Here is a 72,089-nt window from a genome sequence, read left to right on the forward strand (position 1 = left end):
TAAAACTTGAAAAGACCACCAGTGGTCCCTGAGGGGATTCCAGGTGGCCCACAGCTAAATGATGGGGTTGGTAACCAAATTAACCCTTATAGATCTTTAACTCTCAAGAGTTGAATAATTGTTAAACAAATGCATTACTTAAAGTCTACACAATTAGAAAACATGTTATTTTGATCAACATACAGCCTGTTATCTCTCCTAATGGTACCAACATCAATACAGTTCTTTAGTTTGGGTCTGGAAGGCTAAATGTCATCAAATGGTGGTCCGTGGCTCAAATGCAGAATAAATAATGGACCTTGATATGAAAAATCTTGAAAACCACTGATTTAAGGTATATTTAGAACGGATAAAAGATATACGATTAATTTGCGATTAATCTGTGATTAACTATGGGCAATCATGCGATTAATCGCGATTACATATTTTAATCGACTGACAGGCCTACTAATAATGTAATGCAATAATTATTTAATTAATGACGCTTTTATTCTGAAAGCAACCGGATGTCTTAAATTTGCTATCTCTCAAACAGGAAGTTCTAGATTTGCCAAAAAGACGGAGCCAACAGCAACAACAACACGCACTTACTTCCGTTTCTGGATCGACGTGTTTCGAGCGCATGCGCATCAATGGAACCTCCAGGCCGTTTGCTCAATGCAAAGGCTCTGCCTTTCGCCCCCTGGTGGAGGAGGTGTGTAACTGGACGGACGGATTGAATACTTGAAAGAAAGGACAGAGGTACAGTTATACAATCTAAAATAATAATCTAAAATCAATGATCTAAAACCATTATCTAAAATGATAACATAAAAGCCCTGAGGACTTGTTTCCAGGCAGACAGAGACAGACAGACAGACAGACAGACAGACAGACAGACAGACAGACAGACAGACAGACAGACAGACAGACAGACAGACAGACAGACAGACAGACAGACAGACAGACAGACTGAATAGAAATAAATAAATATACATAAATAAAAACACAGATTTAATAATAATAATGAATAAACAGAAAAAAAGGCTATATTAGTTTAGAATAATGGAGGAGAGCTCCAAAGGTAAAGTATATGGTCAGGAAAAACATAGATTTCAGCACATTTTGATAGTTTTAGTCATAGTATTTTGAATAAAATTCTATTTAGTTTTAGTCACATTTTAGTCATCTGAAATGTTTTAGTTTTAGTCTAGTTAAATATCATAAGATTTTAATCGACTGTGCCATTGTGCTGAAAATAGCCGATCTACAAGCTCACAGCGTGGCCCGATGTGATGCGTTGTGGGCTTGTAGATTATTTTTTCGGAGGGAGACGCCACACCCATGCATAAAATGACTTGTCTTATTACTTCTACTGGATCTCTTATACAATTGTAGGTACCCCATAACATTTTTGTCTATACTTTTTATTTGTTGTCAAAATAGTTAGTTTTTGTATTTATTTTTTGTCAGTGAAAAGGGTAGTTGACAAACATTTTTAGTCGACAAAAGTTGTAGTCGACAACATTAATTAATACAGCTGCACCTGGAGAAAATATGGAAATATGGTAGAGGGCCATGCCAAACGGTGAGGATGCGAAGACCACAACCATTGGCCAAAGGGTGGCGCTATAGCACTCAATTGAAAATGCAAACTTTGACCACGCATAGCTCATGAACCGTTTGACCGAACAAGTTTCGTGCTCTTACTTTTGACCTCTGACCTCTAGATCACCCGCCATTTTGAATTATATGAAAATCTTGCCTTAGGCCTATGTGTTTTTGTAGGAAGGAACCATACCAGCATTTTATTTTTATTTTATTTTGCAGCATTAAAACTCTTTGCTTTTATGACATTTTATGAGGCAATTCATGTCAATGGAAGATGCTTCTAAACTTGTATCCTATTCCTAGTTTGATCACATCAAATACTCTTTCAACTTAAAATAGCTAATGACCGTAAATAGTCGATCTACGAGCTTGACGTGTCGTGAGCTTGCAGATCTGCTAATTTCAGTGCACAGCATGTTTTCACAGAAGACGCTGCATGGTTTCTATGGAATCCAAATGACTGAAATCCGTCGTGGCGACTGAGAACTTTTTTTTCCACGTTTACGCGCCTGTCTCTGTCACATTCCAGGAGGAAGCGGCCAACGTGCATCTGTCCAAGTGCAGGAAGATCCAGCATGAGCTGGAGCAGGCCGAGGAGCGCGCCGACATGGCTGAAGCCCAGGTCAACAAGATGAAAGCTAAAAGCCACCATGCCGCTGGCAATAGTCTACTAATGTCACAACATGTTGATTAGCATTGCTTAGATTTAACTAAAGATGAATGTTGAATGTGGTCTAAAAGTATATTACTCTTTTCACAGGGAAAATAAGCCTCTGAATAGGTTCTTTAAACTTTAAACTTAAGTAGGTTATATTAAACTCACCATACAATGTCATAAAATATGATATATTGTTGTATTCAATAAAGGTAACAAAATAAAAAGGTACGTTGTTGTTTCTTATATTCATTACTTGGTATTGTTGTCAGACACTTTATTGTCAGGCTTGTCAGAGTATTCTAGGTCCAACTTGCATGTCCCTTAGCAATTAGTGATGCACAATATTATCAGTAGCATATTGATCCGATATTTACTTACCAAGCATTATTGGTATTGAACCGATTTTCACCAATATTTTCCGTCGGTATTGACTGATATTTCAGCAATGAGCTCAATATAAATATAATATCTAATAATGTAATATATCGGTATCGGCTGATTTGACCCTGCTGCATATTATTGGATATCGGATCTCTGTAATTAGAGATGAGTGTGTGTGGGGACAGAGGAACGAGGAGGCGGGGTTCCCAGGCTCGCAGTATAGCCAGCACAACGCAAACGCGCTATTCCTAAACTGCCTCCCGAAGCTCCCCCCGTTACCCCGCCTCCCCGTTCCTCTGCCCCCCACCCCTTCCACCCACACACGTCACGGCCAGGAGGACACTGGGGTCGACAGCAGTGCTCGGTGTGGCTTTGCTCCGTGGTGGTTTTGCGAGCTGAGCTCCAGACAGAAAAACAAACAAACTCCCGAAACAGAGCAGAGGGAGAATGACAGAATAAAGGAATGAAATAATAGAGACAGCGACATAAATATAATAGGAAAGGAACAGAAAATGAACATAATGGAATAGAGGCAGATATGCGGTAGAGAGAAAGCAGAGGGAAACAATGGACGAATTTGGAGGGTAGGAGATATGAGCATGGTGATGGACTATGAGCGGCGCCACCAAAACCACTGTTCTGGTGAAGAGGTGACTACCTCTTCACCTAAATATGGATATTGAATGAACCTACAGTGCCCAGAACCCCCAGAACCTACAGTGAGATCCGTAACATATACAGTATATTACTGCAGGGCCGTGCAGAGATCACTGAGGGGACAGGTGCTCAAAGCCCACAAAACACCACATCTGTCGGTTTTTGGGGTGGTCATTTTGTGGGGATCCCTCGTGCCATTTCACACCAGAAATGTAGTGCATTGGATGTCTTAATATTCTAATGGGGAAAGGTGTTCCACAATAACTTGGTCCATGTCATTGGCCTACGTTCTCATTACCATGTACAAATGAAAAGGGCCATGTATGTTGTGTTGGGCAGGCCAACAATAAGAAATATTATTTCATTTTTGGGGGGCAAAAGTGCAGGCAGACAAATCAAAACAAAAATATATAAATACGGTCCGCGGTTTCATACCTGAATTGTATTATGAACGGCCCACCAACATTAAGGGACTTGTTTTTTCTTTAAGATTTGTTTTTGGCTTTTTGCCTTTATTGATAGTTACAAGTGAAGATACCGTAAATCCTCTTTTAGGAACCCGGGCTATTATTTGTCCCACCCCTTTCCGATACCGGGCTTTTATTGGAAGGAGGAAGCTATAAGGAGGAGGCATTTATTTCTACTTTTCAAACTGATCATAATGAACAAATCACATTTTGGGTCAGTTAGAACCCAGTAAAATGTATTGGGCTCATGTAGCCTATTGAAACCAAGTCCTCATGAAATATTAAACAGTGCAGTTGCAGGTGCTCAATGGTAATTTTAACTGTTTTTCCATTATTGGCATATTGCCTATGGTAAATACCATAATAACATCAACACATCAATTTAACTTGAACAACCATTGTCATTGTCATTTGAAGCTATATGATTCCCTGCTTTCATATGACATGAAAAAAATTAAAATACAATGGCAGTCCCTCAGTCAAATCTGGTCACAAATATACCGGTATATAACTTCAACTGAGATAGACTACCACAGTAGGCTACTGTGGTAAAGGCCTACAGTTAGGCTACTGACAAAAAAACGAAATACTAAAAATGTATGATAGGCTATTTCATATAATATCAAATCAGAACAGTGCAACACTGCAGTGATCCAACCATAGACTGTAAACAGTGGGCACACCTTGAGATCACTCGAAATAGAGAACAAACACTCATAACAACACCTGCATCAATCAGTACAATGTTGTCTTTTTCTTTTTTTTCCACAAACATGCCTAAAACCCCATCTGTCCCATCAGTCCTCATACCTCGATGGAGGTTTTACAGTGCGGCCTCTTCGGGTGGTTTTAGCCTGCTTGTCTGCACAAGTGTCCTGTTCGTTCACCTGTGCTGCTGCCCTTTGTATTGGGCTTTTTGTCACCTCCCCCCCGAGGCGACGCTTCCGCAGTCTGCTCCTCCACTCTTCCCGTCCTCATGAGATGTCTACGGTTGCGCCGCAGATGACGTCCCCGGGCAGTCTCTATGACGTATGAGCGTGGTGTCCCAGCCACATCCTTGATCACAGCCGGGCTCCATTTCCCTGTGTCATAGTCCTTCACCCTCACAGAGTCACCTTTGTGCAGAGGAGGCAGATCTTTTGCTGTCCCGTCGTAGTGTAGTTTTTGCCTTCGTTTCTGTGCGTCAATCGTCTCCTGAATGTCCTGTGTCGTCTTGTGTATCATGGGTAGGAGCTTTTCGGTGGTGCATGGAATGAGTGCCTTCAGTCTTCTGCTCATCAGCATTTGAGCAGGAGAGCCACAGCTGCCTATGGGGGTATTGCGGTATTCAAGGAACCCTATGTGTGGGTCAGAACCCTCCATGTGAGCCTTCTCCAGTATGCGTTTAATGATCTGAACACTCTTCTCCACTAGGCCGTTGGCTTGAGGGTGCCTTGGTGACACCGTGGTGTGCTTGAAGCCCCACTCTCTGCTGAATCTCTTGTACTCCTGTGTGTACTGGGGCCCGTTGTCGCTTTTTACGAGATCGGGAACGCCATGTCTCGCCAGTATGGTCTTTGTCTTCCGAATCACTGTCGCTGCCTTGGTGTCCGGCAGCTGTTCAACTTCCCAGTATCTGGAGTAGTAATCCACCATTATCAGGAAATCATGACCATGCCATGCAAACAGGTCAGTCCCTAGAATTTGCCACGGGCGTTCTGGTGTCTCATGAGGCATCAGTGTCTCTTTTTGCTGTGCATTTCTGAGCGTAAGAAAGACGCTGCATTTTGAAACAACGCTTTCGATGTCTTTACTCATTCCTGGCCAGAACAGGAGCTCTCTTGCTCTGAGCTTACACTTTTCTATGCCAAAATGTCCAGCATGTATTGCCTTTAGCATATCCTTTTGCAGCTGTTGTGGTATTATGATCTTGTCTCCTTTCATCATTAGTCCCTCCACTTCACAGAGTTCATCTCTGTAGTTCCAGAATTGTCTGATTTATGTTCTCTGGCCATCCATGTTTCACTATTGTTTTCAAAGTTGCCAACGTGTCATCTCTCTGTGTTTAACTGCGTATTGTGTTCATTTTGTCATCGCTGACAGGCATGTGGCTGACAATGAGGTGGATTTGAGCGTCCATATCACGTTCCAGCTTGTCATCTGGGTCCGAGTCATCGTCCGTGACCTTGAGAAACGCTCTAGACAACGCGTCAGCCACATACATTTATTTCCCTGGTGTGTGGTTGTCATGCACTAGGGGATGCATGGCAAAACAGGGAGTCCACACATGAGTATAAACGTTTTAAATGATATTTATTATATTAAAGTAAATCAAGAATAGCAAGGTAATGAAGGGTGGGATGTGAGGATATCAGTTATCAGTAATGTTTGCAGTGTATGGATGTGTGGAGAGTGGTGTGTGCGTGTTGTATGAACTGGTGCAAAACATAACTGAAACAAAGGGGTGGTTAGGCCCTTGAGCCAGGTGGCAACCCATAGCAGTTCCTGCTTGCAGGGAGGACAGAGAGAGAGTGAGCTGCAGCCAGGAGAGCTCCCTATATACTGCCCTAAGCTCCACCCACCTCAGGTGAGCACAATTGGGCTGACGGCCTGCTCCACTCTGCCATCACAGAGGCTGCCGGCTAGCCTACAGTGAGGCAGAGGGGGCAGGGCCGTCAAACCCCCCTCCATAAAAATGAGGTTCCACCACATTATCTAAAAGGAAAACGAAACACAAATTAGCAACCAAGAACCCATATTATCCAAAACCAAACAAACCAGGCTTACCAAAACAACAAAATGTGCCCCTGTACGCTCAACTATTAATACGCGTTACCTCCTCCACTTTGCCACGCCATCCTGCCGCCAGCCTCAGCAACCTTGTATACCAGGAGCGAATTAAGAGAACCAGAGACAGGACAGCCTATAGTGACAAGGAAACAAAATCACAGAGTGAGCCACAGTACAACACAAAACATGTGATCTACAATCACATGTTCAAAACGTTTTGATATGGAAAATGTCCAAACTGTGGGTGTAACAAAGCCCATCCGTTTCTGATTTGACTTTGGAAGGGACGTCGGTGTGTTGTGATTTGTCAAGTATTGAGAAATGTTCAACCGACCTTGTACGGTGAACTCTGGAACTGCACCCGTCTCTGTAACTCTTGTAGGTGAGGACCTAATCACTCTGGCTGTACAAAGAGAAGGATTCACCGTTCCTGCTTTCACCACAGTCTGACTTGGGTAACATTGTTTTGTCACACGTCGCCTTGATTTGCCATGTTTGTTTTGTCGGTTTGATGAACATTTTCTCTGAACTGACCTAGGCCATTTTCGAGTGATCACATTTTGTACCTGATCCGCCCATACTCGCTCTCCACAGAGATCATTACCGAGAATTACGTCGACACCATCAACCGGCAACTCTGACCGCACCCCCATGTGAACCTCTCCACTCACCAAATCTGAAACGAGAGACATTTTATGCACTGGAACAGGAAAAACACCCATGCCCATTCCCTGAATTAAAATAGTCTCCCCTGTGTCTGTTTCAGATGAAAAAGGTAATATAGAGGCCCGCACAAATGAATCAAGTGTACCACAGTCTCGCAGTACCTTTACTGGCACTCTTTTGTTACTTCCTTTGACCGCCAAGAACCCCTCCGAAATGAATGGTAGATACCCATCCATCCGTGGCTGCAAGAGCGAACCCTGCTGAGGCAACGCAACTGGCCTAAGTGAATTGGCCAGTGCAGCTGGTCTAATCTGTGAACTGGAAGAAGTATCTTTAGATCTGAGAACTGGACATTGAAGTTTCCAGTGTCCATTACCTTTGCAGTAGTGACATACCTCAACTGAGCTGTCCTGCCTGCTCGGTTTCACCACATGGTCAGCCTTGTGACTGTGAAACTCAGAACTGACTGTTACATGAGAAAATGGATCCCTGTAACCTTTGTGTGTACTCTGGCCACTGAAATTGCCTTTATGAATCAACATGTATTCATCAGCCAAGACTGCTGCCTCACGTGGAGACTTTACTTTGTTCTCGGTGATGTATGTGGCAACATTAGATGGCACAGTGTTCTTGAACTGCTCCAAGACCACCAGGTTAAACAGTTGTTCGAAATCATCAACCTCAGATGATGAACACCAACGAGAAAACTGTGTAGTTAAATCTCGCACAAACTCCACATGAGACTGACCATCACGTTTCCTCCAGGTACGGAAATGCTGTCTGTATGCCTCTGGCACCAATTCGTAGATTTTAAGCACTGCTGCTTTAACCTTTTCATAACTCCTACAATCAATAGGACTCAAAGCAGCAAATGCCTCCTGTGCTTTGCCTGAGAGAACACACTGCAACAACAAAACACGGTCTTCGTCTGGCCAGTTTCGCGCCTCTGCTACTCTCTCGAATAACAGAAATAATGTGTCTGGATCATTCTCATTAAACCTGGGGAGTATCCTCAAATTCATACCAATGTCAGAAGATGAACCTTTTGCGCTCACACCATTTGCACTATTGCCAGTGTATAGTGAGTCTGCTGACAATTTACCTTGTTGGATCAAATCAAGCTTTCTGCTTTCCACATCTCATTTCTTTCCATATCCAGTTAGGAAAGAACGGCACAGAAGAGTCTGTGCCGTCTGATATTTAATGGGCAATATTTTTGAATCATTCTGGCTTGCTGTTTTGAAATGGCATTTGTCTGTGCAGCTGTATCTGTTTTGAATTTAACTTTGTTGTCTTTAATGCCCAGTTTGACATACCATGCATTTTCCTCTGCACTGCTTGTAACCTCTTCAATATTGATTGCTTCAATATTAAGATCACCATCTGATTCACTATCTGCCTGTATCTCATTCAAAACTCTGCTTCTGCAAACTTTTGCAAAGTGATTTGCTTTGTTGCATTTTGTGCACAATTTCCCATATGCAGGGCATCTCCTTCTGGCATGTGTCTGGCCGCAGTCTTTACAGTCCACCATGTACTCTCGTTCAGTGTAATCATTCCTCCTGTCACGTTGTGATCTTACTGTCGGAGTTTCTCTGCCTTTGGTGCTGTAGCGCCCTCTGCCTACATTCTGTGTCACTGCACCAACGTTCTCACAAGTGTCAGTATTGGAGCCAGCCGCACCAGCAGTCAAAGTCTGCATCTGTTGTTGTGTGCACTCTGCTGCACGGCACATGTCAATGCACTTTATCAAAGTTAACTGGTCTTCTCTCAGCAATCTTCTACGAGTGTCATTGTCCTTTATGCCTTCTATTATCCGATCTCTGATAAGTCTATCCAATAAATCTCCATACTCACAGTTTCTGGATAAGATTCGTAGGTCTGTGACATACTGATCGATCGTCTCATCTGGTTTTTGTATCCGGTTGTTGAATATATGACGCTCGTTCGCCGTGTTCTTCCTTGGTGTGCAGTAGTCCTCAAACTTTTTAATGAGAGGTGCAATCTTATCCTTCTCGTCATCTCTGAATTTGAACGTGTTGTACAGCTCCTGCGCTTGCTCCCCGGCACAGTTCAGAAGCATGGCACATTGTAGTTTCTCGGCTTTCTTGTCTTTTTCACTGGCGCACATGAACAACTTGAAACGTTGAATCCATCTTCTCCAGTTTTCTGCTGTGTTCCCGTCAAGACAGTGTCTGTGGTGGTTTTAATGACTCCATGTCTTTGTATAAAATCGTGGTTTTACTCTGACACCATGCAATATTATAACAATATTCAGAGAGACGCCGGTTCTGGTGTTATCAGTCAGCCATCTTTATTTCAGTATCCCCTGCCTCCCCGCAGGGGCGCAGTCTTATCACAACACGCAGTTAGACTGCTGCGCTCATTACCGGTAGTTTTATTGTCGGTGGCCATGAACAGTGCTTATAGGCCTATCTCACAGCATTTCCCCGCCCCCTTTTTACGCCCCCTTTTAGAGCTAGTGGTGTTATTCTTTTTTCGGTCCATAGGCTTCCATGTTAAAAGAGGTATTTTCACAAGCCACAAACTACCGTTTTGTAAAGGTAAGGTTTATTCTACTTATTTGAGTTGTTATACCATTGTGTTTTCTTCATATTATTATCGGTCTTTGACATTTTAACATTAGGAAATGTACTTAGATTCTCCAGAGAAAAAAAGTGTAAATGCCTAATGTTAAAGACACCACTATCTACCGGAAATGGGCGTGGAAAGGGGGCTGTGAGATAGGCCTATTGGCGTTCTCTCCCGAAGTTAACTTTGCGGTGCTCGCCCACCGGCATCTGGACAGTGGACGCTGACGTGACAGGCACAGCCAGCCAGAGCAGCGAAGGTAACAGATACGGCACTTGAAAAAAAAAAAACCCCGGCTCATAAAAGGAGGCCGGAATGTATTACTTAATTCAACGCCATCCCCGGTGATTAATAGGGGCCCGGTAATTAATAGAAAGGGGACTTTATTGGAGGATTTACGGTAGACAGGAAAGAGGGAGAGAGAGAAGGGGAGAGACATGCAGCAAAGGTAGTCATGAGCGGGACTCGAACGCGCAACGCGCTGTCAGGCCAGAGCCTATATGTGGCATGGGCCTGGACCACTAGGCCAGAGCCTATATGTGGCATGGGCCTGGACCATTAGGCCAGAGCCTATATGTGGCATGGGCCTGGACCACTAGGCCAGAGGGCGCCCAAAGTGTTTTTCATTAACCTGGGCATTTCCCAGAGTATAATTTGTCAGGATTCATTGTTCCTTGTTGTGTCATTCTGAAGGGATCAATACAAAAGGCTATTTATTTACTTTACCTCACATCTGGTTTGGTATGTGGAATAAGGCTGAAAAAGGCTAAGTTATACTTTTTGTTAACAGCACACACCTGACAAAAGAGCATTGAAATTAAATAACTTTGATAGTAAAATACAAATAGAATTGTTTAACTGCAATGCATACATGTACAGTATGTGGCTGTTATTGTCTGAAGGTACATTATGTAAGATGTAGCAACACCCTGATCTACACAAACCCAGCAGCTTGTGAGCACTTTACTGCACCATCATTTACTGCATAGCAATGAACATAATTATTGCATGAATGTGAATGCATAAGACTTGTTAAATACTGACAAATGTGGACACACACTGATGCTCATATTGTACTACCAGTAACCTATGAGCTGGAGGGAATAATGCAAGCTAAAATAAAAATAAAATCACATCATGTTGAATAGAAAATAAGATCCATACAGAAGATACAAATTAAACTCCATCACAAGGAACTATTAATGTGTATTTTATTCAGTCGTGTTGATATTGTCAGATCATACATGTAATTCCTCTGCTTTTGCATCATTGTCATCCTGGATTAGACTGACTGATCATTATGACTTAAACTAAAGGCTTTTTGCCTGTATGAGTCTTCATGTGTCTTTTTAGATGACCCGCCTGAGTAAAGCCTGTACCACATACTGTACAGGAGAGAGGCTTTTCGCCTGTATGAGTCATCATGTGTGTTTTTAGAGTACCCGCCTGAGTAAAGCCCTTACCACAAACTGTACAAGAGAAAGGCTTTTCGCCTGTATGAGTCATCATGTGTCTTTTTAGATCACCCTTGTGAGCACAGCTTTTACCACATAATGTACACGAAAATGGCTTTTCACCTGTATGAATCTTCATGTGTGATTTTAGAATACTTGTGGTAACACAGCCTTTACCACATACTGTACAAGAAAATGGCCTTTCGCCTGTATGAGTCATCATGTGTGTTTTTAGATGACTTGCCTGAGAAAAACCTGTACCACAAACTGTACAAGAAAATGGCCATTTGCCTGTATGAGTTATCATGTGTGTTTTTAGATGATGATGATGAGTAAAGGCTGTACCACAAACTGTACAAGAGAAGGGCTTTTCGCCTGTATGAATCTTCATGTGTCTTTTTAAATTCCCCTTTAGATTAAACATTTTGCCACACTCTGTACAATTCAAACTTTTCTTCCCTGTGTGACTCCTCTTGGAGTCAGTTTGTTTCGATGAGTTCAGATCCTGGGACAGCTTGTGCTGTCCTCCCACATTGTGTGTGTTTTGTGATATCAGTGTGTTTAAAGCTGACTGATCTCCCCTAGTCTCCTCCCAATCATCACTGTCTTCAGTATCAGATTCAGAACAGTGTGAAGAGAGGAGCTGGTTGTCACTAGTTGTTTGTGATGTTCCACAGTCCTCTACATCAGCTTGTGCTTTCATGTGTACAGTTGAGGTGCCGGCTACAGGCTCTGTGTCTCTGTTTTCATCATCATCTTCACTTTTCACTGTTAGTAATGTCAACGCTGATCCACCAGCCTCTTCTGGTCTTTGAAGTAGCTCCACTTGTTCATCTTTTATCTCTGGAGCTTGTGGTTCCTCCTGGACCAGACTGGAGCTCTTCTCCTCTTCAGGTGGAACTTCCTCTTTACACACAGGGACGTGCAGAAAGTCTTAAAAAAAATACAATGTGTTACGACCCTTTTGGTCTAGGAGCAAAGTATTCAAATAGGATAACCAGATTAGCTTGTAGAGCGGCTATTTTCGGTGCAAAGGATACATTTGGCTTTACACTTTACATTTATATTTTGCCTTATGGCGGCGTTGCTCACTGAAAGTATCTGACCTACAAGCAAGCTCACAGTGCGTTGTGATGAGACACGCTGTGGACTTTATCTTTCGGCAGAGCGAGACGGCATATTATCGATTGTAACATATTTTTCATTTACACTTAAACGCCTCGTTTTGAATGAATGTTGATATGGCGCTGCACTAGTATAGCCTTTGCGTTATTGACATATTTGTGGTCTGGCGGCTGGAATTGTGTGTTACCTTGCATGACTTTGATGTTTCAAAAACCACTGCTTGCTAATTATGACTCATGATTTCACACCTGATTGTGTTCCTTTAAGTAGCCTACCACAGCCGGAGTGATCATGTTTTTTGGGGGGCTTGCGTTCTTGAAGTACATTCACTAAAAACGCCGGGACAGCGCTCCACACGTCCCAAACTCTTCTCCCTTCTGGCTCCAAAACTATGGTATGGGCCTGGGCCGGCTTAGCGGTCCAGGCACCTTGGCTGGTAATCCAGCATGACAGTATGTTGCAGGTTCGAGTCCCGATCCCGACAAACTTTACTGTGTGTCTTATCTGCCCATCTCTCTCCCTGTTTTCTGTCTACCTACTGTAAATCTATCAATAGAGGCAGAAAAGCCCCAAAAAATATCTAAAAATAAAAAACAAACAAACTAAAACTATGGAATGCACTTCCCATTGCAATCATAACTCCAGACTCACTCCCAATCTTCCGCCATAGCCACCCCTTCAGACTCCATCTTCAGACTAGGAAAAAATACAAAGAGACTCTATAAAAGGTTTGAATCTTATCCCTCAATGCGGAGTAGTGGCTGGAAAAATAATCAACAGATTACTCTTTGGCCACATTTTCCAAAATTGAACATTGATGGTGCGCTGACTGCGCTCTGTGCTGTATGGCTGTTTGTTTACATTATAGCGTTCTCATAGAAGATGTGAGACGAGTTGAATGTTAACTATGGAATCGCACATTTCCCGTCAGTTGGTGTGTCGGCACCATATATGGTGGGTGGGAGAGCGTGTGACATCACGTGACATCATCAGGGATGGAACACGTGACATCACATGACATCATCAGGGATGGAGATCCCTGATTTCATCAATATTAAGCCCATACTGTAAATGGAGATCCCTGATGTCATCAATATTGGCCAGCAACTCTACATCTGACCTCAAACCCTAAGATCTCCATATATGGAGCTGACCTGTTCTGACATGCCATATGTTGATCCTACATCCATCCTTCCTCTTCAATGTCTCCCTTTTGACCGACACCTGTCCATTTAAACTCTAGACGGGCCTGCCCCAAAGTTATTAGTGCAGCCGCGCCCGGCAGCCAGCGAAAACTAGAGTTCTTAACAGGCCCAAAAATTAAGATTTTACCCCCCATGCCAAGCAGTCTGCCGTCACCCAGGTGGATGCGTGCACGCGACCTGAGGTCGCTTCTCGCCCTCAGGCATCTTACTGGTACTGAAGTAGAATGAACTGCAAAGCCTTATGTGAACCCATTAATACTTTTACTGACGAACCGGCGTCCCATTCAGAATACATTTTGATCAAAGCAGGGGTTAATGCATCAACGCATTCACATTGTTAATGCTAAAATCGATAACCGATTCATATCTGTTCATCTTTACACTCTCAGTACCGACCCACTTTAACCAATAAAACAAATAAAGACGGAGTGATTTAAACTTACTGAGATCCAGGTGGTCTTCAGGTTCCTGTTTAAGGTGGTCTTCAGGTTCCTGTTTAATAGAAACAGTCGTGGCTGGAGAACTGTTCTTCACCTGCAGACTGGACTCCACAGACTGGTCTGGAATGAAGGTGACATTAGTAACAACTTTAATAATAAGGTTGTTCATGTGTTATAAACAGCATAACACTCCTGTAGAAAACTGAACCAGACTAAATTGATTTATACTGTATTATGAACCAGAATGATTTACATATAAAATAAAATAAAATGAAAATCAGACCCGTCTGTACCAAGTGGCGCTGTACTGTACTCGTGCTGTAGTACTGTACAAGCCGCCCTCCCTGGTGTGTGTGTGTGTGTGTGTTAGGCTGCGCAACAGTGACACTTGGTAGTCAACAAACGCTATAAACGCTATTTCCGTGCTTGGACGGACAGACAGACCCAGCCAGGAAGTCAGGGACACGCATTGCTGTGCATTGGAGTGGCTGCAGCCCCCCCCCCCCCTGTAGGAACCGATAGTTAGATCCGAAATTGAATTAGGCCTACTGTAATGGGTGCCACGGAAAGTACAGACAACTCACCGGGGTGAGCTGTCCGTCCTTTCTCGCCCAACTCGCCCCAGCGGAAAGTGAAGACAACTCACCGGGGTGAGTTGTCCAGTATTCGTTAGTCCCCTAATAGTTCCTGATAGATGCCTTTTTAAGCCTTTTAAAATAACATGAGCAATATCCCCAGCTACAGGGGGTAGCACTTATCCTACCCCCTTAGATAGCACTTTTTAGACTTAGATAGCATTTGAAACAGACTTATAGCATGTCATGTAGATTGATTGATTGATTGAAAAATGTATTAACAGTTTGCAGAATTACAGTACATTTCAAGCACAAACTCAATACAAAGGCTGTTAACTGTGAGTGGACGACCCAATTAAGCATTACACTTGTTTCCAATAGGGTCCACAATGTTCAATTCATCAAAGACAGCACAATAATTGCATTGTATGTAGTCATAGCACATCATAGTACATATGTATAGCATAGTATAGTATATATGTATAGTTAATATGTATAGTGTCATTATATAGATATGTTCTAGTTACGTTCTTAGCTTACGCATGTTTCTTGATAAATGCATTTTATATATGTGATGTATTCCCATACTTTTGTTCTTGCCTAATGTAAATCGCTCTGGATAAGAAGCGTCTGCTAAATGCCTAAATTGTAATTGTAAATTGTACAGTACCAAGTCGGCCATACCACTGATGAGCACATCAAAACACAAACACACACACACACACACACACGCGTGCACGCACACACGCAATTGGTGACGACAATACGTTTTACTCTTATGTACCTGAACACAAAATTTACCAATAAAGAAAAACGTGAAGCTACTGGGAAATGTAGTTCAGTTCAGCTAGCTTAATGCTACCTGTAGCTAAGCTGAGTTTACTAACCTACAGTGTGTAGTTTGGTGGTGTTGGTGTGTGTCTGTGTGTGTGTGTGTGTGTGTGTGTGTAACCTGCAGTGTGTAGATCGATGTCCATATCAACATCAATGTCCAGCACTTTGTTTTGTTTCTCCAGCAGAGTTTCTAGTGTCTCCATCTCTCTCTGGAAGAGGTTGACCATAACCTGAGCAGCCAAACTGAGACGCTCCAACACAAACACTCTGACATCAAGCTTCACACAACAAACATCAGCACCACCACTCTGCTGCTGTTTGTCCAAAACACACAATATATCCTCTCCCACCGACGTCATGTGTCCATGTATCTTCAGCCGTACAGACTCCATTTGAGTCGTTTTGACCTCCATTATGAGACGTCGTTTTAGCAGCACTCCGTTTATTTCACACCACGATAAAAAACAACCAGAGCTAAATGCTAACAAAGTCCATATTGCAGTGCTAACCGCAACGGCACTGTTTTTCTGGCAAATCTAAGGGAGCAAATATAAGACTTCCGGTGGACGATCTCTTCAAAATAAGAGTACCCTCTAGAGTATTGAAAAAATATTAATTTGCACATTAAAACTACAAATGAAGCATTTAAATGATGCTATATGATGCTATAAGACACACATTATGTTTCTGTGTAAAAATAAGTAATTAAATAACGTAAAAAAGTTATCTAAATGGATAAATGCTATTCACTGGAGTGCATGGACTTCATAAAGTGGACACTGGACAAAAGACGGCTCCGCAAGGCAACTGTTATGACATATGCACGCGTTCAGGGAGATGTCCTCTACCACACCCCACTCTCCACTAAGCGGGAGAGGTGTAACATTCCAAACAGCAGACCTTCTACTGCTATCAAATGTCAAAATTGTGCCGTGTCCAGACCCAGAGTGGACACTGGACAAAAGACGGCTCCGCGAGGCAACTGTTGTGACATATGCACGCGTTCAGGGAGATGTCCTCTACCACACCCCACTCTCCGCTAAGCGGGAGAGGTGTAAAATTCCGAGCAGCAGACCTTCTACTGCTGTCAACGGTAAAAAAAAGTGCCGTTTCCAGACCCAGAGTGGACACTGGACAAAATACGGCTCCGCGAGGCAACTGTTGTGACATACGCACGCGTTCAGGGAGATGTCCTCTACCACACCCCACTCTCCGCTAAGCGGGAGAGGTGTAAAATTCCGAGCAGCAGACCTTCTACTGCTGTCAACGGTAAAAAAAAGTGCCGTTTCCAGACCCAGAGTGGACACTGGACAAAAGACGGCTCCGCGAGGCAACTGTTGTGACATACGCACGCGTTCAGGGAGATGTCCTCTACCACACCCCACTCTCCGCTAAGCGGGAGAGGTGTAAAATTCCGAGCAGCAGACCTTCTACTGCTGTCAAATGTAAAAAAAAAAGTGCCGTTTCCAGACCCAGAGTGGACACTGGACAAAAGACGGCTCCGCGAGGCAACTGTTGTGACATACGCACGCGTTCAGGGAGATGTCCTCTACCACACCCCACTCTCCGCTAAGCGGGAGAGGTGTAAAATTCCGAGCAGCAGACCTTCTACTGCTGTCAAATGTAAAAAAAAAGGGCCGTTTCCAGACCCAGAGTGGACACTGGACAAAAGACAGCTCCGCGAGGCAACTGTTGTGACATATGCACGCGTTCAGGGAGATGTCCTCTACCACACCCCACTCTCCGCTAAGCGGGAGAGGTGTAAAATTCCGAGCAGCAGACCTTCTACTGCTGTCAACGGTAAAAAAAGTGCCGTTTCCAGACCCAGAGTGGACACTGGACAAAAGACGTCTCCGCGAGGCAACTGTTGTGACATACGCACGCGTTCAGGGAGATGTCCTCTACCACACCCCACTCTCCGCTAAGCGGGAGAGGTGTAAAAAGAAAATTGGCACGCCATACAGTGAGGTGTAAGGTCAAAAATATGGAGTGAATGTGGAAATATAGTGGCCCTCTCCATAGCATTAAAGTTATAAAAGAATACAGACAAGGCTTTGAAAGTTACAAAAAAATACCTTTTAATTAATCATTAAATCAATCAATTTCAATGGAAAGAAAAAGGCATACAGTTTGCTTACGGTGTTTCTCATTCACTGTTACACAGAAGAAGAAAAATTCACTCTGCAAAATAATGATCATCACAATCAGAAATAAAACGCTCACTTAAAAGTTTCCAAATCCCTACAATATTTGTTTTTAAACATCATAATTTGTCTTAAGGTGGACTGAGAAGCTACTTTAATAGTTTAGTAGTCACAGATTTGATCAATTTACTGTATGTGTGTGCATCTGTGTTAATACAGCAAACATTATTCAAACACATGCAAAACATGCAAAAACTACAAACGTCAATCAGTGCAAACATCACTCAAAAGTACAAAATGATACTATAAGTGCAACGTACCTATAAGTGCATACATTACTCAAATGTATAAAAAGGTAAGACGTTCAATGTACCAAGTGCAAACGTTACTCAAAAGTATAGGTACAACATGCAATGTACCTCAATGCAAACGTCACTCAAATGTATAATATGGTACAACATGCAATGTACCTATAAGTGCACACATCACTCAAATGTATAAAAAGGTACAACATGCAGTAAGTACCTATAGTGCAAAACATCACTGCAAACATAAAGTGCAAACATTGTACACACACACACACACACACACACGCATAAATTGATCAAAAGTTAGATGTACGTATATAAAGCAAACCCAGCTCAGTCCAAACATTTCAAACGTTTGTTTTTTAGATGATCACAGTAAGCACAAAGACTAAAAAGGTAAAATACAGCACAATAAAATACTATTGGATTAAATCACAACCCAAGGTCTTGGGGACGTGTCATTTGGGGTCCCTCGCATCCTCCATTGGTGGCGGCGAAGTTCTCCTACAACATAGACAAAACAGAGCCTTTTAGTGCAGTGCAGTACTTAAACTATGTACTCAGAGCAATATTTTTTTTCCTGTCAGCTCATACAATACACAATCTCGCTTTTCAGGCTCTGTTTGGTAAGTGTTGAGACTCACATCAAACAGAACAGCTTTGGAAAACAAACAAGTGTAGAGACCACAGCTACTGTTATCAGTTTGTGTTATGAAATGAGGGCAACTGTCATAACACTCATATCTAAATGTGATAGCCATACCTCTACCATGCATTGCAAAGTACTGTAAGGCTAAGTATTTTTGCAGTGGACAAAATACATTAACCATGTCTTGTTCATACTTATGGAGTGAATCCATTAGAACAACATCTAAGATTATGCTATCACCCTCCACTGTCTTTGTGGAGAAATCTACGACAATTGCTACCCAATGAGACTTTATGTTGACTGGCAATATTACCAACTCATAGCTCCACCAATTCTGTGATGTTCTTGGTACATCTGGTAGTACGCTGATGTCACCACAATAAATACTCCTTAACTGTTGGCTTACAAAAGTGCTGGGACAAATATATGCCCTTTTGTCAACAACTACAGATAGCAAGAGCTGATGGTACTGATCGATTGTCTTATCACACAGCCACCCGTCAGCTTTCTCCACGCAAGCTAAGTCAGGTGAAGGAGTTACCTCTAGCTTTGGAATAGGTGTCACTTGTGTGTGTTGATTGCATCTGTCTGTGCATTTATGCGCTTGTTTGTCCTGCCGAAACTTGATTCTTTCTTGATTGTTTATTTTCTCGTATGACAGGACATAGAAACTACCTGTGACTACTGTGTTTGTGTGATGTCGAGCTGATGTTAGTTGCTCAAAGGTATAGCCTGCTGTGTCATTTGATTCATTTGTCGCGATATGCCATTTATAATATTTAAGGATGTACAATGACACATATGGTGACCTGTCGAAAAATACACACATACTGGCCAAAGCATACTCATTGTGGTGGTACAGACAGGAGAAATTGAACGTTTTTGGAATTTTTGTGCCAGCTTTTAACAGGAGAAGTAAGGTCTGTGGGCTGTGAATTACTTCATATGTTGATAAGCTCTTTTCCTGCTGACATGTTTCACATTGTTCAGATTGAGCAGGTAATATTTGTGCAATTGTGTCTAAGATGCCTTTTTGTGACACTTCAAGTGGCTGCACTATGTATTGTGACATGTTCTTTGTAGATGGTAAGGCCTTGTCACCACATTGAGTACAACTATACAGACTAAGACTTTTAAGGCAAAGCAGGTCATTTCCAAGGAAAGGAGGCAGAAGTGTGTATTCTACAAAGCTGTTTATTATGGTGCATACGTCTGTCCTAGAAAATTGCTGAGACACTAATGACACTGATGTGTTGGCTAGATTGAATTTCTCAAGTGCCTGTCTAAATTGTGAGTCCTGCGCCGCTGCTTCTTCAAGCCGTGTGTGACATTTTTTGAAAGCAGATGTCTGTTGTAGAAATGTTAGAATTGGTAATGGTATGGCTTCACACATATTGTGATTTAGACTTTCATTGCATAAAACCACATCATCATCATCATCTTCCAAATTGTCCTCTGTTATTGTTCTGTTATTATCCTTGTCTATTGTGATGCCAGCATCACTACATTTCACATAGAAATATAAGCACCCATTTACTTTTGACTCTCGCACAGCATTTGCACACACACACACACACACACACACACACACCAGGTGGAAACATAGCAGGGATTTTTCCAGCGTCCACTTTAGTCTTATATTTGCTAGCTTAGATTTGCCAAAAAAACAGTGACCTTTCACCTCGCTGTATGGCGTGCCAATTTTTGTTTTACACCTCTGCTGCTTAGCGGAGGGTGTGGTGTTGTAGAGGAGGTCTCCCTGAACGCGTGCGTATGTAACAGTTGCCTCGCGGAGCCGTCTTTTGTCCAGTGTCCACTCTGGGTCTGGAAACGGCACTTTTTTTTTTACATTTGACAGCAGTAGAAGGTCTGCTGCTCGGAATGTTACACCTCTCCCGCTTAGCGGAGAGTGGGGTGTGGTAGAGGACATCTCCCTGAACGCGTGCGTATGTCACAACAGTTGCCTCGCGGAGCCGTCTTTTCTCCAGTGTCCACTCTGGGTCTGGACACGGCACCATTTTTACATTTGACAGCAGTAGAAGGTCTGCTGCTTGGAATTTTACACCTCTCCCGCTTAGCGGAGAGTGGGGTATGGTAGAGGACATCTCCCTGAACGCGTGCATATGTCACAACAGTTGCCTCGCGGAGCCGTCTTTTGTCCAGTGTCCACTTTATAAAGTCCATGCACTCCAGTGAATAGCATTTTTATTTAGATTTAGATTTTAGCATTTAGATACCTTTTTTACGTTATTTAATTACTTATTTTTTACACAGAAACATAATGTGTGTCTTTACAATACCTGTAATGTAATAATAATACTAATAATGTAATGTAATAATTATTTAATTAACGGCACTTTTATTCTGAAAGCAACCGGATGTCTTAAATTTGCTAGCTCTCAAACAGGAAGTTCTAGATTTGCCAAAAGAACGGAGCCCGCAACGTGATGCAAACAAGTACTTCCGACCGGGTCAAAGTTTTCACGCATGCGCAATAAAGAATCCAGGCACTGTTGCCTTAATGCCTTTCGCCCCCTGGTGGTGGAGGTGTGTAACTGTCAGATAGATAGATAGATAGATAGATAGATAAATAGATAGATAGATAGATAGATAGATAGAGCCCGAGTCGCCGGACCTGGAGGTCTCCATCGGGGTTACCAGCGCCATCGCTACGGTGACTGAACTGGACGCCACTGTCCCCGCTGATATGGACGCTCTACACATACGGCGAGAACGAGCCACTCACACCGACCCCCCCGCCGAGCTGGACTCCACCGTCCTGCACCCGGTTACCACCGATAAATGGATAAATCTGGGTGCTCGACCCAAACCCCGTCCCTCTGCCAGCTCCACTCCTGTCCCTTGGAAAGTGGTCAGTCGGAAGTCCACTGGAAAGTCTCGCACCCAAAAGTTTCGTCCACACCAACCCACCCCTCCATTATCCACTAGCAATTCATTCTCCATTCTGGACATGAACAACTTTCCCCCTCTGCTCCAAAATGACAGGCTCCAGGCACCCTCGGAGCCTGACCGCTTGTCTCCCTCTCTACCCCCCGGTCCTAGGCCCAGTCTGTCCACTCTGGCCCCGTCTGGTTCACACACTGGCACTAGTCCCTCAGCCGACTCGGCTGGTGCTGCTGTCCACTTGCCAGCGGAGTCGAGAGCCTCTCCCCCCACTGTCCGCCGTGGCCTCGGGCTGTTACGCACAGCGGTGGCTAGACATTCCGGGGGTCCTCCTCGCCAATGTCGCCAGCAGGCAGCTGTGAATCCGTGGGACCAAGTACAGCCTGGTGCAGAGGCACCAGTAACATCTGGATCCACGCTCCCGTCACCTCCCCCCTGCCCCATTATAAAGGCTCCGGCCTTGGTGTCCTCTGAATCCACTCAGCCCCCTCGTCCACTTTTTAATCCAACCACGCTCCTCATCGGAGATTCTGTCATAAAACGGGTTCGTTTTTTTAATGTTTCTACAGTCTGCATCCCCGGTGCCACGATAAAAACAATCACCAAAGCGCTCCAAGAACTGCTGCCGTCTCTCCCATCCACCATTAAACGTGTAATAGTCCATGTTGGAACCAATAACACATCCCTTCGCCAATCGGAGTTGACAAGAGATCAATTTATTCATATGATTGATCTACTACGCAGCTGTGAAATGCCATTCTTCCTCTCCGGTCCCATCCCAACTTTTGGCCGTAGTGATGAGCAGTTCACTAGACTCTCCAATATGAGTGCCTGGTTGCAGCGTCTCTGTCGCACGTATGATATTGGTTACATTGACAACTTTAATCTTTTTCTGGACCGTCCTTCTAGTCAAGCACTGGCCACAAACATAGCTGTTAGCCTCCGGCATCATTCACCTTACTCGACAACAACAACACAGTCCAGTCCTGACACGCCCGTCACGGATTGACGTCCCCCCGGTTTGGACCAACATCCACACCTACAGTTCCCGTTTGTAACACAACTAGATTAACAAATTATACTAACCAACCAATTATCACACTCAATATTAAAACAATAATAAGACATAGACAGCAAAATATGTCAAAGCGTACAAAGATTCCCTCAAATTTAATAACTGTCACGTTAGTACCCTTTTTTCAGAAATTACCCTTATGTCATAATACTAAGGATTTAAAAATGGCACTGTTAAATACCAGGTCTTTAAATCAGGACAAAACCTTTCTAGTCAATGATATAATTTCAGAGCATAACTTAGACTGCATATTTGTCACTGAAACATGGCTATACTCAAACGCTCCTGCTGCTCTTATTGAAGCATCCCCTGCAAATTATGAATTTTCATATTCCATTAGGCAGGGAAAGACAGGTGGGGGAACAGCCTCCATATGCAGTACTGCTCTAAATAGTAAGAGTATTTCCTTTGATAAATGTATTTCTTTTGAATATCATGCCTCTATCTTAAACTGCCAGTCCCCTGTCCTAACCTTAACTTTATATAGACCACCAAAGAAAAACTGCCCTCTTTTTCTAACAGAATTTGCTGAGCTCCTATCTATCATTAACACAAACTACGATATGACAATCATCAGTGGAGATTTTAACTACCATATCGACAATGAATCTGATATACAGGCCAAAAATCTAATCACTCTATTGTCTGACATGGGCTTCGCTCAACATGTGAGTGGCCCAACTCATGACCGTGGCCACACCCTTGATCTGGTCATTACACGGGGCCTTACTGTAAATATACTATCAATCACGAAAGTTGCTTTCTCAGACCACTCCCTTATTGAATTTTCGGTGTGCTTACCAGTGCCACAGTGCAATATAAACCGCCTGGTGAAAAAGCGACACCTCGACTCTGATGCAGCTGACAAATTCATAGACCGCTTTAACAACATACAATCCCCTTATACACGTCCCTCATCAGTAGATGAACTGGTTTCTTTTTTTAACAACAAGCTAAGGTCTACCCTTGATTTTATTGCGCCTGTCAGACTTAAGAAGGCTCTCCCCAAAGAAAAATCACCATGGAGGAAAAATGAAAGTGTAATTGAACACAAACAAAACTGCCGAAAAGCGGAACGTAGATGGAGAAAGACGAAATTACAGGTTCATTTTGAAATTTTACGAGAACAACAGATCTCATATAACAAGACCATTAGAAAAGCCAGGGGATCTTATTTCTCTGACCTCATCCAAAAAAATCTGCACAACCCAAAGACACTTTTCTCCACTATTGATGGCCTAATAAACCCCCCTCCACAAACTACAAATGACCTTGCAACACAGGAAAAATCTAACGAGTTCTCAGCCTATTTCAGGGAAAAGGTCACTTCCATACGCATGGATATTGCCAAAACAAGGACAGCAAACACTGCCAAAAGGTCCCCTGCACTCTTCAAATGCACTTTATCCCAGTTCACTCCAGTAGACACCGAAATTGTTAGCAAAGTGGTAAGGGCTCTTAAGTCCTCTACTTGTTCCCTTGACCCTATCCCCACTAGCTTTTTTAAAACAGTTTTTAACTGCCTATCTAGTGAGTTATTAGAATTAATTAATAAATCCCTGCTTACCGGTATTTTTCCTGGGTCACTCAAAAGTGCCTTAGTTAAACCCATCCTTAAAAAGAATACACTGGACTATCTGGTTCCCAGCAACTATCGGCCCATATCCAACCTCCCGTTTTTAAGTAAGATCGTAGAAAAACTAGTTTTTAATCAGTTAATCTCATTTTTAAACAACAACGAAATGTTAGAGATTTTCCAATCTGGTTTCAGAGCAAACCATAGTACAGAGACAGCACTAGTCAAAGTACTAAATGACCTCAGAAAAAATACGGATGCGAAAAACCTCTCTGTTCTTGTTCTTCTGGACTTAAGTGCAGCATTTGATACAGTGGATTACGACATCCTTCTGGACAGACTTGAAAACTGTGTTGGCCTCTCAGGAACAGCTCTCGAGTGGTTCAGGTCCTACCTGACTGCTCGTGATTTCCGAGTAACACTTGGTGAATACTCCTCCGATAGCGTTGAGCTGACGTGCGGTGTCCCCCAGGGCTCAATTTTAGGCCCCATTCTTTTTAATCTATACATGCTACCACTTGGCTCAGTTATCAGAAAACATAATATACACTTTCACAGCTATGCCGATGACACCCAATTATATATCTCCATATCCCCAGATGACCTTACCCAAATTGACACCCTCATAAAGTGTATTACTGATATCAAAACATGGATGTCCGAAAATTTCCTTCAACTAAATGAGGGTAAAACTGAAATCCTCCTTGTCGGGGCAAAGGCCGAGAGGGAAAAACTATCCGCATACCTTGCATCAAAAGCACTTCACACTAGGGCTGACCTCGATTAGTTGAATAGTCGACTAATCGATCGGAACGGGTCTCAGTCGACTGACAACCTCTCAGTCGATGTTCACCAAAAAAAAAAAAACCCTCCAATATAATGGTATGCTCCCAGTCCCCGCACCGCAGCATCGGGGAACACTCTGGCAGCCAGAGTAAAGGCTGGGAGGGACCGAGCCGAGGGAGGCTACTGTACTGTAGCCTACATGTTGTTTATGCTCCGGAGTCCAGACCCATGCAGTTTAATAATATACAGTCACAACAGAATGCACACTGCTGTCTCGTGTCTCATCACAATCCCAATGCGCCACCCGTGAAGTCGGGGGGAAAATAAAAAACAGGCTGCTAGTGTTAGTGTAGGGTCGGGGATCGTTAGCTTAGCGCGTAGCTACTGATTCAACCCACTGATTGAACTTCATCTCCGCCTGTAATCTAGGTTATTTTTTTTATTGACAACGTGAACGAACCCCGACACCAGCGCTGCAAAAATAGACAGATCTACAAGCTCTCAACGCGTAGCGAACGGCGCTGCAAAAACAGGCAGGACGCGATGCCTTGAGAGCTTGTGGATCAGCCTCCCCGACGGTGCGGGGAGGCAAGAGTTTTCCGGGGAGGAGGAGAAGTTACCAGGGCAGGCTACATGTTGCTGCGGCTAACAACACTGTCACCAGCCAGTGGTTGTGATGTTAGCTTGTGCAGCTGCTTGTCCGTTCCAACTTCACTTCATCTCCACCTGTAACTTATTTTTTATTTTGTTACCCTGGCTGCGCAGCTGCGCTGCAAAAATAGACGGATCTACAAGCTCTCAACGCGTAGCGAACGGCGCTGCAAAAACAGGCAGGACGCGGTGCCTTGAGAGCTTATCGCCCAACCTTAATGCAAATGTGTTGGTTTTTTTTTTTGGGGGGGGGGGGTGCAGGGGGGTGTTCAGTCGACTATCAGTCGACTAACAGCAAATTTATTCATATTAATTTCGACTATACAAATCCTTAGTCGGGGACAGCCCTACTTCACACCAAGGACCAAGTAAAAAACCTTGGTGTTATATTTGACAGTGACCTGAACATGGAGGCACATATAAGAAACACCACAAAAATATCATTCTACCATCTGAGAAACATTTCAAAAGTCCGTCCATTTCTGTCCCAACATGATACAGAGAAACTAATTCACTGTTTTATTACCAGCAGGCTTGACTACTGTAATGCTCTCCTGTCTGGCTTACCTAAAAAAACCATTGGTCGGTTACAACTGGTCCAAAACGCAGCTGCCCGCGTCCTAACAAATACCAAACGTAGAGCACACATTACACCGATTTTAAAGTCCCTGCACTGGTTGCCTATACATTTTAGAATAGATTTTAAAATTATTTTACTTGTTTTTAAAACATTGAATGGAAATGCACCGGTCTATTTTTCTGAAATGCTACCTAAATATGTGCCCGGCAGACCCCTTAGATCCTCTGGTGCTGGTCTCCTAGAGATCCCAGAGACCCCAAACACAAAAAAATATGGAGAAGCCGCCTTTAGCTACTATGCCCCTGTGCTGTGGAACAGCCTGCCAAGGGATCTACGGTTCTCTGAATCTGTGGACATTTTTAAACGAAATCTTAAAACACACCTTTTTATCATTGCTTTTAACTAGATCATTGCATGTCCCTTTCCCCGTTTTAGTCGCTCATTTTTGTTTTTGTTATTACTATGTACTTGATGCTCTCTTGTGTTTTGCCTTTTCTTGTTTTATTTTTGCTCTGTAAAGCACTTTGAACTGCACCCGTTGTATGAAATGTGCTATATAAATAAAGATTGATTGATTGATTGATATGCTCTGCAAAGACAATGCAGCATAACAAAAGGATGACAATAATAAACATGGTAAGGTCAGATGTAATGAATGTAATGAAGCAGAAATACAGAATCTAGATAGAAAGATGTAGTGGGAAATCAGCACAATGGCAGCACATTTGGTCTAACCGTGAATGAGAAATAGTACAAAAACAGTATGTTAAGTTTACTTGCAATTAATCAACACATCAACTTGTGGGTTATTATATTACCCTTCTTAAAAAACAATTGCTTAACAAATGCCATAATGCTACACTTGGTTTGTGGATTTGCTGATGTTTCTCACCCGTTCTAATGAAGCTATATAAAACACTAAACATATTTATATTTCAAATATATGTGCGTTCATGATGTGAATTAATACATCTCTTTCCACACTGACAAGAAGGGAACAAATTCAGTGTGTACAACCTGGAAATTCAAACATTATTTGAATTACAAAATGATTTTCCACATACATCAGTATCATTAGGGTTTCTCCCCAGTGTGAATTCTCTGGTGGATTTTAAGACTCTTCATGTGAGAGAAGCATTGTCCACACTGGTCACATCCATAGGGTTTCTCTCCAGTGTGAATTCGCTGGTGGCTTTTAAGGCTGTCTATTCGAGAGAAGTGTTGCCCACACTGATCACATCCATAGGGTTTCTCTCCAGTGTGAATTCTCTGGTGTTTTTTAAGGTGTGCCATTTGAGAGAAGTGTTGTCCGCACTGATCACATCCATATGGTTTCTCTCCAGTGTGAATTATCTGGTGGCTTTTAAGGATGTCCATTCGAGAGAAGTGTTGTCCACACACATCACATCCATAGGGTTTCTCCCCAGTGTGAATTCGCTGGTGTATTTTAAGGTTTTGCCATTTGAGAGAAGTGTTGTCCACACTGATCTCATCCATAGGGTTTCTCTCCAGTGTGAATTATCTGGTGGCTTTTAAGGCTTGCCATTTGAGAGAAGTGGTGTCCACACTGATCACATCCATAGGGTTTCTCTCCAGTGTGAACTTTCTGGTGTGTTTTAAGGTTTGCCATTTGAGAGAAGTGTTGTCCACACTGATCACATCCATAGGGTTTCTCTCCAGTGTGAATTCTCTGGTGGCTTTTAAGGCTTGCCATTTGAGAGAAGTGGTGTCCACACTGATCACATCCATAGGGTTTCTCTCCAATGTGAATTCTCTGGTGGGTTTTAAGGTTTGCCATTTGAGAGAAGTGTTGTCCACACTGATCACATCCATAGGGTTTCTCTCCAGTGTGAATTTGCTGGTGGCTTTTAAGTTTGGACATTGTAGGGAAGCGTTTACCACACTGATCACAGCAGTTGCATTTTTGTTTAGTCAAGCTTTGTTGTTCATTCACCTCTGGTAGAACAGGGAAGCCAAACTGATGATGCAACACTGAATTGGAAACAAAGACAAGGGACATATTGTTTAGAGTTACTTCATTGACTTGCAACTAATTTGACGTTAATGTACATAAATGACAATTCTACCAACCATTTATCATTTGATTTTACAGTTCCACTCGCCATCTCTCCTGGCACTCCCTCATGTCACAAATTATATGTAGCCTATACAACAGACTGTTATTGTCTCCCGTTTGTTAGGTGTTCTAGAGTTAGCATTCTATCGTTAAGAAGGCTAAACCGTTATGAACACATTACATGTATATGAGCATGTTGATTCTAGATTTACTGGATGGTGATTATTTTTGATTAATTGCAAATGTTTGTGCATTTTAGAAAGAGACATAGAACATTTTGTCTTAGTCTATGCTAATATTACGACATGCTGTATATCCATAAAGATAAGTAACTTACATTGATCTTGGTGATCATCCTGTTGAGCAGAATTGTTCCTGGGGTTGAGAGAGTTCATCTTCACCTGAAGTCTGGAGTCCACAGTCAGGTCAGATCTGATCTGAAATGAATGATACCCTGGAGGAGTTGTGGAGAACTGACAACTACACACTCTTCTTATACTAGAGAGCCTGAGGTGGATTGGCCAAAGTGGAGAACAATAGAATCCCCTCCACCAATCACAACATAACAGGGGGTGGGGGGCACTGGACCCCTGCACTGTTATATGTATACATTATACTAAAATGTTATCTATACCATACAATGTACTTTATATATTTGCCTAAATGCATTGTGAAATGATCACAGTCAGAGTTAGTATGTTATTATTTAAAATATAACACAAAATGCCAGGGTGAACAGTAGCCTATATTGGATCATGTATGTATCATCAGCTTGACTTAAAAAATATATAATTTATATATAAACACCTTCTGTACTCTTATTTGTATCTTCTTTGTGTGTTGGGATATCAAATTAACTATCTAAATTATCCAATTATTGTTTTGAAAACATTGTTTTCACCTGCATTTTTACTACAAACGATGTTCAAGGCCTAACAACAAAGTACTCTATTTCCAAATCCTCAAAGTCTCATAGCCACATTGTGCTCTATTGTTTTTATTTGATGTCTTAACTTTATTTACAGTGGAATCTGCATATGTGTAGAAACATGTGTCCATGTGTCATTATTCTTATAATAATCATATTATGATTACATGGTTAATTATTAACAACAGAGACACAATAACAGCAACAGCTTTTTTTCTCCAAATGCTAAATAATGAACCAACCCACATTCTTCCCCCTGGTTAAAATGCAAATAGGCAAATTATGATGGCTGGTGCTTCAAATGCAGCGATTCAAATGTTAATGGTCACTGGTTGTCTGGCATTGGACAGATCACCTGTTAATGATCACATTATGGATGAACTGAGACCATTTTACTTTATTTAATGAATCTAAACTATATCCAGTACAAGAAAACATTATGATTATCCTAATTATTTATATAAAGTTTGATGTGCTTTGCACAAATCAGGAAACACAAATATAACATCATAACGATGAACTAAAACAAGTAAAAAGTACAATTACACAAGAAAGAGGAAACCCTCATTCAAGGCTGGGGGAAACAAAACATATTTTATTGTGATAAAAAAACCTAAAGGGTGGCAGCATATCTGCTGTTTTCTGTAAGTTTGTTCTAGATATGTGGTGCATACAAACTAAATGCTGCTGCTTTATAATACACTTTTAAAACCTTAAAGGAGTATTTTGCTTAACATCTACCAGACACTCTCCATTGGGACTCGTACTGGATCATGTTATTACAAAAAAGTACATGTTTAAATTCCCACATTTTGAATATATTGGTACTTATCCATTTAGCTTCTCACATGTCTCCCCCCTACTCCGCTCCCTCCACTGGCTCCCGGTCGCTGCCCGCACAGAATACAAAACTCTGATGCTGGCATTCAAAGCAACCAAAGGTATGGCTCCCCCATATCTTGCAAGTATGATTGAACCCTACAAACCCTCCCGCACACTCAGATCAGCCAACCCAGGAAGCTGGAAGTACCCTCACTAAAAACGCTGGGACAACGCTCCACACGTCCCAAACTCTTCTCCTTTCTGGCTCCAAAACTGTGGAATGCACTTCCCGTTGCAGTCAAAACTGCAGCATCACTCCCAATCTTCCGCCGTAGTCTGAAAACCCACCTTTTCAGACTCCATCATGGCCCATAGCACTTACCCTACCCCCTTAGATAGCATTTCTGTAGACTTAGATATCATTTGATACAGACTTATAGCATGTTATGTAGACAGCACTATAATTGCATTGTATGTAGTCATAGCACATCATAGTGCATATGTATATCATAGTATAGTATATATGTATAGTTTCATTATATAGATATTCCACTGTTACGTTCTTAGCTTACGATACGCATGTTTCATGATAAATGCTTTTTTATGTGATATTTTTTGTTCTTGCTTAATGTAAATCGTTCTGGATTAAGAGCGTCTGCTAAATGCCTAAATTGTAAATTGTAATTGTAAATTGTAGCTTAAACGTCTTACTGTATAATGTGATGTTTACATGTTTGACCTTACATTAGTCAATCAAACAAAATGAGCATGGAGATGTATGACACTGACTTAATTAGAAAATACAAGATGTAGGGCCTATACAAGATGTATTCACCTTTTGTTTTGTTACAACTTTAAAGCCAGCTAAAGGCCAGTTTGACAGTGTTTCATGTATATATTCTAGGCATGATACAATTCTGATCTATGCTGTCTCGAGCAACTATTCTTCATGTCCTGTGGTGATTTACTTTTGCATTACATTTAAAACCAAACTCTATTAATGTCCTTGTTTGAATGAGTTCCTCTCATCTCCCTCTTGTTATTCAAGCAGAACCATTAGATATATTGGGCAATCAGGTCCCTATAGACACCTAATTTGCACATGATTGCTCCAAATCAATTCAGCTTTGGTGAAGGAACAGATGTTTGTGATATTGTGTTAATAAAATAGTATGTGGTTGTTCATAAGAACATCTTAGTTAGTCTTGCAAAACTGTTGTGCTCCTACATTACAATATTGCCTTCCAAATGGTTATTGAAATTAAAACAATGTACTCTTATAAACTCAAGCTAAAAACACCTCTCAACTTTGAATGTTTGTCTTTATTTGTGACTGCACAACCATTATTTACATTATTTACAACAGGGACATAAAGGAATAAACAAATGTGTCACTATAGTGTAATTGTTAATTATGTAGCCTACTAAGAAAAGTAACACACCATGGCAAAAATTGTGGACAAAATACATATAATCTAAATGTAACCTACAGCAAATCTACAGGTCACATTATGGAGAAACAATATCATTGAGAATACAATTAACATTGAAACTTGAGACACCTGAGATTTCTGCCTGCAGCTAAATGTAAGTGGTTATGCTCCGCAAAGACAATGCAGCATAAGAAAAGGATGACAATAATAAACATGGTAAGGTCAGATGTAATGAATGTAATGAAGCAGAATCTAGATAGAAAGATGTAGGAAATCAGCACAATGGCAGAACACAATACATTTGGTCTAAGAGGCTACAAGACAAAAGTATACTGTTCTTTCCTGTACTTTCTCTGAAAATAATTGACTCAGTGAATGATACATAGTACATAAACAGTGTGTTAAGTTTACTTACAATTAATCAACAAATCAACTTGTGGTTTATTATATTACCCTTCTTAATAGACAATTGCTTAAAAAATACCATAATGCTCATCATGCAACACTTGGCTAGTGTTTCTCAGCCGCTCTAATGAAGCATATGTAACACCAAACTGATTTATATTTCATATATATGTGCGTTCATGGCGTGAATTAACTGAACAGAAGAGAACAGATTAAATTCAGTGTGTACAACCTGGAAATTCAAACATTATTGAATTACAAAATGCTTTTCCACACACATCAGAATGATTAGGGTTTCTCTCCAGTGTGAATTCTCTGGTGGCGTTTAAGGCTTGCCATATGAGAGAAGTGTTGTCCACACTGATCACATGCATAGGGTTTCTCTCCTGTGTGAATTCTCTGGTGGCTTTTAAGGCTTGCCATTTGAGAGAAGTGTTGTCCACACTGATCACATCCATAGGCTTTCTCTCCAGTGTGAACCTTCTGATGGCTTTTAAGTTTGTCCTTTCGAGCAAATTGTTTTCCACACTGATCACATCCATATGGTTTCTCTCCAGTGTGAATTCTCTGGTGGCTTTTAAGGATGTCCATTCGAGAGAAGTGTTGTCCACACACATCACATCCATAGGGTTTCTCACCAGTGTGAATTCGCTGGTGTATTTTAAGTTTGGTCATTTTAGGGAATTGTTTACCACACTGATCACAGCAGTGGCATTTTTGTTTAGTCAAGCTTTGTTGTTCATTCACCTCTGGTAGAACAGGGAAGCCAAACTGATGATGCAACACTGAATTGGAAACAGACATTATTTAGAGTTACTTCATTGATTTGCAACTCATTTGACGTTAATGTACATAAATGACAATTTTACCAACCATTTATCATTTGATTTTACAGTTTCACTCGCTATCTCTCCTGGCACTCCCTCATGGCACAAATTATATGTAGCCTATACAACAGACTGTTATTGTCTCCCGTTTGTTAGGTGTTCTAGGGTTAGTGTTCTATAGTTAAGAAGGCTAAACCGTTATGAACACATTTTGTCTTAGTCTAATATTATGACATATTACGACATGCTGTATATCCATAAAGTAACTTACAGAGGTCTTGGTGATCATCCTGTTGAGCAGAATTGTTCCTGGGGTTGAGAGAGTTCATCTTCACCTGAAGTCTGGAGTCCACAGTCAGATCTGAAATGAATGATACCCTGGAGGAGTTGTGGAGAACTACACACTCTTCTTATACTAGAGAGCCTGAGGTGGATTGGTCAAAGTGGAGAACAATAGAATCCCCTCCACCAATCACAACCTAACAGGGGGTGGGGGGCATTGGACGCCTGCACTGTTATATGTATACATTATACTAAAATGTTATCTATACCATACAATGTACTTTATATATTTGCCTAAATGCATTGTGAAATGATCACAGTCAGAGTTAGTATGTTATTATTTAAAATACAACACAAAATGCCAGGGTGAACAGTAGCCTATTGGATCATGTATGTATCATCAGCTTGACTTAAAATATATATAATTTATAACACCTTCTGTACTCTTATTTGTATCTTCTTTGTGTGTTGGGATATCAAATTAACTATCTAAATTATCCAATTATTTTTTTGAAAACATTGTTTTCACCTGCAAGGCCTAACAACAAAGTACTCTATTTCCAAATCCTCAAAGTCTCATAGCCACATTGTTTTTATTTGATTTCTTAACTGTATTTACAGTGGAATCTGCATATGTGTAGAAACATGTGTCCATGTAGTGTAATGTATTATCAGGATATGTCATTATTCTTATAATAATCATATTATGATTACATGGTTAATTATTAACAACAGAGACACAATAACAGCAACAGCTTTTTTTCTCCAAATGCTAAATAATGAACCAACCCACATTCTTTCCCCTGGTTAAAATGCAAATAGGCAAATGATGGCTGGTGCTTAATTCACTATACAATATAATCGCTGCATTCAAATGCAGCGATTCAAATGTTAATGGTCACTGGTTGTCTGGCATTGGACAGATCACCTGTTAATGATCACATTATGGATGAACTGAGACCATTTCACTTTATTTAATTAATCTAAACTATATCCAGACAATCTTTGTCCTTCCACATGTCGTTTCTTGTGTGATTTCAGTGTGTTTAAAGTTGACTGACCTTCACTGGTCTCCTGCCACTCATCACTGTCTTCAGTGTCAGATACAGAACAGTGTGAAGAGAGGAGCTGGTCGTCACTAGTTGGTTGTGATGTTCCACAGTCCTCTACATCAGCTTGTGTTTTCATGTGTTCAGTTGAGGTGCCGGCTACAGGCTCTGTCTCTCTGTTTTCATCATCATGATCATCTTCACTTTTCACTGCTTGTAATGTCAACGTTGACCCATCAGCCTCCATTGGTCTTTGAAGTAGCTCCTCTTGTTCCTCTTTAATCTGTGGTGGTTGTGGTTCCTCCTGGACCAGACTGGAGCTCCTCTCCTGTTGTTCAGTGACAACTTCCTCTTTACACACAGGGAGGTGCGGGACGGCTAGAAAAAATACACAAAGAGAGAAAAACATTTAATGTTTGAACTTTTCATTTTTGGAGGAACATCATCACAGATAGTTTTCAGGGCTTGACATTTGAGCCACATTTGGACAAGAACATTTACTCACTTGTCCAAGTAAAGATTAGTCATTCTTGTACTTGTACTTGTCATATTTTGTTTGTATTGAATATAATGTTGCATTTGAATAGTTACAATTAAGTAACAAGTGTTCAACAGAAGTTTATGATATATAATCCACCACTCCTGAATGAAGTGCCTGGTGCTGGGAGTCTGAGGTATTCTATTTATAGTGACTCATAGGAATAGACTGTGACAACCGGGTATAGTCTGGTGACCACCGGAGAGACGGGTGCCAGCCGGAATGTAGACGGCACCTGGGTGAGCAGTACGGGTTAGCGCCCCAGCCTGTGTCCTCCGTGAGGAGGAAGCCCAACAAACCTTGGTGAGGCCTTTAGGAGGGCCATTATAATCCACCACTCCTGAATGAAGTGCCTGGTGCTGGGAGTCTGGTGCAACGCACAGGTCCTGGGCCTGGTGAGAGCAGGAGTGGACCTGGCGAGACGTAGGAGGGGCCCGGACAGGAGTCAACCCACAGAGCCTAGTCCTTCCACGCGCCAGAATTTGGATCTCCCAGTCCCGGCAGAGTAGTTCCGGAGCAACGGATTGTATGGCCTTTCTCATTCCCTGATGGACTGATCGAGGGTAGCTACTGGGACATAAGTCGGGATTTGATCAACCCCGGCTGGGTCGCCTGAGTGAGGGGTATGATGATGGTAGACCCGAAACCCTGTTGACCTCAGGATACATCACTGAGGATACGTCCCAGGTGCATCCATGCGATGTATTTTTAGTTATATGACAAAATAACACTACACAAAACAAAAAAAGATAACTGAAAAACATAATTGGCACAAACTAAAACAGGTTGTTGGAAGTTTCAACAAACATGTCATACATATCATAGTGTGTAGCGGTGACTCCAGGTCTCAATCTTTAGTTGATGCATGATTTGTGTAGCCTGACGCCCTGAGATGCTGAAATTAATATTATGCCAGTTGTGTTGAACAGTGGAATGTCATGAAGCAAGAGTTCAACCAATGCAACCCCCCCAGGCCACCCCCCCCCCCCCCCCAGGCCACCCTTCCTGAGTGGGTATAATCAGGAAGCGCAAAACCACAGGGGGGAGGGGGGTTAGCTATCTCTTATGGCATCCCCCCCTGAATTATCACACGGACCACCACTGTTTACAGGCTGTGTAAACAATTAGGTTTTCAACATCAACCTTTTCAGACCCCAGGCCAGGAAACGGGGTTTGAAATGCTTAACCAGGGAATGAGAGAGAGCGAGAGATTGGCACGAACCCCCTGAGTTGACCAAGGAATGACCTTCCGGAGAGACTTTGCGTCGCCACGCTAAAATCAACATGCACACAGAAATGGATATAAATGCGTTGGCTCCCCATATACTACAAACACGCACGCACCACTGACAGCATGTGTAGGGCGGCTGCCCTAAAAATATCCTGAACATGAAATCATGTTCTACTTACTGATATGTGTCATTACAAATGAGTGAGCATGTCTGTCAAGATGAGAGAAAAACATCATCATTTTTCGTGGATTTCACAATATCACGGTAGACTTTCCAGTCCTTCATTGCCATCCCCAGTTCCTGCTTACTGATGCCTGTGTCCCTAGCGATGACATCAGGGAACGACAGTGTTCTATCTCTGGTCTGCTTTGAGGCAGGACTCCAGAGAAGAAGGGAAGATATAACCTCATTGTCAGCTCTGTAGCAAACTGTGTTCTTCTGGATCGGACTAGTGAAGAAACACGGGGAAGGTAGCCGTATATTAGATTAGTCGATGGGTGGCTCTTCCAAGAAAGATTTTGCGCTCTCATTAGAAGGCGGGTGTAAGTGCCATCCAACCGTTTCTCTAGTTTCTTTGAACGTGTCCATGTCTCGGAGCCATAGAGTAGAATCGGCTCAACGGTCGTCCTAAATATTTTTACTTAACATCTTACTAAGCTGGGATGACCAGATCTTATGCATGTCATTGCAGGCTGACCAGGCCATACCCTTCCTAGTTTGAAAGATATATATGAACCCAAATACTTGTAGTCATCAACCTGTTTCAGAGGAGTGTTGTTAAGTGTTTTTATAATGTGGTTATTGTTGGATTTGCATATATTTACGTATTCAGTTTTCGTCTCGTTGAGATAAAGACCAACACAGTTGGAGGCCTGCTCAAGAGACTGAAGGAGAGCCTGAGCTCTTGATTGACTCCAATGATTGACTGATAAGCACGATGTCATCAGCGAAGTCAGTGTCATAATTCTGATTTATCTTAGCTCACCAACAACCCTGTGCACCAGCTTTTCTCTTGAAGTTTAAACAAACTATTTTTAATCTTTCTTTCCCCTTTTCCTTCTTGTTTTAATTTTCCTTGCAATGTGGTTTTGATTTAAGCGGAGCTACAGTTGTGTGTCTGATAGATTGGGATCTATGCGCCCTTGCTTTATTCGCATGCCTTTACCGAATAAGCAACGGCACGCGCAATCCCAATTTTTATCAGCCAAACAACGTGCGTGGATAATTATCTTCGGCTCATGCCCCAGGGGAATTATTTTACGATGTGCCCGTTTGCTGTGTTTATTGTTACGTGAAAAACCTGACGGCTATGAATGTATTGTGACTTGGATTTGATAAAATAAATATCGCATATGCTCGCACAATCTAAATACAGGTTTGGAACTCATCGTGGGCGGCTGTGGTTCAGGAGGTAGAGCAGGTCATCCAATGATCCCTGGGTCGGCGGTTCGAATCCCGGCTCCTCCTGTCCACATGTCGAAGTGTCCTTGGGCAAGACACTGAACCCTACATTGCCTCCAATGAGTTGGTTGGTGTGAGCTCGCCACCATTGGTGTCTGAATGTGGGAAGTGAGGACCCTGGCGTCGACTGTTAGCCGCTTCACCTCCCAATGTATGAATGAATTGTAAAGTGCTTTGACCACTTGGAAAAGTGCTATGAAAATGCAATTCATTATAAAAATGCAATTCATTATTTGATTTATTGTGTGTATTTGGTTTCATATACAAGAGGGGGTTTTCAAAGCATTTATTCACTATGTTAAAGAAGTCGTGTCAGAAAACTTGACGTTTTATCTGATCGAGGAGCTAGTATTGTATACCATTGATTTGATCCATTTTGAAGTAATGATATACAAAATTAGGACCTAATTTCCCTTAAGGAACTTGACTACCTTGACTACATTTGTATGAATGCAATAATATCAAACAATTACAATTTCTCAAAAAATACCATTTATATTAGGACTCTCACCCGTGGGTCCTGGGACCCACTGCAGACCTAACAACATCACTGTGGTACATTCTGTTTCCTAGATGGGCTCTCTACCCATTCAGCTATGGCTGTCCCTCTCTAAGGAAGGACAATATCAGTCACTAGAACCAGGGATGGGTGTTTTCTGTGTATCTACGATGGTTAAAATGGAGTATGAAGTTACAATGGGCTTGTCTGATAAAAATGAATATAAAATATCTAAATACTGAATTGAGCAAATTCAAAACTGTCCAAAGTGTTCACAAAAAGCCTGAGTAGACGATAACATTACCCACAATTATTTTGAAAGTGAAATATCCCTGTATGTAAGTAAGTAAACAGCACATACCTATACGGTACAACTTTACTACAGGTTTCATCTTCGCATCAAACAGTCCACGTCTCTGGTCCACCTCTGGCTGTTCCTCTGACAATGTTGAATGTCTTTTGGAGGCCATCTCTCTAGATACTGTAGACCTCTCCCTGTGGTGCTCTGTGGAAATCACCAGTAAAAACAACTTGTACTTATCATTCAAAAAAGGTTTACTGAACAACCAGGAATAATCTGGTGACCACCGGAGAGACGGGTGATAGCCGGAATGTGGACGGCACCCGGGAGCAGTATGGGTTGGCGCCCCAGCCTGTGTCTTCCGTGAAGAGGAAGCCCAACAACCCCACGGTGAGGCCTTTAGGAGGGCCATTCAAGCTGCAAGCGGAGCCTGCAGCACCACCGTTGCCCAGGTGGAGCCTGCAGCACCACCGTTGCCCATGTGGACTCTGCAGTACCACCGTTGCTCAGGTGGAGCCTGCAGCACCACCGTTGCCCAGGTGGAGCCTGCAGCACCACCGTTGCCCAGGTGGAGCCTGCAGAACCACCGTTGCCCAGGTGGAGCCTACAGAACCACCGTTGCCCAGGTGGAGCCTGCAGCACCACCGTTGCCCAGGTGGAGCCTGCAGCACCACGTTTTCCCAGGTGGAGCCTACAGAACCACCGTTGCCCAGGTGGAGCCTACAGAACCATTGTGGCTCAAGAATCCATCACTGTGTCTGGTGCTGATTGATGATTAGAACCTTCCTGGACAGATCACTTAACCCTTTGAGTGGTCCAGTGGTGCACGTACCATGTCTCGTGCTTTAAATGGTCTCACGCACACACAAGTTATTTCTTCTTTCTTTTTTCCTCACAATTTATGCCAAAAATCTTACATGATCAATACATGATTATGGGTTCAAACTTATACTTTAAGTATAAAACTATACTTTTGTAGCAGCACGAGCGGAAACAACATGCTGTATGTCTGTCTGTCTTTTGGGGGACCATGAGTTACCAAATTATATCTTTATCGTTACAGTTGCTGAATGACCCTTTAGTCTTGTTAGAATAACACTAATATAATTACATTACATACATTCGTTTTACCTGAGAGTCTTGCACCACATATTCCTACGTAGTAATGTCAAAGTTGACTCACCAGTCTCATCTTCCTGTTCATCTTTAATCTGTGGAGGTTGTGGTTCCTCCAGGACCAGACTGGATCTCCTCTCCTGTTGTTGATCTTTAATCTGTGGAGGGTGTGGTTCCTCCAGGACCAGACTGGAACTCCTCACCTGTTGTTCCTCTTTAATCTGTGGAGGGTGTGGTTCCTCCAGGACCAGACTGGAACTCCTCACCTGTTGTTCCTCTTTAATCTGTGGAGGGTGTGGTTCCTCCTGGACCAGACTGGAACTCCTCACCTGTTGTTCCTCTTTAATCTGTGGAGGGTGTGGTTCCTCCTGGACCAGACTGGATCTCCTCTCCTCATATTCAGATGAAACCTCTTTACACACAGACAGAAGGAGGAGAGCGAAGGTAGCATCAGCAGAGCAACTCAAGTGCTTTTGTCAACACAAAGATGACATTTATTCTCCTATTTGTTTTGTCAGGATAACCATCGTTTAAAAAATGTCTCGAGTCTCTTCACAATGCCTCACAGAGCAAGGCGTTGTGAGTAGAGCCCGACATCGGTCTCACCGATGTATCCGTCATTTGTGGCACCGATGCCGACATTATTTCACCGATGTGTTTTTCATTAATGTTACCTACACTTGTCTTTTAGAATGTAATACGCGCTCTTTCGGATTGATATTAATTAATTTCTTACAGCTGCAGAGAATGGATTTAAAAAGGCACTCTGCACGCCGTGCCTCCGACTCTGGAGCCTAGGCTGCAGCAGAAAACCCTGCCCTGCGAGTGACTGTCATAAAGGGAAGTCCAGCTGTCATTCCGGACCCCTCGCCCTTAGAACTTTTACATGGTTGTGAAACTAGAGGACAATATCTCACTCCGGAGCGTGGAGCACATTTATGCCGCCCATGTCTCCTTGCTCACTGGGAGCGGAGGCATCCGATTTATGGCTGTGTATACAGGAATATATGTAATTTATGTATGATCACAGACATTCTAGGGATAGTATAACTATAGCCATGGTTCACATGATGCTCGTACTTCACGAGCGTCATGGCTTAACTTCCGCCTGTTTTACACGATCGCTACATTTACAGAGCAAACGTGTACATAAACATTCAGATTTCAAATATAAAGTACTCACATGTGCCACGGGTGTTAGAAATGTACTGGTACAGCGATTAGCATTGCTGCATCCCGTGTTGTGTAATAAAAGGCATTTTTATCCAAGCTGGGTTTTTTTGCCATTGGCTTTCAACTACGCGCCCCTATCTGTCGGGAGGAGTGTGGCACTGGGTGTGTTCGATATAGGCACGCTGACCGCACTGCCAATACAGACAAATAGGCGAATGCGTTCCCGGTGTGCAACTGTGAATTTGGTATGTATTATGTCGCTATGAATCACGCTGGATTATAATTTCTTCACATCCCTATATTCTTCTCTCTTCCTATCTCCCCCCTCTCTCTCTCTCATTCCCCCCCTCTCTCTCTCTCTTCCTCCCCCTCTCTCTCTCTCACACACACACACGCATCTCCCTCCCCCCTCTCTCTCTCTCTCACTCACACACACACACGCATCTCCCTCACTCTCCCCCCTCTCTCTCTCTTCCTCCCCCCTCTCTCTCACACACACACACACACGCATCTCCCTCACTATCCCTCTCTCTTCCTCCCCCCCCCCACACACACACACACACACACACACACACACACACACACACACACACACACACACACACACACACACACACACACACACACACACACCTCCCTCACTCTCCCCCCTCTCTCTCTCACACACACACACGCACACACACACACGCATCTCCCTCACTCTCCCCCCCCCTCTCTCTCTTCCTCCCCCCCTCTCTCTCACACACACACGCATCTCCCTCACTCCCCCCCCCCTCTCTCTCTCCCCTCTCTCTCTCTCTCTCTTCCTCCCCCTCTCTCTCTCTCACACACACACACACACACACACACACACGCACATGCACACACACACGTGTGTGCGCCGCGCCCACACACGCACGCACACTCACTTGCGTTGCCTCCGCACGCACGCAGTCACTTGCGTTGCCGTTGTGCGCTGCACGCTCGGTCTCCCGTGTCGGACTATTGCCTCGTCTAAACATTGCCTCGTCTAAACTACGGTTTTCGGACTATTGCGGGAACTTCTGTCTGGCTAATATCATGTCGGACCGTTGGAGTAAAAAGACGGTATTTCGGACCATTGCCCCGTCGGCTATTTGTATGTCGGAAAAAAGACCTGCACTCCCATGAGTTACCAAATTATATCTTAATCGTTACAGTTGCTGAATGACCCTTTAGTCTTGTTAGAATAACACTAATATAATTACATTACATACATTTGTTTTACCTGAGAGAGTCTTGCACCACATATTCCTACGTAGTAATGTCAAAGTTGACTCACCAGTCTCATCTTCCTGTTCATCTTTAATCTGTGGAGGTTGTGGTTCCTCCTGGACCAGACTGGATCTCCTCTCCTGTTTTTCTTCTTTAATCTGTGGAGGGTGTGGTTCCTCCTGGACCAGACTGGAACTCCTCTCCTGTTGTTCCTCTTTAATCTGTGGAGGTTGTGGTTCCTCCTGGACCAGACTGGATCTCCTCTCCTCATATTCAGATGAAACCTCTTTACACACAGACAGAAGGAGGAGAGCGAAGGTAGCATCAGCAGAGCAACTCAAAGTGCTTTTGTCAACTCAAAGATGACATTTATTCTCCTATTTGTTTTGTCAGGATAACCATCGTTTTAAAAATGTCTTGAGTCTCTTCACAATGCCTCACAGAGCAAGGCGTTGTGAGTAGAGCCCGACATCGGTCTCACCGATGTATCCGTCATTTGTGACACCGATGCCGACATTATTTAACCGATGTGTTTTTCATTAATGTAACCTACACTTGTCTTTTAGAATGTAATACGCGCTCTTTCGGTTTGATATTAATTAATTTCTTACACCTGCAGAGAATGGATTTAAAAAGGCACTCTGCACGCCGTGCCTCCGACTCTGGAGCCTAGGCTGCAGCAGAAAACCCTGCCCTGCGAGTGACTGTCATAAAGGGAAGTCCAGCTGTCATTCCGGACCCCTCGCCCTTAGAACTTTTACATGGTTGTGAAACTAGAGGACATATTGTCCGGAGCGTGGAGCACATTTAAGTCTCCTTGCTCACTGGGAGCGGAGGCATCCGATCTATGGCTGTGTATACAGGAATAAATGTAATTTATGTATGATCACAGACATTCTAGGGCTAGTATAACTATAGCCATGGTTCACAGGCTTAACTTCCGCCTGTTTTACACGATCGCTACATTTACAGAGCAAACGTGTACATAAACATTCAGATTTCAAATATAAAGTACTCACATGTGCCACGGGTGTTAGAAATGTACTGGTACAGCGATTAGCATTGCTGCATCCCGCGTTGTGTAATAAAAGGCATTTTTATCCAAGCTGGGTTTTTTTGCCATTGGCTTTCAACTACGCGCCCCTATCGGTCGGGAGGAGTGTGGCACTGGGTGTGTTCGATATAGGCACGCTGACCGCACAGCCAATACAGACAAATAGGCGAGTGCGTTCCCGGTGTGCAACTGTGAATTTCCCAAACGAACCCCGTTTGAGAAAAGTAGTAGGGGTGCTCGGATAAAAATGCTTTTTATTAAACAACGCGGGATGCAGCAATGCTAATCGCTGTACCAGCAAATTTCTTTTTTTTATAATGTTTTACCCCTGTGTCAATTATCTAATGTGATCCTGGGCTCTACACACCCTCCGCCAACCTAGTCCCCATATATGGGGGACATGGGGAGAGCAACGGACTTGAACTCGTGCTTCCTTCATGCCTGAGTGTCCAAGTTGCTCCTTTACACCTGACAGGGGGGAGTTTCCCTGGTTGGACGTAGCATGTGGAAGGAACACGTTATTCCAACCAGTTCCTTAGTTACCCCTCCATCAGGCTGGCCAGGGGGAGGCAGTTTAGAGACCAGGATTACTGCATGTTTTTGTGAGAGTACCTACCCTAGGGGACACAGGGAGAACATGCAAGGGAGAACATGCAAGGGAGAACATGCAAACTCCACACAGAAAGGCCCTTTCGCCAACCCCGCTCGGGTATGGGCACTGATGACGCGGAGGGGGAAACACGCCGCCAGCACCCACAGCGTCCCTAGCGGGAATCGAACCCAGGACCTTCTAGCTGTGAGGCGACAGCACTACCAACTGTGCCACCGTGCCCCTAATACCAGCAAATTTCTAACACCCGTGGCACATGTGGTGAGGACTTTGTTTGAAATCTGAATGTTTATGTACACGTTTTCCATGTAAATGTAGCGATTGCGTAAAACTGGCTTCAGTTGTGTCATGACATGTGTTGGCGCCATTTTTGTTTTATTTATTTGTTCACTTCTTTCATAATGTTTATTTTCATATATATCAAATATTGTTTTGGAAAATATAGTTATAATTTGGATTAATAGAAGCCTCCACCTCTGATTAGAAACTTAGTATGTCATGTCAATTTAGTGAGCCCCTTTGCACTTCCTTTATAATGTCTCCCCTTCAAAGTAAAAGCTCCTCTGCAGTGAGTCTGGAACAGTGAATTGTAACTTGTATTTTATTTTGAAAGGCTCAGTGGGAGAGGAAGTGGGGTAGCCTGTTTAAGGTCTCTTGACATGCCTTTTGAGAACAATGGAAAATGTTTGGTGAGGCTGGCATACAGTTTTTGACCTTATTTCATAACTACTTACTAGCATACGAATTATTATTATTATTTTGGAGCTATTAATTTGACCTTTTCAGTTTGATTATTCAAGTGGACTTTTGTGTAACATAATAGGCCTACATATTTTTTCGTTGAATTACAATTCCTCTTTGCACCTTTTTTCTGTTGGATATGGAGTATGAACAACATGTTTCAGGGCTAGTATAACTACTGGTAAATGTAGTTCAGTTCAGCTAGCTTAATGCTACTTGTAGCCAGGGCAGGAATTTCACGGCGGCCACGGCCGTCGTTGCCCCTCTCTTTGGCCGTGTGCCCCTCGAAAAAGTATATGCCCATACGGCCACAGTGGCCGCGGTGCCCCGACCGGCGCCCACAGAAGTTCATTTTACCGTTTTTCCTCTGCGCAATTTTCCAGTCATTACGGTACCAATGTTCCCCTCACGTCCCGCGCAGAACAAATCTGTGTTGTAGTTGTGTTGCCATTTGCAAAGTGGTTTGATTATTTTGCGGTACTTGCCTTAATAACTACCCCCGCTGCTGCTGGTCGTCATGACGCGCACACACACACAAGCACAACCCACACCCGCACGCCTCCTCCTCCGCGCCACAAATACACGCACTGACAGAGTAAACAGAGGGCATTTAGCCCACACGCTGCCTACTAGTGTAGCTAATCTAGCTATCCGGTCAAACTGCAACTATACCTCAAAACAAAATAATGTTTTCTACAGTTGCGACAGTGTGGCGGTCCTACGTCACATGCATTAACGTTGGTCGCTGGTCGGACATGGTCCAGCTGATTTATTTTTGTCTAATGCGAAACAGCGTGGCTGTCCATACAAGGAGGAGGAGAGATGATCTACCGAATCTATATAGCCCACCAAAACCAACATAAATGTACTTTTGCGTCGCATTATGGATAGCGACAGAAAGACACCATGGATATAATTAAACAATTGTTCCCCTGTGCACAGCACATACTGTCTCCAGGTAAGAACAAAAAACTGATTTGAAGCTGCACTTTCACTTTGTGTTGACTTACTGCAAGAGTCCTCAGTCCTGCAGCGGTGCAGCCCCACAACGGAGAAATGATCTTATGTCACTAACCTCTCTACAATGCCATGTTATTCAATATATTAGTTTAGCAGAAAATATAGGCTTTTCTAAACCAAGCCCTTATTCAAAAGTTATGTAGGCTGTCATTGTATTTTATGTGAATTAACTCACAGTTTAACCCACTGATCCTCAGCCATTTAAATTTCAAGGACCCCCAAATTAAGTGTATATTAATTAGCCTAGGGTGACAGCCTGACAGGGTCCTAGGCCATTTCATTATGATTTTCATCTCTGGACTGGGTCCCCAAAACATGTTTACAATATTTTACAACAGAGTAGCTACTTATATTTTGTTATTTAAAGCTGTGATTATTTATTTAAGAAGCAGCTGTTCTGGAAAATATTTTTTTAATTGATGGCCTTCATGCCCTGGCACAAAAGTTGACCACACTAAAGGCCAAGTGGCCTTGCCCCTAAAAGGATGAAATTCCAGGCCTGCTTGTAGCTAAGCTGGTGTTGTTCAGAGTCTACTAACCTGCAGTGTGTAGATCGATGTCCATATCAAAATCAATGTCCAGCCGTTTGTTTTGTGTCTCCAGCAGAGTTTCTAGTGTCTCCATCTCTTTCTGGAAGAGGTTGACCATGAACTCTCCCACCGCGCTGAGGCGCTCCAACACAAACACTCTAACGCTAAGCTCCACACTACAAACATCAGCAGCGCCACGCTGCTGTTTGTCCACAACAAACAATATCTCCTCTCCCACCGACGCTAGCTGTTCATTTATCTTCAGCCGTACAGACTCCATTTGACGCTTTTGACCTCCTTTAGGAGACATTTCCACCAAGCTTTCTGTTCCTACTGTAATATAGAATGTGTAATAAAGGCACAAACATCAACAATTCCCGAGAGGCACGACAACATGTTTGACTTGTTCAACAAACGACGCCATCGCCGTAATGGAAAACTAGACGCAGCCACGTGACGTGATGCAAACAAGCACTTCCGGGTCAAAGGATTTCCACGCATGCGCAAGAAAATAAACCAGGCACTGTTGCCTAAATGCCTTTCGCCTCCTGCTGGTGGGGGTGTGTAACTGTCACTGAATCATAGATAGATAGATAGATAGATAGATAGATAGATAGATAGATAGATAGATAGATAGATAGATAGATAGATGGATGCATGCGTTTTGCAACTGCCTTCGAATCTTCAAATAGACGATCTACAACCTCATGTTGCGGTGTAACACGCTTTGAGCTTGTAGATCAGCTTTTTGCACTTTTGACAATTTGAATCCATGATGCATTGATATTAAAAGGAAACAGTACTTTGTAATTTGTCATTTTGAAAACTTTGTCTTTGACTGGACATCAGGGAGTCTAAATTAGTACCTATTAGTAATTACCTAGTAATTATTACTGGCGGTTCATGAGCTGGCAGTTCATGATCTATGGCTGTTTTTCAATTGAGTGCTATAGCGCCACCCTTTGGCCAATGGTTGTGGGCTTTTTGTCTAAGCAGGGTGACATAGCCCTCTACCATAATGCCACATTTCGTGAAAAACAACTGCATGGTTTGGCCTGGAGCGCTGACATAAGAAAATATGTATAATTCAAAATAGTGGGTGATCTTCACTGATCTAATGCATTCACATGGAATCAGGCAAGCGGCAAACAGCAAAATCTGCTGGAATGCACGGTAAAAAATATTTAATATTTTAACATTGATGCCGTCTGCCGCTACCGTCGCCGGATCTGACTGCCAGGCTGCCGTGCCGTCCTGTTCCGTTTACCGTCCTGCTCCCGTCCACTAAAATGACTTCCGGTTTGCCATCTACTGCTTGCCTGATTCCATGTGAATGTAGCATTAGCCAGGGTCAGAGGTCAAAAGTCAGAACACAAAAGTTGTTCGACATCAGGAGACGCATATGTCTATCGAAGTTTTATTGTTGGCTCGGTCAAACGGTTCATGAGCTATGCCTGTTCAAAGTTTGCATTTTCGATTGAGTGCTATAGCGCCACCCTTTGGCCAATGGCCGTGGGCTTTGCGTTCTCACCCCTCTACCATATTGCCAAGTTTAACGAAACCCGACTGCACGGTTAAGCCAGAAATGCATTTTGTTTTTAAGGGGCCAGGCACTTCGGGCGCAGCCCCTTAAAAACAGACAACTACAATAAGGGACCATAGGCCATTTAGCTTGGCCCCTTAATAACTGAACTGGAGACACCCCCAACAAATCATGTTTGAACTATTGACCGCCCCAAAAAGAATATATATATATTTAAAATGCCCCCCCCCCCCCCCCCCCCCCGCGCCAAGCAGTAGGATTTGAGTCATTACATTTTGTTTGACACTGTTCCATATCGTGAAAATTAATTTCTAATCCTTTCTTAGATAGGTGATAATTTGGCCAATTTTGAATATTGTATATTTTCTGTAAAATGTTATTTAATTGAATTAATAAAGGTCTCATATCATTCTTTCTTGTTTTTAGTTGTTCTTTTCGAGGTTACAAAAATATCAGATACTCTGTGTTAGCAGAGCTGCCATTACAGCGATAAGGAAGAGTCTAGATAGCCTGGAGCTAGTCGGACTAAACAAACATAACGGAGGAAAATAATGAGGACTCAACACTTACATTCAGCTTGTGACCATAAAAACTTGAGCATCTTTATTAGCAGCGTCATTATAAACACATTGGGTAACAGGCATATCTGGTACTTCCGGTGTGGCACTTCAGAATAAGGGTTTATCGTTTACATATATACAGACAATAAAGATCACATCTTAACAGACTGTCATCATGGGAATGTGTCGCTGCACTAAGAGGTGTTGGTATAGAAAGAGTGAGACCACAGCATGTCATGATGGATCAATCCACATCTTTAATGTCAATCCTCCGGCCGGCCTGCCAGCCAGGAGAAGACCCCCAAAACACTTCTCACAGTGAACAGGAGTATAAATGTGGTCACTTCATGTCGTACTGTATTCTAGGTCCGCTGGTGACCGCTAAGAAAAGGAAGGCACGTGCATAGGCTTCAGCCCCTGCCCCTTTACCCGTCTGTAAAAAAACTGCCCTCTTCAGTCCATGAAAGTAGCATTTACTATGGTGAAAGAAATGCAACATGTGGCCGTTTTAAAGATGGTTTGGCCAATCTGCTCAATCTGCTCAGTTCAAAGCTTGTAGAATGTGTTACTTATATAAATACCACGACAAAATGGTCGTGCATCTGTTCCCAATGAGGCAGCCTGCTCATATCTCACCTTTGGAGGAGAGCTGGCTTGCAGAGCATGGCTTAAAACTTAGGCTGATCGGCTGTGGGGCCAATAGGGCTATACTGTAGGCTACTGTATATTGATCACAACATGAACGCCAGACATGCATGCCTCGGTAACTCCAAATGTCCCGTGAATCATTTAATATTTCATGACGACATATCATCACAAGAACGCATCAGTGGACTTAACATCTGACAAAGAAATTATAGCTGTGTTGTGTGTCCAGATTTGATCCATTTCCCCAGTCATTCCGACATACGACATTGATATGATATTAATCAAATAATAATCATAAGCTCTGATGAAAGATATCAAGACCCGGCCCACAACAGCCCTGCCAATCAGGCTCAGCCCTGTTGGCACAACAGGTTGTGTGTCGGTCTGGCGAGTGGGAGAATGGGGTTCAATCCCCGCTACCAGCGAAACACTACATCTGCAAAGGGGAATGAGTGAGCAATTGTTCAATATAAATGGCTTTTATAATATTCTTGCCAAGTTGTATTAGCCTTTAGTCTTGAGGTCAAACTTAAATCAATTAACTTCTTTCTCATTATACGTGAGAAAAAGGATATCCTACAGATTGCTACTTTATTAACAAGTGGATCCATCGTATAGGGGCTTGCTTGCCAAAATAAGCTGATCTACAAGTGTAACGCGGTGCACAACAGACACGCTGTTATCTTGTAGATCTGTTCATTTGAAACATGTTAGTAACGTGTTCCGATAGCGACCATAAACATCATCACGTTAGATTAAACGGGCGTGTATGTTCTACGCGAGGCAGAACCTACAAGGTGGAAACGCTTGGTAAAGAGGGAGTCCACTGACTGTCAGGTTCATGAGCTATACCTTTTTTATATTCGAATTTTCACTTGAGTGCTAAAGCGCCACCCTTTGGCCAATGGTTGTGGGCCTCACCGTTTAAAGTAGCATAGCCCTCTACCATATTGCCAAGTTTTGCAAAAAACGACTGCACAGTTAAGCCAGAACTGCAAGTTTTGGCAGCCTCAGCCGATCTGCGTTGCTGTACGAACAATAAGGGATCTTTGCCCCATCGGACTTGACCCCAAATAATTATAACAATAATAATAACAACAAATAATAATAATGGATGTAATTAAAATAATAATAATAATAATAATAATACCTGGAGTATAGGTAGTGTAGTCTTGGGGGTACCAAGAAATTGAAATTAACATTATGCCAATATGTACCAATGCAACACCCCCCCCAAACCGGTTCCTCTTGAGTGAGTATAATTTAGAGGACCAAAACCAACAGGGGGAGGGTGACATCCCTCTTGGCACTAAATCACTGGTTCACCACACACACACCAGTTTGATGTTTACACTGACTAAGCAACCAGGACGCCTCAACCTCCCAGCGACCCCTTTTGCCTTTTTAAGTGCTTAAGCAGGAGATGGGCTGGCACGCAAGAAACCGTTCAACCAAGAAACAGACTCACAAATCAACACGCAAACAGATCTGCGTGGAATTGGATTACAACACGCATACACACTGCCTTAAACGATTCTGGGCTGCAAACACCCACGCAACGCTATAAATGAATGTGTAGGACACCTGTCCTCAAATGTTATTATTACTGTTTCTCCTCTTTGTTCTACCTATGTTCTAACCACTGCGTTGAGACCAGAGTGAACATGTCCGTCAAATGAGAGGAAATGTGTGTGCGTTGGTGCGCACGTGTGTGTGTGTGTGTGCGCACACATCTGAAAGAGAAGATTCCTTAGCGATTAGGCCAGCGATAAGGAGAGAGTGATAGGTGCACAGGACAGCGTCTTTCCCTCTTCCTGTGGGCCGTAAAAGCTGGATAAACAATTCTGTTGACTCCAACTAAAACTGGTTAAAACTGGATTTGGAGTTAGACAAAGGAAAACGCCTAATTTAGTTTGAGACCCCTTTTCAATATAACGTGTGTCACCCAAGACACGTTGCTCATTTTGGTCGAGACGCTGGCTGAACCACATCAGCCGGTGCGTTCTTTTACGGGCAGCCGGTGGGCTGCACCTCCGCGAAACCACACTAGGACTTAGAGCGAGTCCCGTCTGCTAACAACTTGTGGGTTTCCATATGAAACGATTTGATCGACTTTTCTATACTTTATACTTTAACCAAAGAAGGACGAGTAAAGTTACACTCACGTGCAGCGCTGGAAACTATTTGTCAACTTTACCCTGGTATCCAGTTTCCGAGCGCCGCTGAGGTTTCATCATCAAAAGGTTGGTCAAAGATGTGTTTGACTTTCGAGCTCCCAGAACGACATGATAACTAATGATAGGGTTAGCTACCTTTTGACTTAGTTTTGTCATTTAAATCTGAAAGTGACGCCAACCAGAGCCTCTCCTCGCGCCTCTTCCCTCTTTCTTCTTCCTAAAACTATACTATCTATTCTTTGCTACGTGTTTTAAACAGAACGAAGCTATAATTGTAATATAATTTTGACCAGATCGAATTTAATTGTGTACTACCATTGACTAACTCCGCTTCACCGCGCGAGTTATCAACAGTAGGACTCACACCGGCCTGGCAAAATATATATTTTCAATGCACAACAGTTTATTTAGCTGAAGCTCATGTCTCCACTAAATACCTGTTGACGCGCTCGTTCATTTGCTATGTGGTGTTATTTTGAATGAATGATTGCACACGACCAGGTGCAAGTATTTTTGTAACAGTATTTCGATATAATAAATATCTCATTTTGCTGGTACAATCTAAACAAATCTCTGGACTATTCTTTGATTCCGTCTGTGTGTATTTGATTTGTTTTATATTGGGGGGAACTGTAACACAGTATTTATTCATACCAGGTATTCGTAACTCACGTCTTCAGATAGACGTTTTTATGATAAGATACACAGTATGTACATAGTTTCAAATCGCTTCATTCCGAGTGGAAACTATGTGTATATTGACAGGCTAAGTGACTCACGTCTTCAATTGGACGTTAATGAGATGCAAGTAGATAGGAATTAAATGTGTATTCGATTCGCTGGCGAGTCGGGGTTGCATTTGATTTCTGGCTAATTGACATCATAATCTTGCCTAATAATCCCTACAGTAGTACAGGTTAAAGAAAAAAATAAAATGAAAATGAGAAAAACTGTAGCAGTTGTAGGCAGTTTGCAGAATATGAAAGAACCTTCATTCCAACAGACGCAAAATAGTTATTTATTTAGTCACAAGCTCTTGTTAGTACTTTTAACATTGGTTCAATATTTGAGTACCACAGACGAATAACAGTATAAGTCCACACTATTGATCCATAATATATAAATGATAGATAAGGGTTCAAGACAACAAGGCCTTTTCGTGGAGGGGTCAGTCTGAAATTTGGACTTGGACTGTTTTTCGTCTGTGGTACTCATTTATAAAACACAGACACATTTAACCACTTTCACTTTCCAAATCCTGAAAAAAAAAAAAACAGAAATAAACAAAATACTGAAGAAACAAATCTAATGTGCAGGAAAATGTGTTAACATAGCATCACACTTGGTTTATGAATCTACACGCTGACAATGAACATGCTAGTATCAGTATGTGTGGGATACACCCACAACAAATGTGACAAATCTCTGCCAATGCCAAACCTTCTGTTGCCATTGAATTGTTTTGAGTTTCCAAACGTATAAGGGTATAACGTCTGAAACATCCAACGGTATAATTAAACAGTGTTACCATAGAGAAATAATCTACCAAAGACAAAAACTTTCTCTGCCATGTTTATATAGATTTTACATACAAAAAGATAAGAAACTAAATAGTGGTGGTCTTTAAATTCGGATGGTGACAAATAAAAACAATTGGGCCAAACAAATTAGAAGAAAAAAAGGGGGGGGTAACACTTTGAGTTTTTCTTATTTCTAATTATTTGTCCGGACCAACATTTGTTGTCATTGTCATGATTTGTCACAATCTGAGTTGGCTTTATCCGAGGCTTAAAAGGTCTTTAAATAAATACGTTTTGATATGTCTATGGGGAAATTAATGGGAACTTATCTTCTGGTGCCCTCTTCGTTCTGAAAGGGGCGGGACTGTGCCGCTCTATTGTCAGATTATGTGATTCCACTGCTTTAGTATCTATCGGTCATTGTCATCCTGGAATAGAATGAATGATGTTATATCATGTGTCAACTCAAATGGGTTCATGGGGAAAATGTGCATTTATTACTATTACAACTAACCACTTCTTCCCTGTATGATTCCTCCTCATTATCCTCAGATGTGCATTTTGACCAAGCATTTGGCACTAACTGCAACTAAAGGGTTTCCTCCCTGTATGAGTCCTTGTGTGTGATTTTAGAGCACTACCCTGAGCAAAGCCTTTACCACACACGTTACAAGTAAAGGGCTTTTCCCCTGTATGAGTCCTCATGTGTGTTTTTAGATGACCACCCTGAGCAAAGCCTTTACCACACACGTTACAAGTAAAGGGCTTTTCCCCTGTATGAGTCCTCATGTGTAATTTTAGATTACCGATGTGAAGACAGCCTTTACCACACACGTTACAAGTAAAGGGCTTTTCCCCTGTATGAGTCATCATGTGTGTTTTTAGATGACAACTCATAGCAAAGCCTTTGCCACACACTTTACAAGTAAATGGTTTTTCCCCTGTATGATTCATCATGTGTGTTTTTAGATTAACACTCTGAATAAAGCCTTTACCACAAACTGTACAACTGAAGGGCTTTTCCCCTGTATGAATCCTTGAGTGATTAGTCAGATTTGCCTTATGATTAAAACATTTGCCACAGTCTGTACAACTAAAGCGTTTCTTCCCTGTGTGGCTCCTCATGGAGTGAATATGTTTTGATGATTTTAAGTCCTTGGACAGCTTGCTGCTCAAAGACAATATTTGTCCTTCCACATGTTGTGTCTTGTGTGACTTCAGTGTGTTTAAAGTTGACTGACCTTCACTGGGCTCCTGCCACTCATCACTGTCTTCAGTGTCAGATTCAGAACAGTGTGAAGAGAGGAGCTGGTTGTCACTAGTTGGTTTAGATGTTCCACAGTCCTCTACATCAGCTTGTGTTTTCATGTGTTCGGTTGAGGTGCCGGCTACAGGCTCTGTCTCTCTGTTTTCATCATCATGATCATCTTCACTTTTCACTGCTAGTAATGTCAACGTTGACCCATCAGCCTCCATTGGTCTTTGAAGTAGCTCCTCTTTAATCTGTGGTGGTTGTAGTTCCTCCTGGACCAGACTGGAGCTCCTCTCCGGTTGTTCAGTGAAAACCTCCTCTTTACACACAGGGAGGTGCAGGACGGCTAGAAAAAAGACACAAAGAGAGAAAAACATTTAATGTTTGCATTTTTGGAGGAACATCTTCTCCATTTCTAATCAAAGACAGTTTTCAGGGCTTGACATTACATTTTTGAGCCACTTCTCATTTGGACAAGAACATTTACGTCCAAGTAAAGATTTTAGAAGACATATTTTGTTTGTATTGATTATAATGTTGCATTTAAATAGTTACAAATAAGTAATACGTGTTCAACAGAAGGTTATGACAAAATGACACTACAAGAAAAAAAGAAAAGACAACTGAAACAATTGACACAAACTGGTTGTTGGAAGTTTCAACAAACATGTTCCAATAATACAATGATTTTTGAGTGTGTCATACATATAGTGTGTAGTGGTGACTCCAGGTCTCAATCTTGAATTGATGCATGATTTGTGTGAATGCAATATCAAAAAATTACAATTTCTAAAAAATAATAAAAAAAAAAAAGAACATTTTTACTAGGACTCCCACTTGTGGGTCCTGGGACCCACTGCAGACCTAACAACATCACTGTGGTACATTCTGTTTCCTAGACAGGCTCTCTGCCCATTCAGCTATGGCTGTCCCCCTCTAAGGCAGGGGTACTCAACGTTTTTGGCCGGGGACCCCCGGAAATGATTTGGCAATGTCTCGGGACCCCCGCCCCGCCCCCTCCCGACCCCCAATATAAATTGACTGCTACAATAACCTTAATAATAGAGACAATACACCATAAATAAATACTGAAACCAGATATAATCATTAGGGAGGTGTATGCATGCACAGGGGCGCCTAACTTTGTTTCCAGGTGGGGGAGCACAGATTTGGACTCATGCGCACAGCGTTTTTTCGGGCCGAGTCGGGTGTCTTAGCACGATTCTAACTCTGTTAAAAGCATGACAGCCACTACTAAGAAGTCACTACTGACCTTGTTTAAAAATACCCACATGGTTAACTGCAGGGCTAACAAGCATTGGTAGGCTACTGCACATTCATGTGTGTGTGTGTGTGTGTGTGTGTGTGTGTGTGTGTGTGTGTGTGTGTGTGTGTGTGTGTGTGTGTGTCAGGGCCGCTTTTTGGGTAGTGTGAATGGTGCACTTTTTTAAGAAACAATAATCGCATCGCAGCCCGTTCCGTCGCAGTTGATTTTTCACCTATTTAAGCTGTGGTCGGTTTGGAGCCGCCTCGCCGCCTCCTCCTCCTCCTCCTAACCGGCGTCACTTATTCATCCTCCCGTTAAGCAACGCCCGGCCGTCCGGTCGTGGGGCCCCCTGTTGTCCCCCTTTGCGCTGCGCAGTGCCGTGCTAGCTTGCGCTGCATAATTAGAGCAGATCTACAAGATCGCGCTGCGTTGCAGCGCGAGCTTGTAGATCGACCGCGCAACGCAGTCGAATTATACACACAATGGAAACGAAACAAAAACAAAAACAAGTTGAACACATGTAGCCAGGCTAGTTGAGTGCACAACCGCTCCCGCTTACAAACAAAACGACTCGTCACACAAGAGTGAAAAGGTATGCTGTCATGACTCATGTCATGTAGGACTGTGTGTGGACAAAAAAGGTTTTATTTCAAATAATTAGTCACGCATGGACCGACGACCTCTCTCTCTCTCTCGCTGTCCAACAGGCTGTCGGTGCGCAGTGCGCTTCGAGCGTGGCAGCGGCGGCCGGGGGGGGGGATATTTGTGGGGGTGCAGTGCGACGGTTCATTTTAATCTGCTGGAGCAGCTGCTCCGTTTGCTCAATGGCTCAGGCGCGCCTGTGCATGCACTATGTGTACCATGTAAACTCTTCATTTCTATTTTCCAGCCATTCAGTTGCAAAAAAAATATTATTATTATTTTTTTAATAATTTGGGGACCCCCCAAAATAATTTGGCCACCCCCCGAGGGGTCCCGGCCCACAGGTTGAGAACCCCTGCTCTAAGGAAGGACAATATCATTCACTTGAACCAGGGATGGGTGTTTTCTGTGTATCTACGATGGTTAAAATGGAGTTTGAAGTTACAATGGGCTTGTCTGATAAAAATAAATATAGTAGACGATAACAATACCCACAATTATTTTGAAAGTGAAATATACCTTTATGTAAGTAAGTAAACAAAACAGCACATACCTATACGGTACAACTTTACTACAGGTTGCATCTTCGCATCAAACAGTCCACGTCTCTGGTCCACCTTTGGCTGTTCCTCTGACAACGTTGAATGTCTTTTGGAGGCCATCTCTCTAGATATTGTAGACCTCTCCCTGTGGTGCTCTGTGGAAATCACCAGTAAAAACAACTTGTACTTATCATTCAATAAGGATTTACTGAACAACTGAACAACCAGGAGTAGTCTGGTGACCACCGGATAGACGGGTGAAAGCCGGAATGTAGACGGCACCCGGGAGCAGTATGGGTTGGCGCCCCAGCCTGTGTCTTCCGTGAGGAGGAAGCCCAACACACCCACGGTGAGGCCTTTAGGAGGGCCATTCAAGCTGCAAGCGGAGCCTGCAGCACCACCGTTGCCCAGGTGGAGCCTGCAGCACCACCGTTGCCCAGGTGGAGCCTGCAGAACCATTGTGGCTCAATAATCCACCACTCCTGAATGAAGTGTCTGGTGCTGATTGATGATTAGAACCTTCCTGGACAGATCACTTAACCCTTTGAGTGGACCAGTACCATGTCTCGTGCTTAAAATCTTAAAAGTCTCACGCACAAATATCTTAATAGCTAAACATGATTATGGGTTCAAACTTGTTGTTCTATACTTATGTAGTGGCACAAGCGGAAACATGCTGTGTGTCTGTGTCTTTTAGGGGACCATGAGTTACCAAACAATATTTTTATCCTTACAGTTTCTGGATCTCCTCTCCTGTTGTTCCTCTTTAATCTGTGGAGGGTGTGGTTCCTCCAGGACCAGACTGGATCTCCTCTCCTCATATTCAGATGAAACCTCTTTACACACAGACAGGACGAGGGGAGAGACGGTAGCATCAGCAGAGCAACTCAAAGTGCTTTTGTCAACTCAAAGATTATTCTCCTATTCGTTTTGTCAGGATCGTTTAAAAAAAATGAGTGTCTCGAGTCTCTTCACAATGCCTCGCAGAGCAAGGTGTTGAGTAGAGCCCGACATCGGTCTCAACGATGTATCCGTCATTGTTGGCGCCGATGCCCGACATCGGACATTATTTCACCGATGTGGCCAAAACATTTTTTTAATCATCATTAATGTAATCTACCCCCAACCACCCCTTTTCCCCCTCACTGTATATTTCCCTTTTTACCTCCTTTATGATGAATTCCTGTTGTGTTCTTTGGAAAAATAGAAGTGTATATTTGTACATCTCTAAATGTTTTGATGAATTGAACAAGATGGTAAACAAGTGTAATGCTTTTATTGGGTCGTCCACTCACAGTTTTTGTAGTTGTTTTTGAGTTGTTACCTGAGAGAGTACCACATCTTCCTACGTAGTAATGTCAAAATTGACTCACCAGTCTCCTCTTCCTGTTCCTCTTTAATCTGTGGATGTTGTTGTTCCTCCTGGGCCAGAATGGATCTCCTCTCCTCATATTCAGATGAAACCTCTTTACACACAGACAGAAGGAGGAGAGAGAAGGTAGCATCAGCAGAGGAACTCAAAGTGCTTTTGTCAACTCAAAGATGACATTTATTCTCCTATTTGTTTTGTCAGGATAACCATCGTTTAAAAAATAAGTGTCTTGAATCTCTTCACAACGCCTGGCAGAGCAAGGCGTTGTGAGTAGAGCCTGACATCGGTCTCACCGATGTATCCGTAATTTTAGGCACTGATGCCCGACATCGGACATTATTTCACTGATGTGGCCGAAGTTTTTTTTATCATCATTAATGTAACCTACACTTGTCTTTTAGAATATAATACGCCCTTATGAAACGCGCTCTTTTGGTTTGATATACATTTCTTACAGCTGCAGAGAATGGATTTAAAAGGCACTGTGTGCACCGTGCCTGTGACTCTGGAGCCTAGGCTGCAGCAGAAAACCCTGCCCTGCGAGTGACTGTCATACATGGAAGTCCAGCTGTCATTCCGGACCCCTCGCCCTGAGAAAATGTTGTCCGTGTGCAGCCCGGGAAAATATATGAGAGATGTTTGAAAAGATCAGATATTTGAATAAACAAGCGTTTTCTGCCTGAACTTTTACATGGATGTGAAACTAGAGTACAATATCTCACTCCACGTCTTTGGAATTATGTATTGGGTACAAACAGAGCGTGGAGCACATTTATGCCGCCCATGTCTCCTTGCTCACTGGGAGCAGAGGCATCCGATCTATGGCTGTGTTTACAGGAATATGTAATTTATGTATGATCACAGACATTCCAGGGCTAGTATAACTACTGGTAAATGTAGTTTAGTTCAGCTAGCTTAATGCTACTTGTAGCTAAGCTGGTGTTGTTCAGAGTCTACTAACCTGCAGTGTGTAGATCGATGTCCATATCAAAATCAATGTCCAGCCGTTTGTTTTGTGTCTCCAGCAGAGTTTCTAGTGTCTCCATCTCTCTCTGGAAGAGTTTGACCATGAACTCTCCCACCGCACTGAGGCGCTCCAACACAAACACTCTGACACTAAGCTCCACACTACAAACATCAGCAGCGCCACGCTGCTGTTTGTCCACAACAAACAATATCTCCTCTCCCACCGACGCTAGCTGTTCATTTATCTTCAGCCGTACAGACTCCATTTGACGCTTTTCACGTCCTTTAGGAGACATTTCCACCAAGCTTTCTGTTCCTACTGTAATATAGAATGTGTAATGAAGGCAGAAATATCAACAATTCCCGAGAGGTACGACAACATGATTGTTCAACAACATTACCGTGGAAAACAACTGGCGTGGCCACGTGATGCAAACAAGTACTTCCGACCGGGTCAAAGTTTCCACGCATGCGCAATAAAGAATCCAGGCACTGTTGCCTTAATGCCTTTCGCCCCCTGGTGGTGGAGGTGTGTAACTGTCAGATAGATAGATAGATAGATAGATAGATAGATAGATATATAGATAGATAGATAGATAGATAGATAGATAGATAGTGTTATGACCTGGCTCTTGGGCCATAACAAAGGAGGAAGACACACAGCTGTTTAAAAGTGCACAAACCAATATTGATTTACAATATAATAAACGTATGCATCAAACAATACTAAAGTATTAAGTGGCTTGTGTTAATCAGTAGATCAGTAGTGTGAGTGAGTGGATGTGTGGTAAATGTAATGTAGGGTGTTGAATGTTGCAAACAAATGCTGCTGCTCTCATGGAAGGAGAGAGAGAGAGACCTGGCTCCCAAGAGAAGACTATGCACACACTGCACACAAAACGAGGTAGAGACTGAGCTACACTTCCTAACCGTCTGTCCACTGTACCAAGACATCAGAGACATGTACTTCCCTGCACAGATTACAATCACCCAAGGAGAGTTTGAAAACCACCAAATGTTTAGGCCTAAACAACTGTGGCGCTCTGCGCCTTTAACACTCTCCTACGTCACGTGCCTGTGCGCGATGAGAATGAATGGATGGAACGGGAGCGCGCTTCAGAGAGTTTTGGCTGTTGACACTGACAGCTGTCAACTCGGCTGTCCGCTGGACGTGTTCGTGTTCGTGGCTTGTGAGAGACAATCAGGCGTAGTTTGTAGCCGTAGGAGTGACGGGTTAACACCACACCATCCCCGAAGTGTGTGAGTGTTATGTCCCCGACGGAGCGTGGCTGCTCGTCCGACGCCCGGTTTCCGCTGGCGACGTGGACAACACCGTGCGGATTATCCTGGAGGGTTCGATGAGGAAACGCTAACCGTCATCAACTGTCAGTAAGGGACCGTGACAGCGCTCTGACCGTGACAGACTGACTCGTTCTTTTCTTTGTTTGGGGGAACATTCTTAAACTGTCTGATATTGGGGCTGCATGCCGGAACATTATGGCTGCGCCGTATTGGTTCACATTTGAGTGACTTGGGAACGGAACATTGTTTGAACATTTGAACAAGTTATTATTTGATTTTGGGTTTGATTTCACTGTTCACTGAACATACAATACACTGCTCACTGGTATATGAAGTCCTCTGTCTGTGTGTGTTTCCTTCTTGAATCTGTATGGTATTTGTGTGTCTACTGTTTGTTCCAGGGGTTGATATATGTATTTATCTATCCCTTGTACGGTGGTTGGGGGCTGTTATTATTGTACCTTATTTGTCAGACTGGGACTCTGACTGGCACCCCGACGCGAGCTCGCCCCCCAAACCGCTACAACACTCTTGTGCTGTAACATATATTAGTGTGATAACACACTGCTAGGACATTGGTCTCCCCAAGACCCAGACGTACAAGAACACCCATTATGAACAAACTGATGTATAATGTATAGACTATTTAATAGTGAGAATAGCAGACCTACAATTGTTTACCTATAATAAATGGGTGCTGTTGTTTTGTGTTTTCCTTTGTTTCTTGTCTACCTTGAATGTCTGGTTTGGTGTGAAATAAGGCTGAAAAAAGGCTAAGTTACACATTTTGTTCACAGCACACACCTGACAAAAGAGCATTGATATAAATAACGATGATAGTTAAATAGAATTGTTTAACTGTGATGTGATGTGGCTTTGTTATGGTCTGAAGGTACAATTTAGGCATTTAGCAGACGCTCTTAATCCAGAGCGATTTACATTAAGCAAGAACAAAAACATGGGAATACATCACATATGTAAAATGCATTTATCAAGAAACATGCGTAAGCTAAGAACGTAATAGAACATATCTATATAATGACACTATACATATATGCTATACTATGCTGTACATATATACTATGAAGTGCTATGACTACATACAATGCAATTATTGTGCTGTCTACATCACATGCTATAAGTCTGTTTCAAAAGGTACATTATGTAAGATGTAGCAACACCCTAATCTACACAAACCCAGCAGCTTGTGAGCACTTTACTGCACCAACATTTACTGCATATCAATGAACATAATTATTGCATGAATGTTAATGCATAAGACTTGTTAAATACTGACAAATGTGGACACACACTGATGCTCATATTGTACTACCAGTAACCTATGAGCTGGAGGGAATAATGCAACCTAAAATAAAAATGAAATTCCATCATGGAAAATAAGATCCATACACAAGATACAAAATAAACTACATCACAAGAAACTATTAATGTGTGTTTTATTCAGTCATGTTGATATTGTCAGATTATACATGTAATTCCTCTGCTTTTGCATCATTGTCATCCTGGATTAGACTGACTGATCATTATGTCTTAAACTAAAGGCTTTTCGCCTGTATGAGTCTTCATGTGTCTATTTAGATCACCCTTGTGAGCACAGCTTTTACCACATACTGTACAAGAAAATGGTTTTTCGCCTGTATGAGTCATCATGTGTGATTTTAGATTACTCGCCTGAGTAAAGCCTGTACAACAAACTGTACAAGAGAATGGCCTTTCGCCTGTATGAGTCATCATGTGTGATTTTAGATGACCCGCCTGAGTAAAGCCTGTACCACAAACTGTACAAGAGAATGGCCTTTCGCCTGTATGGATCCTCATGTGTGTTTTTAGATTACTTGTGTTAACATAGCCTTTACCACAAACTGTACAAGGAAGGGCTTTTCACCTGTATGAATACTCATGTGTGTTTTTAGATTACTTGTGTTAACACAGCCTTTACCACATACTGTACAAGAAAATTGCCGTTCGCCTGTATGAGTCATCATGTGGGTTTTTAGAACGCTAGAGTCACGACAGCCTTTACCACATACTGTACAAGGAAATGGCCTTTCGCCTGTATGAGTCATCATGTGTGTTTTTAGATTACCCGCCTGAGTAAAGGCTTTACCACACACTGTACAAGAAAATGGCTTTTCGCCTGTATGAATCTTCATGTGTGTTTTTAAATTCCGCTTTAGATTAAACATTTTGCCACACTCTGTACAATTAAAACTTTTCTTCCCTGTGTGACTCCTCTTGGAGTCAGTTTGTTTCGATGAGTTCAGATCCTGGGAGAGCTTGTGCTGTCCTCCCACATTTCGTGTGTTTTGTGACATCAGTGTGTTTAAAGCTGACTGATCTCCCCTAGTCTCCTCCCAATTATCACTGTCTTCAGTGTCAGATTCAGAACAGTGTGAAGAGAGGAGCTGGTTGTCACTAGTTGGTTGTGATGTTCCACATTCCTCTACATCAGCTTGTGCTTTCATGTGTACAGTTGAGGTGCCGGATACAGGCTCTGTGTCTCTGTTTTCATCATCATCTTCACTTTTCACTGCTAGTAATGTTAACCCTTGTCCACCAGCCTCTTCTGGTGTGTGAAGTAGCTCCACTTGTTCATCTTTAATTTCTGGAGCTTGTGGTTCCTCCTGGACCAGACTGGAGCTCCTCTCCTCTTCAGGTGGAACCTCCCGTTTACACACAGGGACGTGCAGAAAGTCTACAAAAAAATACAATGTGTTACGACCCTTATGGTCCAGGAGCAAAGAAGGACAACCAGATTAGCTTGTAGAGCGGGTATTTTCGTTGCAAAGGATACATTTGGCTTTACACTTCAGGCATTTATATTTTGCCTTATGGCAGAGTTGCTCGCTGAAAGTACTACTACAAGCAAGCTCACAGTGCGTTGTGATGAGACACGCTGTGGACTTTCTTTCGGCAGAACTTCTTCAGTTCGGTCATGACTGTCGTTTGAGGTAATGCAACAAAGTTGTATTATCAATTGCATATTATCAATTGTAACATATTTGTCATTTACACAGCCTACATTTACACACAAACGCCTCATTTTGAATGATATGGCGCTGCACTAGTATAGCCTTTGCGTTATTGACATTTGCGGTCTAGCGGCTGGAATTTTGTGATGCGTGTTACCTTGCATGACTTTGATGTTTCAAAAACCACTGCTTGCAAATTATGACTCATGATTTCACACCTGATTGTGTTCCTTTAAGTAGCCTACCACAGCCGGAGTGAGCATGTTTTTCGGGGGGTTGCGTTCTTGCATTCTTGTTATCGGACCCTACAAACCCTCCGGCGTGCTCAGATCAGCCAACGCAGGGAAGCTGGAAGTACAGTACATTCACTAAAAACGCCGGGACAGCGCTCCACACGTCCCAAACTCTTCTCCCTTATGGCTCCAAAACTATGGAATGGGCCTGGGCTGGTTTAGCGGTCCAGGCACCGTGGCTGGTAATCCAGCATGACAATATGTCGCAGGTTCGAGTCCCGATCCCGACAAACTTTACTGTGTGTCTTTTCTGCCCATCTCTCTCCCCGTTTTCTGTCTACCTACAGTAAATCTATCAATAGAGGCAGAAAAGCCCCAAAAAATATCTAAAAAATAAAAAACAAACTATGGAATGCACTTCCCATTGCAATCAGAACTCCTGACTCACTCCCAATCTTCCGCCGTAGCCACCACTTCAGACTCCATCGTAGTCCGTAGCACTTGCATTAGCACTTACCCTAGCCTCGACGACCTTACAGGCCTATGCAAAGGCTCAAGTTATGTAATTTAGATGGCATTTTATGTAGACATTGCACATATTGTATACACAGTTTCATTATATACATATTCCACTGTTAGGTTACGTATGACTATGATTATTGATTTATTTTTCATGTATTTGATGTATTACCATGTTTTGTTCTTGCTTACTGTAAATGGCTCTGGTAAATGCCTAAATTGTAAATTGTATGCAACTTTACTACAGGTTTAAACCACAGTAAAAAAAAGAAAACACTACATACCTATCTTGTACAATTTGACTACAGGTTGCATCCTTGCATCAAACAGTCCACGTCTCTGGTCCATCTCTGGCTGTTCCTCTGACAACATTGAATGTCTTTTGGAGGCCATCTCTCTAGATACTGTAGACCTCTCCCTGTGATGCTCTGTGGAAATCACCAGTAGAAAGACCTTTCATTATACTACATATTCAAATCAAACTTTACCAAGACTATTGTCTTCTATTGTTCAGTATAAAGGAGCAGTCACTAGTTTTTCGAGTGCTAAAATAATTATCCCCATCCTGATGTGAACATCAGCTGAAAATAAATTGTATATTCAATTTGTAAAAGGGAAAGAAAAGCTTGTAAAACATGGTAACATATTGGACATAGTTTGAATGCTGATTAATCGAGATTAATACATTTTAAACTAAAATGAATCAGATTAAAATGTTTAATCATTTGACAGGCCTACTCAAAATGTATTTCAAAATGAAAGAAGTATTTCTTTAAGCAGTATTTTCTTTTGCCTATTTGAAAAATGTCCAACAGTCATTGACCCACCAGCCTCTTCTTGTCTTTGAATTAGCTCCTCTTGTTCCTCTTTAATCTGTGGGGGTTGTGCTTCCTCCTGGACCAGACTGGAGCTCCTCTCCTCTTCAGGTGAGACCTCCTCTTTACACACAAGAATGTGCAGAAAGTCTAGGAAAAAATACAAAGACTCTATAAAAAGGTTTGAATCTTGTATCTCAGTGCGGAGTAGTGGATGGAAAAAGTACCAACAGATTACTTTTTGGCCACAAATTCCTAAATTGAACTTTGATGATGGTGCACTGACTGTGCTGTGCTGTATGGCCTTTTGTTTACATTGTAGTGTTCTCATAGAAGATGTGAGACGAGCCGAATGTTAGGTCAGTGAGACTTCTTCAGCAGGTTAGTTAATACTGAAGTCGAATTAACTGCAAAGATTCAGTGAACCCATTCATACTTTTACTGCCGAACCGTCGTCCCATTTATAATACCATCAATGTAGTCACATTGTTAATGCTAAAATCGATAACCGGGTCATATCGGTTCATCTTTGCACTCAGTGCTACCCACTTTCACCAATAAAACAAATAAAGACAGAGTAATTTAAACTTACTGAGAGCCAGGTGGTCTTCAGGTTCCTGCTTGTCTTCAGGTTCCTGTGTAAGGTGGTATTCAGGTTCCTGTTTAAGGTGGTCTTCAGGTTCCTGTTTAATAGAAACAGTCGTGGCTGGAGAACTGATCTTCACCTGCTGCCACAATTATGATTTCGTTGTTATTTTGACATTTGTTTTTTGGTATTTGTTGTTTTGTACAATGTGTTATTTTCTACATATGTTTATTTGATTTCTATGTGGTTTCTACGCTTTAAAATGATTATTTTGGTAAAGGTTCATCATTCAATCCCATATTGCCGTCATTTCCGGCGCCCCGACCATATATGGTGTGTAGAGAAACCTCACAGGTTCACGGTCATTGCAGCTTCCGTCTGCCTGTCAAGCAGACGGTAGTTTGTTTGTTCATCATGCAGCGTGTTGCCACTTAAAGGTTCGTTTGTTATTTCTGTTCTGTTTCTGTCAACATTTAAGTTTCTATGTTTTGTTTCTTTATGAGTTTCATTGATCGTTTTATTTATTGTTTTTCCTTTCAGTCCTGATTGTTCATGTTCACGGGTCCATTCCACATTCATTCGTTCATTCCCTTTGAGTTACTTGCAGTCAGTAAGGTAAATCAGTTGTTCATGTTTCCTTTCTTTATATTTCGTTTATATGCTTTATTTGTTGCTTATTATTTGATCACTGATTATTGTTTGTCTTTGTGTTTCGTCAGTTTTTACGTAGGTTTTTGAGCAAATAAACTCCCAGTACATGCTACTACTGCCTTCGTCTCCAATTCATATCAGAGGGAGTGACAACATCATTGAATAAGGAATTTTATGTGATATTAATAACTTTCATAAAAAGGCTGCTGCTGATCATGTGTCATGAATAAGAACTATAATGTATTTTTGATATTACACTTTATAAACAGCTCCTGTATAAAACTGAACATGACTAAATTAGTTTAAATTATGAATAAGAATGTTTTTTGGTTTGTTTTTTTAAAATGAAAGAACAAAATGAAAGAACATCTAGCAAGCAGTATTTTTTCATTGCATATTTGAAACAGCCAATCAGTTTATTAACATATTAATGATCCTGAAATAGATAACACAATTAGGTATAATATTGTTGCTGTGAGGTGGAAACCTCTTATGTCCAAAACTGTTACTTTTCAGAAAATGAAATGAAAAATAAAAATGAAAAGCTTGTAGATCGGCTATTTTGGTTACTTTTGGGTGACACTGTAGAATGATGATTAGGACATTAATTTACAAAAAAACAGGTTAAAGGTTAAATTATGTGAGAGAGAGCGAGTGCATTTTCTGGCACCAGCGGCAGCAGTCTGACACCCTACCCCAGACCCAAACCTCACAGGGAAGACACGGCTGTTTCGGGAGCCACTGGTGAGTTTTAACCAGCGACGCTGACAACCCAAACCCTAACCCTAACCTCACAGGGAAGACACGGGTGATTTTTAACTGGCAACGCATATCAGGAGCCGCGACTGTTGTCGGCAGTTGCGGCGTCGGCCGCGAAACGAACCAACACTACCGCGGAACTCCACTAATCCCCCCACATTCCCGGGCAGGTGCGTCTGATCGCCGGTGCCAGTGCCAGAGAATTCCTTCTGAATTATGGAGATACAAGGTTTCTCTGCCCGGCAGCAATGATAAAAAAGTAAACCCAGCTGCTATAATAGAACAGTGAGAATCATGTAGATCTCAGGATTCACATGGAAACGGTGAGCACAGAACGGAGACCAGATGTCTCCCTTTGCATGGGACAGTCCCGCATTTACAAGACTTTAAGCGTCCCACGAAATCAGACCCTGTCCCACATTGTGACAATGTGTCTCTTTTCCTGATAGATGCATTTTTAAGCCGTTTTAAGCCAGCTGTAGTCCAAGCTTGAATTTTGCTCTTTCAATCTGCAAAGCTTGTTTTTCATAAAAATCCCCCGTAGACATGTTATGAGCTACTTTCTGTCCAAAATATTCCACAAGTGATATTCCGATCCGCCATTTTGGAATTCTGCGACGGGCCGTAAAACAAGACGTGAGGGGGAGAGCTTGTTTAATAGAAGGCCGTGCGTGACGGGGCGTCGCGCTGCGTCGGCCTCTTCTTTGGGTGTCTTACCTGTGCAGGTAAGATTCTATTAAACAAGCTCTCCCCCTCACGTCTTGTTTTACGGCCCGTCGCAGAATTCCAAAATGGCGGATCGGAATATCACTTGTGGAATATTTTGGACAGAAAGTAGCTCATAACATGTCTACGGGGGATTTTTATGAAAAACAAGCTTTGCAGATTGAAAGAGCAAAATTCAAGCTTGGACTACAGCTGCAATGTTGGTGAGTTTAACGTCGTTTAAGACCAGCAGATCGCAAACGCAAAATGATGAGTGGGGAGTCAATGGAGGGTATTGCAACTCTAGATTCATCCCATTATAAAAAAATCTAGAGTTGCAAATTGCGGCTAACAAATCATCAAGCTTCACACAACAAACATCAGCACCACCACTCTGCTGCTGTTTGTCCAAAACACACAATATGTCCTCTCCCACCGACGTCATGTGTTCATTTATCTTCACCCGTACAGACTCCATTTGACACGTTTTGACGTCCATTATGAGATGTTGTTTTTAGTAGCACTCCCTTTATTTCACACCACGATGAAAAACAACCACAGAGCTAAAGGCTAACAACCACCATGTAGCAGCGCTAACCACTGCTCGCACAACCCTGCTTCCAGGTCAAAGTGTTTCACGCATGAGCAATAAACAATCCACATACTGTTGCCTTAATGTCTTTCGCCCCCTGGTGGTGGAGGTGTGTTGCTGTGACTAAATGATAATGATAGATCTAATATGTAAGGTTTGCGTTTTGCAACTGTCTTCAAATCCCACTATGGATTTTCTATGGGGTTCAAGTCAGTAGACTGTGATGACCACTGTGGAATAGTGGAAAATAGACGATCTACAACCTCACAGCGAGTTGTGGTGTGGCACGCTTTGAGCTTGTAGATCAGCTATTTTCACATTATAGGCCTATATAATTTTGACAATTACATATGAATCCAGCAATGCATTGATATTAAAATGAAAAAGTACTTTGTAATTTGTAAATTTGAATTCTTGAGTATACGTCCTTTTTCCACCACTGATGAAATCAGGGAATCTAAGTTAAAGTGGCCGACATGTGGATTATTGTTATATAATTACCATATGGTTATTGTTATAATAATAATAATAATGTCTAATTAAATCACTATGGATCCTGGTGGATCTCTAGTCTACGGTGACACAGGCATGGGTTGGGTGTAGGGTTGTTGTTTTTTTGTCTCTGATTAATGTACTGTTAAACTGATAACTATGCTGAGTATCTCAAAGGTTGTGCTGTGAGAAGGATGCAGGGCACTTATAAGCTTTTAGCTTCAGCCCAAGCCTTTTGATCACCTTCACGGGGCTGTTTGTTTTTTCTTTGCTGATGTAAAATGTGTACTTGATTCTGTGAAGATGTTCAAATAAACTAAACTAAACATATATGGTCATGCCTTGTGACATCATGCCTTGTGACATCACGCCTTGTGACGGGTACGTCACGCCACCTCATCATCACTGACCTCATCTAACCATGGATAACCATACATGGAGAAGTCTGGATCATCACCTAGATCTGCATATATGGAGCCAGCCAGCAACTCTACATCTGACCTCAAACCCTTAGATATCCATATATGGAGCTGACCTGTTCTGACATTCCATATGTTGATCCTCCCCACACATCCTTCCTGTTCTGACATTCCATATGTTGATCTGACCTCATCAAACCCTGTACACTCAAGACACGCTCCATATATGACCAGTAAAATTACATGACAGGCAGATGTTGGTATGCAGATGCTGGTGCCAAAGCGCCAGCTGTAGCTGAGAGCCATCCTGGCCTTGCCCCTTGCTCACCAGGTAGTGACCCCCAGACTCTGCAGCAAAGGCTGCATGGCAGCCTTTGCTGCCATGAAGCCGATGTCCCTCAAGAAGCGATTTGTTGAGAGGCCAGCATAGCCGCGGCAGCAAACTTCCGCTGCATAAGTTGTTGCTCTCCAGCCTTTCTCTTGGCATTCTGCCACTAACTCTGCATACCGAGCCTTTTTCCTCTCGTACGCTTCCTGGATGTTCTGCTCCCAAGGGACCGTCAACTCGACTAACAGGACTCGCTTCTCGGTCGATGACCACAGGACGATGTCGGGTCTCGGTGTGGTGATGGTGATGTCAAAGCGGAAGCGTATCTGTTTGTCAAGGTCTGCTCTCATTGACCAGTATTTGCCTGGAGTCAGGACCGCTGTTTTGATCGCTTTAGTGCTGTTTTTCTTGGCTTGTCCCGCTGTTACAAACTGAACCAGCTGCCTTTGTTGGGATGTTGACTTCTCGTTGGCCAGGACTCTCATGCTCTGTGTGTTCCACCAGCTTCCTTAGTACCTGGTCATGACGCCACCTGTAACGACCCTGGGCCAAGGCCATCTGGCAGCCACACAGGATGTGGCGGAGATTTCCCTTGCCTGTTTCACAGAGACCACAGTTGTCCTCAGAGCCGTACCATCGTGCCAGGTTTGTTGGACTAGGAAGGGTGTCATACGTGGCTCTGATAAGAAAACTTAGCCTTGCCTGAGGCGTCTTCCACAGGTCACTCCATTCCACTGACCTTGGTATGAAGCCCTCCCACTTTGTCCACTGGCCTTGCTGGCATTGGCCAATAGACTTGGCAAAGAACCTGTCCTCCATCCTTGTCATCTCTGTGACCACCAGATTTTTCCTTTCTTTAAATTAACTACATAATTAATTGCATATGTTGATCTGACCCCCCATGCCAAAGCGCCAGCACTCACCCAGCAGTCTGCCGTCACCCAGGCGGATGTGTGCACGCAACCTCGTCACTTCTCGCCCTCAGGGCGTCTTACTGGTTTTTAGTATGTGTCAGTTATTGAGCACTTGTAGAATGTGTGGATGTGTGTGCATCTCCTGTTATTGTTATGTATAAAAATAATAAAGTAGTGAAACATTAATCAGCTGATCAGTCAATCTATCTAATAAATACAAACTAAAGAGCTCATGCAGCATGATGCTCTGCTTTGTAAACCACAGTACTGTACAGCGCTGTAAGCCTATACTTATAAACCTTTTCATGTATTTTACTTAGTATTTCTGATGTTGAATACCTTAACTTCTACTCCAGTACATATCAGAGGCGCTGTGGGCTTGTAGATCGTCTATCTTCCATTATTCTGACAGTGGTCGTCAGTCTTCTGACTTGAGCACGGTAGAAAATACAGGTATATAGTGGGATTTGATGAAGACCATTGCAAAACACAAAGCCAAGAATATCAGTGAACCAGAGGCCTTTCATTTGAACATGAGTAATGGACTAAGACTACATTACTACATACTTCTTATATTATAACATTTATTTTTTTCTAATATTATTTTATCCCACATTTTGTAACCCATTTTTCACCCCTGTGTCAATTATCTAATGTGATCCTGGGCTCTACACACCCTCCGCCAACCTAGTCCCCATATATGGGGGACATGGGGAGAGCAACGGATTTGAACTCATGCCTGAGTGTCCAAGTTGCTCCTTTACACCTGACAGGGGGGAGTTTCCCTGGTTGGACGTAGTGCGTGGAAGGAACACGTTATTCCAACCAGTTCCTTTCCCCTCCATCAGGCGCCCTGGCTGGCCAGGGGGAGGCAGTTTAGAGACCAGGATTACTGCATGTTTTCTGTGAGGGTACCTACCCTAGGGGACACGGGGAGAACATGCAAACTCCACACAGAAAGGCCCTTTCGCCAAACCCCGCCTCGGGTATGGGCACTGATGATGCGGAGGAGGAAACACGCCGCCAGCACCCACAGCGTCCCGAGCGGGAATCGAACCCAGGACCTTCTAGCTGTGAGGCGACAGCACTACCAACTGTACCACCGTGCCCCCTTTAACATAATTTCTAAAGCAGGGCATGCTAAGGCTTTCCTGCCACCAGTTAAAACATACAATGTGACTGTGATGTCAGTATGGAAGTGTTCCCTATAGACCAATTATTTGTTTACAAACATTGGGACTGGGCGCACGGTGACTGTTTCATGTAATCAATTCCCAACAGATCTCCAAACCTGTTGTTTTGGGTAACGCTGGTTTCAGTCTATTTAACCTCATCTTGTGTGTTGGCTAGTGAGATGCACCCTAGGAGACATTTATACTTCAAAGCGCAACAGAATTGCGCACAGAGAACAGCTGATAAAAGCTCACATCGCAAAGAAATACAAAAGAAATGTGTTTAGATTTGGGAATAATGTAAAATGCTAATGTTAACCGGCCACGTATGGGGAATCCTAAAGGTCTATTCATAGTCCAGTTTTCGGTGATGAGGTGACCACCGGTCTCACCGAAAACTACAACATGACATCACTGAACTGCGGTGAAGAGAAAACCACTGCTCTCCCCAGCCCTTCTCTCTGTTTTTACTCACCACCGAAACGGTGGTCACCGAGACAATGTTATTGTTCTAGAAGTTGTTATGGTGTGTTGGCTATAGTATACTTTATAATAGTTGAAATGAGAGCTCAGCTCGCAAAACAACCACGGAGCAAAAGCCGGGCAGTGCTGTCCTCCTGGCCATGACGAGTGTGTGTGGGGGGACAGAGGAACGGGGAGGCAAACTAGTTTTCCTACACTGCCTCCCGTAGCTCCTCCCATTCCCCTGCCTCCCCGTTCCTCTGTCTCCACACACACAGATATTCGTCACGGCCAGGAGGACACAGGAGTCGACAGCACTGCCCAGTGCGGCCTTGCTGCGAGCTGAGCTCCCGACGTAAAAGCAAACAAACTCCCGAAACTGAGCAGCGGGAGAACGACAGAACAAAGGGATGAAATAATAGAGACATAGAAAGAGAATAGGAAAGGAACAGAAAAGGACCAGAATGAAATAACAGAGAGGCAGATAGGCAGTAGAGAGAAAGCAGAGGGAAACAATGGGCAGATTTGGAGGGTAGGAGATATGAGCACGGTGATGGACTATGAGCAGCTCCATCAAAACCACCGTTCTGGTCACCTCTTCACCTAAATCTGGACTATGAATAGGGCTTTAGGCCCCCTGAACCCCCAGAACCTACAGTGAGATCCGTAACATATATATATTACTGCAGGGCCGTGCAGAGAGAACTGAGGGGACAGGTGCTCAAAGCCCACACAACGGCACATCTGTCGGTTTTTGGGGTGTTTTTTTTGTGGGGATCCCTTGTGCCATTTCACACCAGAAATGTAATACATTGGATGTGTTATTCTAATGGGGAAAGGTGTTTCACTTGGTCCATGTCATTGGACCGTGAAATAAGCAATAGGCCTGAGTTCTCATTACCATGTAAAAATTAAAAGAGCCATGTTGGGCAGGCCATTAACACACACACACACACACACACACACACACACACACACACACACACACACACACACACACACACACACACACACACACACACACACACACACACACACACACACACACACACACACACACACACACACACTCTTGTTCTGTAACATATATTAGTGTGATAAAACACTGCTAGGACATTGGTCTCCCCAAGACCCAGACGTACAAGAACACCCATTATGAGCAAACTGATGTATAATGTATATTTAATAGTGAGAATAGCAGATCTACAATAGTTTACCTATATATAATAAATGGGTGCAGT

At 42.7% G+C, this 72,089-nt stretch overlaps 1 protein-coding gene across 1 annotated transcript; it reads right to left on the reverse strand.

Moving 5' to 3' along the window:
* Positions 1-31,255: 31,255 nt before the first annotated feature.
* LOC306919410 (uncharacterized protein) lies at positions 31,256-45,727 on the reverse strand (the record flags this gene model as incomplete). The annotated part of the gene is made up of 7 exons (XM_079532196.1): positions 31,256-32,536; positions 32,850-32,939; positions 33,922-34,287; positions 38,001-38,144; positions 39,124-39,468; positions 41,530-41,748; positions 45,427-45,727. The coding sequence occupies 7 exons, from the start codon at positions 45,725-45,727 to the stop codon at positions 32,040-32,042; spliced, it is 1,962 nt and encodes a 653-aa protein (XP_079388322.1). The 3' UTR covers positions 31,256-32,039.
* Positions 45,728-72,089: the final 26,362 nt, after the last annotated feature.

The sequence above is a fragment of the Electrona antarctica genome, assembly GCF_951216825.1.
Source record: "Electrona antarctica genome assembly, contig: scaffold_25, whole genome shotgun sequence".
Classification (NCBI taxonomy): Eukaryota; Metazoa; Chordata; class Actinopteri; order Myctophiformes; family Myctophidae; genus Electrona; species Electrona antarctica.